This window comes from Peromyscus eremicus, chromosome 1 (assembly GCF_949786415.1).
Source record: "Peromyscus eremicus chromosome 1, PerEre_H2_v1, whole genome shotgun sequence".
Lineage (NCBI taxonomy): Eukaryota > Metazoa > Chordata > Mammalia > Rodentia > Cricetidae > Peromyscus > Peromyscus eremicus.
Genome location: NC_081416.1, coordinates 168920950 through 168993038, shown reverse-complemented (window position 1 = coordinate 168993038; position 72089 = coordinate 168920950). Strand labels below are relative to the sequence as shown.

Below are 72089 nucleotides of genomic sequence, written 5' to 3'. Positions count from 1 at the left end.
ATGTGGCAAGAATTCATTAAAAACCATTGGTGGTTACAGGCTTGGCTTGGCCCGGCTTGGCCCCGACTCGGCCAGAGTCTACAGGCCCTAGGCCAGGCCGGAGCTACCGGTCCGGCTGCACTTGGTCAGAGCAACACTCGACTGTAGCCACAACTGAAGCTGCTTGTGGCCGAATCACCAGCTCACATGGTTGGAACTTAAGGAAGCCGCAGCTCAGGATCAAATCGGCTCAAGTGGGAGCACATGGCTGGATTTCAGCTTTTAGCCAGAACATGCGTGGCTTCTTTCTTTCTCTCTCTCTCTCTTTCTCTCTCTTTCTTTCTTTCTTTCTTTCTTTCTTTCTTTCTTTCTTTCCATCCTTCCTTCATTACCAGCAGGATGTAACCCAAAGGGTACTCAGAGGAATGAAATCTGGCAGATGGACGTGTTTTATTTTGCAGAATTTGGAAAATTGAAATATGTACACCATACCATTGATACTTATTCAGGATTTCAATGGGCAACTGCTTTGAGTTCTGAAAAAGCTGATTCTGTAATCACTCATTTGCTAGAAGTTATGGCCATCATGGGTATAACTGCACAAATCAAAACTGACAATGCTCCAGCATATGTCTCTGTTAAAATGAAACAGTTTTTTGCTTATTACAATATAAAGCATATTACAGGCATACCACATAATCCTACAGGTCAAGCAGTTATAGAAAGATCAAACAGAACTCTAAAGGATATGCTAAATACACACAAAGGGGTAACAAAAACCCCCAGAAATATATTACATAATGCTTTAACTTTGAATTTTCTCGATGCTAATGAGAAAGGAACAACAGCTGCAGAGAGACATTGGATAATAGAAAAAAACCCTACAGAATTAAATTAACCTATATACTTTAAGGACATGTTGACCTCAGAATGGAAACCAGGATATGTGTTACGTTGGGGACGAGGTTTTGCTTTTGTTTCTACAGGAGAAGATAAGCCGTGGATACCATCAAAATTGATAAAGGTTTGATTTGAACAAGAGAGACTTCTTAATTAGAAGAGGTGATAGTTCATCAACCAGCATGAACATCCAATTTAAACTAACTTATACCAGTAACACATGCCTTTTCATTTAATCAGATATAACTTGCCAAAAGGGAACCTCCCCAAAGTTAGTCTTGGGGGAAGGTTTTTGTCTTTTAGGAGAATGAAGACTAAGGAATCTGAAGAACACTGGACAAATGAGACAATTGAAAAAAAAGGACAAATCATCTGTCCCAAGAAAAAGAGTAAAATGGTCTATTGGTATATCATCTATACAATTTCATAAGTCTTCCTAAATGTTTGTTTCTGCTCTTTTCTAAAGACATTTAACACTATTGGTCTTCTTGTAGTCCTAGTTCAATTAAAATTTAAAGCTGACTTTGAAGTTGGAGAATGGCTCTCCCTTTCTTTAAACCCAAGCATGTTGTTAAAAGGAAAATGCAAACTCCCTGTATCATGCCAGAAGAAAGAGCCATCTTTCAAAACAAAACAAAAATTAAGGGACTATTCTATTACTACTAATCTCAATTCTTTGTTTCTATTCTGATTCTTTAAACTTTTCTTAAAGTATAAATTTTATATCAAAATTTACAAGATTAATATATATATTTTTAACTTTATTAAGATATTAATGGTCATGTAGAGTACTAACTAATTCTAGAAAAAAGGCTTCAATTAGCTGCCTATACATGTCATTGTGTTCGAGTCTCTATCAGTTTTCTACAGGAAATCACGGTCAGGCCTAACATCAAATTTGAAGTCTCCAGGAAGAAGATGGGGCCCCACAACAATAACAATTCCACGTGGACAATAATAATACCACTAAGCTGACAAACATCATCTACAGATCATCTTTGGACTACAAAGTGCTCAGAGCAATTTTGAGATGACTAGCTGAGATGATCCAGTTTCAAAGACTACTTGAACAAGGACTTGAGATAAGCCCTGAACTTTGGCATTGTGCACAGACTGGACAACAAAGGATATAGCTACCTGTCCTAGAATTTGACAATTAACCCAAAATTTTTCTTTTCAGAATAAAGATGCCTTCGCCTATATCCAGCAGGAAGCAATTTTAAGAATATGATGCCCACATTCCCAAAGAGGTGGTGTGGGGCAGGTAGTTTTTTGGTCTTTTAATGTGTTTTGGGTCTGGGATAATTTTCATTGTTTAGGAGGGTTGGTTACAAGTTGTTGTTAAGGGTTAGGAAAAGTTATTCTTGAAGAGTAACTAAGCTCACACCTCTCAATAGTAAACTGGCATTTGATAGAGAGATGTGGAGAAGAACGGGATGCTGAGATGAAGCCATATGTACACAGCCAAGAAGAATGGACAGCTGAATTAAAAAACCAACATTTTCCAGAATTTAAAATCCTGAATTATGACATGACACTAGTGGAATTCAGGTGTTTCTGGTACATGGACTGCTCTCACCCAATGTGAGGTTGAACTGTTGACCTTGTGTACATCCTACTTCACAAATGAGTCTGTCAGATACGCTAAGCCTATAGGCTGAAGATGATGCCCCAGTGCTGTGGAGAAACCTCAGGTGACTGTCCAGGCAGCTGGCTGTTTCTGTCAACTCACAATTTTTTTGGAAGCCACTTGCATGCACTACCTGTTTTTATTTTTTTAGGCAATATTATTTCCTTCTTAGGTCTCTGAGGGAGTTGAAGATTAGATAGTTATAGTTATAGTTGAAGATTAGATAGTTATAGTTTTCCTTGTTAAGAATTTCAGAAAAGAAACTCACTAAAGAGGTGTAAGTGTATAAATTTGAAAGACATTATAAGATCTTTCTCTGTTAGAAATATAAGTTAGGATAGAAAGTGAATCAGGTACATTTTGGACTTACCAAAATAGGATAGATAATGGAATATTTTCTCTGAGTTTGTCAAATGCAAATGGACTAGACATTGTTTAGGTATTTATTGCTTGTATATATTGTATATAGTTATTGTATTTATTGTATATAGTTTTTTATATTAGTCATAACTTTTCCTTTTTTCTTTTTATTAGAATAGAAGGGGGAAATATGGTGATATTTTATTTGTACTGAAATGTGATTATTTGAATGTTAATAAAGTTGCCTGGGGGTCAAAGTTAAGAGCAAGCCATTTAGCAGAAGTCTGGCGTGGTGGCGCACACCCTTAATCTGATCACATGGCAGGCAGAGTCTCTGTGTGTTCAAGGACACAGCCAAGCCGTGAACCGAATCTTTAATTTCAGTATGAGCCATAGAGACCTGGAGGTCTGTATAGACAGGCAGTGACAAGGAAGTAATGTGGTTGGGTTTCCAGCCAATGAGAAGGCAGAACAGAAAGTCAATAAAAAGACAGGACACAGGAAAGTCTCTCTCTCAGGGGAAGGACAGCAGCGAGTGGTAAGATAAGGTGGTCTTAGCTCTTGGCTACTGCTCCATCTCTGGGCTTTTGACTATTTATTTGGCTCTGTGTTTCTTATTTAATAAGACTGTTTAGAATTACATCTACATGTAGGTTTTTGGAATTGAACTCCTGGCTTTCAGGCAAGTGCCTTTCTCCCTGCTATCAGCCTAGCTAGCCCTGCACATAACTTCTTACCCTTGACAATGGATTTGTTTTGAGATCTTGACTGATTCGTATGGTTGGTGTGAGACTGGTCCAAGGACTAGAAACTGAAATAGGCTGTAATGTCAAAAATAACCCACAATGGAACAAAATCCAGGAATTGGCCCACTTGCGGGGGGATGGTTGGGAAGATGATTCACTGTGCATGGGGACCTGAGTTCAGGTCCCTAGAAGCCACATAAAAAGCCAGATGCAGCTGTAGTGGTGTGTGGTTGCTACTCCAGTGCTGGGGAGATGGGGAACAGGTGGATCCTGGGACTTGCTGACTGGGGACCAGGTGTAGTCAGCAAGCCCCAGGTCCCAGTTAGAGACCACATCTTAAAAGCAAGGTGGGTCTGGGGGTGAGGACATGCACCTGCTCTGGGAAGCACACACACACACAAATATTTGAACATACACAGACAGACAGACACAAACATTTACACACATACAAACATTTGCACACACAGAGCCACACACAAACATTTGCACACATACACAGAAACATTTGCACACACACAAACATTTAGACATACACAAACAAACATTTGGACACACACAAACATTTACACACACATTAACATTTGAACACACACACAGACAGACACACAAACATTTGGACACACACACAAACATTTGCACACATACACGCAAACTTTTGGATATACACACACAAACATTTGCACACACACAAACATTTGAACACACACACATACACATACACACACAGGGATTTTTCAATCTCCAGGAGCAACACCTGCCCCTCAAATAAACCTCAGGAATAAGGTAAATATTAGGAGTCTGGACAATTCATTGGGGATGTATTCACATAGCTTGATAATTTATAAGCATAAAACTAGAAAAACCCCAATAGAATCGCAGGCTGTGTGGGCATACACCTGTAATCCATCTTCTTGGAAGTCTGAGGTTAGAGGATCACACTTTTGAGTCCTGTCTGGGGTATGTAGTGAAACTCTGTCTTAAAATGAAAAATAAAAAAGGACCCAAGGTGTAGCTAAGTAATAGAACACCCGTAAAGCATGCCCGAGGCCCTAGGCTAAAGTCCTAATAGCTCCCAAAACAATAAACAAAACTAAAAGTAAAACACACAAGATTCTCAACAACAAAATCAACATTTATATATATTAATCTGGAACAATCTTGAAGGTTTAAAAACCACTTTTTCACCGGGCGGTGGTGGCGCACGCCTGTAATCCCAGCACTCGGGAGGCAGAGGCAGGTGGATCTCTGTGAGTTTGAGGCCAGCCTAGTCTACAGAACTAGTCCAGGACAGGCTCCAAAGCTACAGAGAAACCCTGTCTCGAAAAAACAAACAAACAAAAAAACCAACCTCCCCAAACCCCCACTTTTTCTTAAACCTTTATTCTTTTCTCATACATTACATCCTGACTGAAGTTTCCCCTCTCCCCACTCCTCCCAGTCCCTCCCCCAACTTCCCCTCTCCTCCAGATCCACCCCTTCTCTGTTTCCCTTAAAATAAAAAAAAAAAAAAAAGAATAGGCCTCCCAGGGATATCCAGGGAACATGGATAAGAAGATACAATAAGACTGGGCACAAACCCTCATATAATGGCTGGACTCAGCGACCCAGTAGGACAAAAAGGGCCCAAAGCATAGCCAATAGAGTCAGAGATACCTCCCATTCCCATTGTTAGGAGTCCCACAAGAACACCAAGCTACACAACCGTAAGGTATATACAGAGGACCCAGCTCAAATACATACAGAGTTCCTGTTTGTTGCTTCAGACTCTGGAGCCCCTATGAACCCTGCTTAGTTGATTCTGGGCCATGTTCTTCTGGTGTCCTCAAACCCTCTGGCTCCTATAGTCCTTCCTCCTCCTCTTCTGTGGGTTTCCCCTGGAGCTGCCTAGTGTTTGGCTGTGGGTCTCTGCATCTGCTCCCATAGGCTGCTGGATGAAGCCTCTCTGACTACAATTGAGCTAGGCACCAACCTATGAGTATAGAATATCATTAGGAATCAGTTCATTAATTTTTTTTATCAGTCAGATTTACTTCTATCCTGGTCTCTAAGCCATCCAGCCTCTGGTTCCTGGCCCTCCAGGCAGTGTCAAGCATGGGCTCCCTCTTGTGGCAACCTTCCAATGGTACAAATCTGTCACCTGGGGATCAAGATTGTGGACACTACAGAAAAGAGTCCTTGAGCTTGGGGGGTGGGTATTTGAATGGATAGTATATTTACCTAGCGCATGTGAGGTTTGAGGTCCTGGGTTTCAGACTTAGCATAAGACAAAACAGTCCTGTGGATTCATGGGAAATGGTGCCTTTAATCCTAGCAGTTGGGAGGCAGAGGCAGGTGGATCTCTGTGAGTTCCAGGCCAACCCAATCTACAGAGCAAGTTCCAAGACAGCCAGGGCTATTACACAGAGAAACCCTCTCTTGAAAAACTAACCAACCAACTAAACAAAAGTCATAAAAGTTAAGAACATTTAAAAAATTTTAATTGTATATGTGTGTGTGTGTGTGTGTGTGTGTGTGTGTGTGTGTGTTCCTTGATAGTCAGAAGAGGGTGTTGGATCCTCTGGAGCTGCAGTTACAGGCAATATGAGAGCCACCCAATATGGGTGCTGAAAATTGAACTTGGGTCTTCTGACAGAGCAGCCAGGGTTCACTGCTGAGCTCTCTCCCCAGCCCAAGTATGTGTGTGTGTGTGTGTGTGTTTTCGAGACAGGGTGTATTAGTGTTTTTAAGGCACCAGATTCTGGTGCTGTTGTCATAGAAACACGACACAGTCTGTACTGTCTGTTGTACCCTCCGTCTCCCTCACTTGCCATGCGGTTGGACTCCTTTGGGAATCTGATCCAGTCTTCCATTGCCTCTAATCCTTTTGTGGCTTCCCACCTCTGTCAGGCTGAAGTCCCAATGCCCGCTCCTGCTCCCAAGGCTGCCTGGAACCTGCCCTGCCTTCCCTTGCCCACCATGTCACATTCGTGATTAGCAGCTCTCCATCCCATACTTACATTTATGTCCCAGTGCGCTGGTGTTTTAGCAGTTCCCTCTGCTGTCCCTCTGTCCCCCTCCTCCCTCCACTTGCTCAGTTCAGGTATCTCTGCCATCAGACAACCTTCCCTGATATGCATTCCCGGGTCAGGTGCCTCCAATGGAACTTCCCTGTAATTGTCACTGTCTAGGGGGTGTGAACCCATCTCTGACACTGGACTTTGTGTCTGCTGAGTGCACGGCTGAACTGCGATGTCCACATTATTCAGCTCGGGGTCGGGCTGGCACAGAGCATTTCTGGACATGTCTGCCATATACAGATCCCTCTCCACTCACTCTGTTTATCAAGCCATTCCTGAGGAGTGAGGGCATTCTTTGCTCTCTTTCCTGCTGCTTTTGTCCTGGGTGACTTGCTTCAGAACACCGACTGGTCAGTTAGTTTATCTTGTCCTAGATGCTAGTCCGTGCCACAGGCAAGTAGCTGTGAATTCTATGGAAAAGTCCCAAAGAAATCCCCCTGCCTCTGACCCCCCAATGCCATCATTTAGCTAACTCAGTCCAAATTCCTTGGCTGATTAAACTCTCACAACATTTATTTAAAAATTAAAAAAAAAATGCAGCCGGGCTATGGGCACAGGCCTTTAATCCCAGCACTCAGGAGTCAGAGGCAGGTGAATCTCTGTGAGTTTGAGGCCAGCCTGGTCTACAGAGCAAGTTCCAGGATACCGAAGGTTGTTACACAAAGTAACTGTCTCAAAAAACCCCCAAAAATATATGTACATGTGATATATATATATATATATATATATATATATATATATATATATATATATATATATGTGTGTGTGTGTGTGTGTGTGTGTGTGTGTGTGTAGGAGCTCAAAGAGTCCAGGAGAGGCATCAGATAACCCAGAGCTGGGGTTACAGATGGTAACTGTGAGTCATGATGTGGGTGCTGGGAACTGAACCAGGTCATCCTCAGGAGCAGCTAGTCCTCTTAACTGCCAAGCCATCTCTCTGGCCCCGCAGCATTTATTTTTATTTTTCCATTTTCTATTGCTGTAAAGAGACACCATGACCACGGCAACTCTTATAAAGGAAAACATTTAATTGGGGTTGGCTTACAGTTCAGAGGTTCAGTCCATTATCATCATGGTGTGACATGGTGGTGTGTAGGCAGAGATGGTGCTGGAGAAGGAGCTGAAAGTTCTACATCTTGGCTTGTTGGCAACAGGAAGTGGTCTGAGATACTGGGCGTGGCTTGAGCATAGGAGACCTCAAAGCTCACCTCCACAGTGACACACTTCCTCCAACAAGGCCACACCTCCTAATAGTACTATTTCCTTTGGGGGCCATTTCCTTTCAAACCACCACACCTAACTTTTAAACATTTATTTTAATTTGTTTTTAGAATTGTGTGTCTCTGTGTATGTCAGGTATAACTGTGGAGGCCAGAGACATCGGATTCTCCCAGAAATGGAGTTCCAGATGTTTGTGAGCCGCAGATGTGGCTGCTGAGAACTGAATTCATATCCACTGCAAGAGCAGTATGTGCCCTTCCTGCTCCAGCTGTCTCTCCAGCCCCCCTCGCTTCTTATTTAGCTCCACTCTCCACCTTCCCTTCTCTTCTCCCTTCCCCTCCCTTCATGTTTCACTCCCCTTTGCAGACAGAGTCTTGCTGTGTAGCTATATAACTCAACCTGGCTTAGAACTTGCAACATAGCCCAAGCTACACTAGAATTCATAGCATCTCCCTACCTCAGTCTCCCAAGTGTTGGGATTATAAGATATGTGTCAGCACGCTTGGCTTTATTAGTGAAAAGAACAAAAACATTTAAGACAGAGTATCATGTAGTCCAGGCTGGCTTCACTAGCTATGTAGCCAAGGCTATCTTGAAATTCTCCTTGCCTCTACTTGCTGGGTTTAGGTGGTGCTAGGGATGGAACAAAGGGCTGTAGCTATGTTAAGCAAGCACTCCACCACTAAGCCACACCCCAGCCCCTCACTGGGGGATTCTAGGCAGGGGCTCCACCACTAAGCCACACCCCAGCCCCTCACTGGGGGATTCTAGGCAGGGGCTCCACCACTGAGCCACACCCCCAGCCCCTCACTGGGGGATTCTAGGCAGGGGCTCTACCACTAAGCCACACCCCAGCCCCTCACTGGGGATTCTAGGCAGGGGCTCCACCACGGAGCCACACCCCAGCCCCTCACTGGGGGATTCTAGGCAGGGGCTCTACCACTGAGCCACACCTCCAGCCCCTCACTGGGGGATTCTAGGCAGGGGCTCTACCACGGAGCCACGCCCCAGCCCCTCACTGGGGGATTCTAGGCAGGGGCTCTACCACGGAGCCACACCCCCAGCCCCTCACTGGGGGATTCTAGGCAGGGGCTCCACCACTGAGCCACACCCCAGCCCCTCACTGGGGGATTCTAGGCAGGGGCACCGCCACTAAACGCAGCATTACTTTCCCAGCTCCGTACTAAACTGTCTTTCTCCCTTGTTGGAATCCTTTCTGTAAACCCTCTGAGTGCTTTTAATGGCTGCATTTCAGGTCTGGGTGGTAAAAGCTCTCATCTTTCTGGTCCTAGGTGCCTCACTAGGCTTTGTGGCTTCCCAACCCACTGCGTTGACTGCTGTCTCTTAAACTCATCCCAATGACTCAGTTTGAACTCGGTGTTTGTTTCCTGCTGAGCGTCCTAAGCAGGTAGTCCTGACACCAGCTCTTCCTTGTGCCTGCCCCAAACGCTTTGTATGAAGTAGCCTAATCATTAGCCTGACAGCCCGTGTAGGGCAAGAGGCCTGGGGACGTTATGAAACCAGCTCTAAGCTTCAGTTAAACGCCCGTGGGCGTTTTAACTGTTAATAATTGTTGAGCAACCAGGGCTTTCTGTAGGGTCTTTAAGCAGGGCCGTCCGGAAGGCGTCTGACGGCGCCATCTGGTGGCCATAAGGAGTATTGTGGTGCGAGAGTTCACATCCAGCTAGGTTGGGCCTGGGATTGAATCCTGTTGTAGAGACACCTATAAATATAGACTCTGCCCCACTTTCCAGGGCGCCTTTTTGTAGGAGGCTGAGTTGGGATCAGGGCCTTAAGGGAAAAGCAGCACGTGCTAAGCTCTGAGGTGGGGTGGGGGAAGGGTGACCACCATTTGGCAAGGAACCTTAGGACTTTGTACTGTAACCTTGGATGGAATTAAAAAAAAACTCCAAAGATAAAAGCTGAGGGCCAGAGTGAGTTTAAAAAAACAACCAGCCAGGTATGAGATGGAACATGCCTGTAATCTAAATGCTCCAGAGGCTGAGGTAGATAGGTAGTGTGAGGTCAGGGCCTTCCTGGGCTATGTACATTTTGAGACTTTCTGTCTCAACCAAACAAAAAACCAAAACCCAAGGGGTGGCCTAAGGTTCAGCTGTGCAGAACTAGCCTGACATGCTCAAAGCTGAGTTTCATCTCCAGCCACCACAAAAATAGACCCTTCCTTTGTTTATTCTGAGAGCCCAGGCTGGCCTGGAAGTTGCTGCTGGCAGTGGACAGCCAGGCATTGTTGTCTGGAACTCTTCACACACACACACACACACACACACAGACATTCATCTAATCATAATTACAAAATCTAGTCGTGGAGAATTTGGTTATATTCATTATCCAATCAACTCCCTCATCTCCTCTCTCCTCCCCTCAACTCCCTTGATAACTTCTCTCTCTTAAAAAATATTATTTATTTATTTATTTATTGTGACAGGGTCTCACAATGTAGCTCTGGCTGGCCTCAAACTCTTTATGTAGATCAGGCTGGCCTCACACTCAATACAGACCCGCCTGCCTTTGCCCCAGGAGTGCTGGGATTAAAGGCGTGGACCACCTTGCCCAGCTCCAGACTCTGTGTCTTATGTAGGAGCATCACGGCCAGTCTCTGTGGGGACAGCCCCGCTTCTCCACCCCACATAGCTTCCTCCCCTATGAATGGCTTCCTGGCCGAGTGGGAGCCATGAACACCTCCGTCAATCTGCCTTGACCTCCCCTCTCCTACCTAGAGCTCGTTGCTATGCTCAGGAACACTTGGTTTCCTGTTAACCTGGAATTTTAGCATTTTCCTTCTTTCTTCTTTATAAGAAGTGTTAGGAGCCCCAAAGATTGTAGTGATGCAACAATCTTGTCAACCCTAAATAGTGAAAGGTGGGTGGAGGATGTTTTTCTCTTAAGAAACCGTATTCAGTTAAGCATGGCAGCAGAATCCTAGAACTTGGAAAACAGAGGTCAGTGGGTCACCAGTTCAAACTCATCCTCAGCTACACAGTGAGTTTTAGACTAATCTATTTTACAGAAAACCAAATTAACTGCTGGGAGTTAATGTCCTTAACCCCAGCATTTGGGAGGCAGAGGCAGGGGATCTCCGTGAGTTCAAGGCCAGCCTGGTCTACATAGTGAGTTTCAGGACAGCCAGGGCTACCTAGTGAGACCATGTCTCAACACTCCACCACCCCAAAAGAAATCTATCAAATTAAATTGGAACCGGTAGTGCACGTCTTTAATCCCAGACAGTGACAGGAGGATGTCTGTGAATTCTAGGCCATCCAGGACTACGTAGTGAGACCCTCTCTAAAATAAAATAAATAATAAATGGGAGAGATATTCAGGAGTAGCAGAAGTTGCCATCTAGCCGGGCGGTGGTGGCGCACGCCTTTAATCCCAGCACTCGGGAGGCAGAGCCAGGCGGATCTCTGTGAGTTCGAGGCCAGCCTGGGCTACCAAGTGAGTCCCAGGAAAGGCGCAAAGCTACACAGAGAAACCCTGTCTCGAAAAACCAAAAAAAAAAAAAAAAAAAAAAAAAAAAAGAAGTTGCCATCTAGGTTACGTGGGGGTGTGGCTCAGCAATAGAGCACTCACCAGTGTGTACAAGGTCCTGGGTTCAATCCCCAGCACCACAAAACATAGGAATAGGAAGAAGCAGAGTGCTAGAGAGGTCCCCGGAAATCCACAAAGATGACTCCACTGTAGACTGCTGGCAATGGTCGAGAGAGTGCCTGAGCTGACCTACTCTGGTGATTGGGTGGCCCAACCCCCTGGCTGTCATGATAGAACTCTCATCCAGTGACTGATGGAAGCAGATGCAGAGATCCACGGCCAAACCCCAGGTGGAGCTCCAGGAGTCCAATTGACAAGAGAGAGGAGGGATTCTGTGAGCAAGAGATATTGAGACCATGATTGGAAAAAGTACAGAGACAACTAGCCAAACTAGTGGAAACGCATGAACTGTGAACCTATGGCTGAGGAGCCCCCATGGGACTGGATCAGGCCCTCTGGATAAGTGAGACAGTTGATTAGCTTGAACTGTTTAGGAGGAACTCACTCTGTAGGCTGATCTTGAACTCACAGAGATCCACCTGCCTCTGCCTTCTGAGTGCTGGAATTAAAGGCATGTGCCACCACTGCCTGGCTCAAAATAAATAAATAAATAAGTAAAAGTGTTGTGGATATAATTCAGTGGTAGAGTACTTGCTTAGCTTCCCAAACGCAAAGCCCTGGATTTAGCCCTCAGTCCTGTAGAGAAAGAAAAATAAAAAAATAAAAGAGCTAGGCATGGTGACACATACCTGTAATCCTAGCATTTGGAAGAGAGAAGTAGGAAAATCAGAAGTTCAGAGTTATCCTGGGCTTAAGTAGTGAGTTCAAGGCCAGCCTCACCACATGAGATCTTGTCTCAAAAAATAAATTATACACACACACACACACACACACACACACACACACACAAATATAAACAGATTCAGGAGCAGTCATAAATGGAGGGGTCATCCAGGTTTTCTGTGTCAGTTAGATACAATAACGCTACGTAACAAATTGCTCCAACACTCAAAATCATTTATTCAGTGCTCACACTAGCTGGTGGATGATTTGAGCTGGGTTTGGTCAGATATGATTATACTTCTGGATCCAGCTGAGCTTGCTCAGAAGTTGGGAGTTGTCTGTCAGCTGGTCTAGGTTTGCCTTGGCTTCTGTGACTGGACAGGCTTCGCTGAGCTCTTCACGGCTCCCTCACCTTTCAGTAAAGCTTGTGTGGGCTTGTCCTCACACAATAGTGTTCACACCTCACCATCAAGGCCCAGGCTTGACACTGGCTCTTCTATCTCAGCCTTTTGGTGAAAGAGGGTTTACATGTCAAAGGCCGGAGATGACTTGAGGGCTTAAGAGCACTGGCTGCTCTTGCAGAGGACTCGGGTTTGATTCCTACCATCCACATGGTGGCTTACATCTGTCTATAACTCCAGTTTCAGGAGATCTGATGCCCTCTTCCGGCCTCCAAGGTCACCAGGTGCACACATGTGGTTCACAGACACATGTGTAGGTAAAACACTCCATGCGCATTAAAAGAAAGGAAGGGAGGAAGGGAGGGAGGGAGGGAGAGAGGGAGCAAGAAGTTGGTTACATAGTCTCAGATACAGCGAGTGGAGAGCTGAGCCTACAGGGTGATCTGCCATGGCTCCTACTCAGATTCTTAGGTTCTGCTACCTGATGGGAGGGTCAGGGGCTGTACTAGCAGAGGACCCTTGAGGGTTCTCCTGTAGGACTTCTTCAGAGGACATCCCCAGGCTCAGGGTGTGTATGGGAGGGAACCAGCAAGGAATAAGCAAGGGTAGCTCAGCAGAGAACCTGAGTTTGTCTTTCCCTGTGAGGTGTGGCTGCCCAAGGAACAAATTCAGGAGTTCACATTTGCTGGTGGGTGGGGCCAGGTGCTACCGGTATTGTTTGGCCTTACTGAAGTGCCTGTATGGGATTTAAAAAAAATCTATCAGTTATCTACCTATCATCTACCAATCTATGCATCTATCGTCTATTTGTATATCTATATATGCATCCATCTATCATCTATTTATTATTGTTCTATCTAGATATCAATCATCTGTCTGTCATTCATGTGTTATCTATCTATCATCTATCTATCTATCATCTATGTATGTATGTATGTATGTATCTATCATGTATGTATGTATGTGTCTATCATGTATGTATGTATGTATGTATCTAGCTATCTATCTGTGGTGGTTTGAATAGATATGGCCCCCATAGACTCATGTGTCTGAATGCTTGCCCCATACGGAGTGCCATTATTAGAAAGTATGGCCTTGCTGTAGGAAGTGTGTCACTGTGGAAGCAGGCTTTGAGGACTCATACATGCTCAAACCATGCCTGGTGTGACACACAATTGTTTCTGTTGCCTGTGGATTGAGATGTAGAACTCTCAGCTCCTTTTCCATGTCTGTCTGCATGTCTCCATGAAGATAATGGACTAAACCTCTGAAACTGTAAGCCAGCCCCAATGAGATGTTTTCCTTTATAAGAGTTGCCATGGTCATGGTGTCTTGGCCATGGGTCATGGCATAAATACAATAGATGGCAGTTAATAATTCAGGTGTTGACCCACCAGATGAATAACTCTCTGATAGAGGAACCTCATTAAGCAAGGCTTATAAGACCATAGACTCTGGACTGGTTGTTTCTGTCTGTAATTTTTTTATGTGCTGCTACTTTTCTTCCCTAAAAAGAGCTGTGGGTACTTTCTCCACTGCCTGTGTGTTTATCTCATGTATATATTCCATTTATTGGGCACACATATATCTGTGGATGGTCAGGCAGATGATATCTTCTTAAGTGGTATAATTTTGATGAATAGAAGTAATACGAGGATATTTTTCATAGCTCAAGCTGACACAGGAAAATAACAGCATTCTCAGCTACAGAGACAGCCTTTTACACATTTAGCTGATTTAAGACCTCAGAGTAAATTCAAAGCAGACTAGTTGCCCTACAAATGAAATGCACAAGGACAAATTCTCAAGTATCTGTTTGTTAAGCCAAAGTCAGGCTGATAACATTAAAGACGTAACTCCCTGCAGCAATTGACTTTCTGTACGTACTCCTAATCTCAGTTTATGATACAAGATTCAAGGTTCAGCCAACTAACTGTTTATTGCTTAGGTCCTGAATTTCAATGTCGCTCTCTGTGATGTCTCTCAGGGTACTGTTGCCATGGTTACTCACTTCCAGCCGGTCAGGGTGACATTCCAAGCCTGAGAGAAACCGTGTGATTCCTTATGTGTGTCAGAATGGCTCTGTCTATTATTGTTTACTCAAGAAATGCTCTGTGACCCTGAAAATGTAACTCACATTTGAGCAGGTTTTGTTCTGTAGAAAAAGCTGAGTAGCTATGTAGAAGAGAGAGCTGTGTAGAGAGATGGAGCAATAGCTGTGTAAAGATGTATGTAGAAGAGAGGTATGGGTAGACAGAGATTGTAGCTGTGTGAAAAGAGACTTAACTGTGTGTAGAGGTGTGTGGCTGTGTAGAAGAGAGATGTAGCTGTGTGGAGACAGATTTTTTTTTCAAGGTGTGGTAATAAAGGTACCATCAGAACACATGTGCTTTCTTCCTAATATCCCTCAAATAGAAAGTCTAGTCCTTGCTACCTTTGTGGACTTTTTTTTTTTTGCGAACCCCATGCTGCTGGAGGCTGGCACTCCAGGCAGCCTTATTGTCTCTTCACAGAATAGAAACCTAACTAAGATTCTATCTATCTATCTATCTATCTATCTATCTATCTATCTATCTATCAGTCAGGTGTGAATCTGTATGCAGGCATACATGCACTAGTGTGCCTGTACATGTGGAGAACATGGGTCAGCCTCTGGTGTCATTCCTCAGGTACCACCCACATTTTACCTTGTGTTTAGACCCAGGGTCTCACTCTCCTGGTTTGAATTAACCATCAGCTTGACACAGCCTAGTGTCCTCTGAGGGGAGATGCCTCAACTGAGAAAGTGCCTAGATTGGATTGGCCTATGTGGGATTGTCCTGATTATTTTATTCTTTAAGCTTTATTTTATTCTTTTTTAAAAAAATTTTTATTCTTTTTTTAAAAATTTATTTTATGTGCATTGGCGTGAAGGTGCCAGATTCCCTGGAACTGGAGTTATAGACAGTTGTGAGCTGCCATGTGGGTGCTGGGAATTGAACCACGGTCCTCTATAAGAGCAGCCAGTGCTCTTAACCACTTAGCCATCTCTCCAGCCCCCTATTTTATTCTTAATTGTGTGTACTTGTGTGTGTGTGTCATTGTGTGTACACTATGTGCACCTGTGTGTAAATGCCTGAAGAGGCAAAGGCTTATGTGCTGTCAGATCCTGTGGAGCTGGACTTATAGGCAGTTAGGAGCTGCCCCATGTGGGTGCTGGGAACTGAACTCAGGTTTTATGGAAATGCAGAAAGTAATGTTAATCGCTGAGCTATCTCTCCAGTCCTTGTCTTAATTATTAACCAAGGCTGAGGGCCCAGCCTACTGTGAGAGGCACCTTCCTAGGCAGGAGATCCTAGACTGTATAAGGAAGCTCACTAAGCTCACCTGTGAGCAAGCCTGGAGGTGAAAAGCAGCATTCCTCTGTGATTCTGGCCATGAGTTCTGGTCCTGGCTTTCTTCAGCTGTGACCTGGGAGCATAGGGTGGAAATACCAGTCCCTTCCTCTAAACTGCTTTTGGCCAGAGTATTTTATCACAGCAACATAAAGTAAACTACAACACTAAGTAGGTCCGCTGGGGAGCCCCAGGATTCTCCAGTCCCCGCCTCCACTACGCTGGGATTATAGGCATGGGCCACCATACTCGAGCTGGTTGTTTGTTTGTTTTTAATGAGGGTGCTGGGTTGAACACAGATCTATTTGTATTTGTATGGCAAATGCTAACAAAGCCATTTCCTCTCCAGTACCTATCTATCATCTTCTATTTATCCAACTATATTTTTTGTTGTTTTTCTCTTTTTATTTTTATTTTATTTAATTAATTTATTTTATGTATATGAGGGCTCTATCCGCATGTACAACTTTATGCCAGAAGAGGGCATCCGATCTCACTATAGATATGGGCCACCATGTGGTTGCTGGGGACTGAACTCTGGATCTCTGGAAGAGCAGCCAGTGCTCTTAACTGCTGAGCCATCTCTCCAGCTCTGTTTCTCTATCTCTTTTTTGTTTTGTTTTTTGAGACAGAGTTTCTCTGTGTAGCTTTGGTGCCTATCCTGGATCTTGCTCTGTAGACCAGGCTGGCCTTGACCTCACAGAGATCTGCCTGGCTCCCAGGTGCTGGGATTAAAGGCATGTATGGTATGTCTCCCATAGTGCCATCCAGGAATCAGAGAGCTCAGACAAGAAGTTGGGCTAGTCTGTAACTTTTTTTAAAAACAAGATTTATTTATTCATTATGAATACAGTGTTCTGTGTGCATGTATACCCGCAGATCAGAAGAGGACACCAGATCTCATTACAGATGGTTGTGAGCCACCATGTGGTTGCTGGGAATTGAACTTAGGACCTCTAGAAGAACAAGCAGTGTTCTTAACCTCTGAGCCATCTCTCCAGCCTAGCCTGTAACTTTTTTTAAAAATTAATTAATTAATTTATTTAATGCCAAATGTTGTTTATTGAAGGAGGGAAGAGGTCTTAAATACAGGCTTACAGCACAATGGGAGAACCCCAGAGGACAGAAGTTTGCTTCCAATGTTTTACAATCTTGCATCTAAGCTATTAATGCCCATTATGCAGGATATACAGACAAGGAACTTCCCTTAAGCATTTAGGAGGGTGGAACCTGGCAGGGAATTAGCACAGGGAGGATATCAAGGTCAGCAAGTTTGGCAACAGTTACCCAAAACGGGGGCCAGGTCCCTACATGTCTCCCCCTTTTACTAAAAAATGAGCTTCTGACTTAGGTTGTGTGGGATGTCAGCAGGTCACCTTACCTGTCATGGAGATGCCTGCCCAGGCCACACAGGCACTCTGTCTTAAGTTGGTGAGCATCCCCCAGGTATTACCTGTCTCTGAACACTCATCATACAGGCTCTATCGTGTGTGAGCTGCAGAGTTAATTGCTGCCAAAGATCTCAAAGTGGCACTGGGCTTGCAATCTGTGTGTTCGACACATCCCACCCACAGCCAGTAGGCTAAAGGCAACTGAGCCATTCCCTTCCTTAACGAGCCTAGCCTGTAACTTTTAAGAACTTGCTCCTTCTGGGTCTGGAGAGATCTCTTAGCTGCGATCTCATTTCCCAGTACCCACATTGGGCAGCTCACAACCATCTGTAACTCCAACTCCAAGGGATCTGATGCCCTCTTCTGGTCTCCAAGGGCACCTGCACTCATGTGCACAAACTCTCACACATATGCACATACACACACAAAATAGAAGCCCACCCCGAAGTGACTGCCGGTGGCCATGTCAGAGGAGCAGGGTGTGGCAATTGAAGTTCAAGGTGTCAGTCCACCAGGAGGAAAATCCCTGACGGATGAATCTTGGATAGGCAAGACCCCAAGACCACAGATCCCGGAATGTCTTCTGCTTCTGCTGTGCCTTTACATGTTTGCCTCTGCCATCTTTCTCTGGTAACTGGCATGGTATGAATGGGTGTGGGGAGATCCCCACTGCCTGTAATGTAGTGTGTTTATCTCATGCAAACATCCCATTATACTTTGCATTTTTACCTGTGGATTATTATAAAGATGATTCCTTCCTAAGCAGTACTGTCTAACTGATAATAATAATGTTAATTTAAATAGAGTTTTGATGATAGAAAATAAAACAAGGAAGTGTCACACAGTTAGAACACATGGGTTTCTATTGAGGAGCCATATAGACTGTGGCTTAGGTTAATGATTAAGAAAAACAATTGAGCCTGGCAGCCCAGCTAGTTTAAATTCTTTTAACCTTAATGTTGGGAGATATGTTCACAGGTTTCAGAGGGCATAATAGCTGAAACAAAGCTTTGAAAATAACTGAAAGCTAGACTAAGTTGTTTTTGACAAAAAGCTTTGAGGTAAAAAGCCCAAGAAGACAATCTAAAGTTTTAAAAAGGCACATAGTTGAGTGAGGAACTTGTTAATGTCAGGGAACAAGAACAAAGCAGCCTAGTTATCATTGGCTGACGTGCCTTTCTTGCTAGGATTGATTGATGACCAAAGGTGGTAGTTAATTCCTTGTGTCCATTCCTTCCCTCAGTCTCCTGATATAAAAAACTACTAATGAGTGGGTATGTACCCTAAAGATTTAAAGTAGGGCTGACTGACCCTTTTTCATATATTTAAGTTTAGGTTTGTGATTCCTTATAAGATTACCTTTCAAGATAAGTAATAAAGTAATTGGCCCTTTCTTTGTAACTGCAAAATGCAACCTGCCAATAAAAGACCTGACTCAGAAGAATATCTTGTTTGCTTATACAGTTAATCTATAACGAGTTGCTTGGGTATGAATGTAAGTGGGTTTTGGGGATAATTTGTTTTTCACCTGTAATACATAAAATGTTTACTCATGTAAGGGATATGGAAAACATGCTGTTTTTCTTTACTTGTATTCATTGTAATCATTCACTTGAAAAATAGAATGTAACCACATTGTAATTTTTATATTGCCTGAAAGATTTTGCAGGGGTATGTAAGCTATAAGGGAAAGAATAGAGTTAAAATGAGTTAGAAGGAAAACATCAAGAATGAGAGAGTTAGGAGGAGAACATCAAGAAGATTAGAAGGAGAAGGAAAACATCTAGAGAGACAGAAGGGACATTTCTGGAGAGAGATAAGAAAAGAGAATATAGAACACAGAATGAAGTATACAGAAAATAAAGAAGGAAACCATCAAGAGTGTGTGAGTGCCTTTTTCCTAACCCCCTCAGATAAAAAAGTCTAGTTTGTGCCTACTCTGTGGATTCCCTTTGAGTCCTGCTCCCCCTGTCAGCCATAAGTGACCTACCTCTGCCAGTCAGGACTCTTGCCCTAAAGGTCCCACAGTCCCCCAAACAGCTCCATCACCTGGGACCAAGTGTTAAATACATTTATCTCCAGGGGACCTTTACCTTCAAACCATAATTATTGGTTTGCTCAATACAAACTGGTCATCCTCCTGCCTCAGCCTCCCAGGTGCTGGGATGACAAGGGAATGCTGGCATGCTTGATTTTATGTTTTCAATTGTATATCCATTTACATTTTCTTCATTTTTAAAAAAATTTATTTTTAATTTATGCATATATGTGTTTTGCCTGTATATGTGTGTATGTGTGCCCGTGGAAGCCAGAAGAGGGCATTAGATTCCCTGGAACTGGAGTTACGGACAGTTATGAGCTGCTATGTGGGTGCTGGGAATTGAACCTAGGTCCTCTTAAAGAGCTCCCAATGACCTACTTCCTGTTTCTTCCAGCCAGGTACCATCTCCTAAAGTGTGTAAACCTCTGGAAATACCACAACCAGCCAACAACCAAGTGTTCAAAACAGGAGCCCTTGGGAGGCATTGCAGATTTCTCAAACTCCCCACATGAGAAGTTTCAAAGTAAATGATGAAGGTTCCAGATATCGAGGGGGAGTTCCCAAGACTCTGTGAAGGAGGGAGACAGGGCTTTGTTTCAAAGTTGTACACTGTTCTCATGTCACAATTGGGGGAAATGGTCTCTGTGTTAAAGTTAAGTGCTGGACATGGTGGTGCACACTGTTAATCCCAGTACTTGGGAGGCTGAGGCAGAAGGATGAGTGCAAGGCCAACCTGGGCTTGTGTCGGAAGGAATGAAGGAGTCAATCAATGATATTAAAAAAGGGTTAGGTGGCTGGGGATGGCTGAGCAGTAAGGAGTGCTTCCTGCCCTTGTAGAGGACCTGAGTTCAGGTGCCAGCACACATATTAGGCAGCTCACAATGGCCCGGAACTCCAGCTCCAGGGAATCTGATGTCCTCTTCTGGCCTCCTTGGCCTCTACACACATGCACACCCTTCCACATACAATTTAAAAAGTAAATAAGAATAGAAAAGAGTTACACATTGCTGCATGATATCCAGTCAGGGAGATGGCTCTGTGAATAAGAGTCTTGTTGTGTATGCAAGAAGACATGAGTTTAAATCCCCAGAATCAGCCAAAAGCCTAGCATAGTCCCACATGCCTGTAATTCCAGTGCTATGGTGGGGTGGAGACAGGAGAATGGCTGGGACTTGCTGGCTGCTAGCCTAGCTCCAGATTCAGGGAGAGACCCTGTCTCAAGGGAATAAGGGTGAGAACCATAGAATACATCTGACACCCTCCTTTGTTTTCTGTGTGTTCACACAGATGAGTGCACCAGACACTCGTGTGCATACACCATATACAACATATGCCCTTTTCTTTCTAAGACTCATACACACATACAGTAAAATACACACACACACACACACACACACAGAGAGAGAGAGAGAGAGAGAGAGAGAGAGAGAGAGAGAGAGAGAGAGAGAGAATCCTGCACTCAAAACCCAAGCAAAATTGTAAAACATGTCCCTTTTCAGGAGCCAGACCCTTACCGTGTTCCCTGCAAACCCTTTGTTAAATCCTCACAAAATCCCATGACATAGGAGAAGAGGTAGGCATGATGAATAGGCTCAAGGCTCAGGTAACTGAGGCACAGGGAGATTAAGCAGATTGTCCAGGATCATAAAGTCTGTGAAGGCCACACCCCAGCCCCTCACTGGTGGATTCTAGGCAGGGGCTCTACCACTGAGCCACACCCCAGCCCCTCACTGGGGTATTCTAGGCAGGTACTCTCACTGAGCCACACTCCCAGCCCATTCATTCCATGTGTTGGACCCCAAAGTTTAGGGTCTCAAGTGGGCGCCCCAAGAACCCAGACTCCACTCCAGTTGATGCAACAGAACAAGGATTTTATTGGCTTCTGTACAGAAGGGCAAACTCTGCTCCTAAGAGCAAGAGCCGCATCTTACTGTAGACACATGGGTGCTTTTAAAGGAAAAACCCACAAAAGATTACAATTCCCATACAATTTCATTTCACAAGATCATGATCTGATCACAGAGTGGGTACAGTCACGTCAACAGGTACATTCTTCCTGAAACCTCAAGGGGGTTATCAGGGTGGGAGTCGAGTTTACAAAGGTCACAGTGGTCCTTCCTGGAACACTTGCAATTATCCCAGTCACAGTTGAGCGCATCTCTTAACAGAGATCTCTTTACATTGTTACGTTGTTGCAGGGGTGGTTGAGTAATGGCTGTGTCAGGTGGCCCTTGGAACTAGTTTTCTTTTTAGTTCCTTATTTCCTGGGGCTTGGGGGGGTGTAAGCCTGAAGGGTTAGGGTCTTTCACATGTACTCTGCTTCTGAGCTACACTCCATTCTTTCTTTTCTTTTTTTTTCTTTTCTTTTCTTTTCTTTAAAGTTTTTAGTCTGAGGTTGGTCTTGAACATGTCATTTGATCTTCCTGCCGCGGGTCTCACACATTGGTGGAATTTCCTTTCTTCATATATGTTCAGAAAAGACTTCAAGCTTTTACTGTGTCAAATTCCTCTGGTTTGGATGTCTCTCCTGAAGGATGTGTGCTAAGAGCCCAGTCCTCAGGCTGTGGTGCCCTTGGAAGGTGATGGGACCTAGTGAAAGGAAGTCATATTGAAGGTGTGCCCTTGAAGAGGTTAGGGGCACTGTCTGATTTCTCCCTCTTTGTTTTACTTTCTGGATGCCATGAGAGCAGATCTCCCATGTGCTCACACCCCGGGGCACTTGTGCTGCCCTAGACCCAGAGCAATAGGGAAAAGCAACCATGAGTTTCTGAACCCAAGAGTCACGAAAACCTTTCTTCTTTATAAGTTGATCATGCTAGGTATTTTATAACAGCAATGGGAAGCCAGCATGCATATCCATAACATATGATATCCTAAGAACTTTATTAGGATCAGCTCGACAGTAATGACGACAACAACCACGAACAAGCAAGGTAACGCATTACTAGTTTTTCCAACATGCAGGCAAATTAATATCGACGTTAAGGGTCACATTGCCAGGAAACGGTAGAGCTGAGACTCTAGCCACACCGAAATGCTGCGTCACCGAGCAGCATTTCACTCAGGCATGCAACCCTCCTGCACTTCTGAGCGTCACCTTACACACACAGCCGGTTTCCCATGCTGGTTTTAGCTGTACAGACCCGAGGAAGGGGAGGAGCGCCACCTTATGGCGGGAGACGGAATCTCAGCGCCGCCGCTCAGTTTCCCTGACCTACTCAGCCTTGGAACTAGTAGCTTGAGGTATGAGCTTGAGCTTGGAACTCAGTTGGCAGGCACTTGCTCAGCATGCATGGAACCCTGGCTTTGACGACCAGTGCCCCAGTTACTAGGGTTTATGGTGCTTGCTTGTTATCCCAGCACTTGGAAATTGGAGGCAGATGAGGAGTTCACAGTCATTCTCAGCTTTGTAGAGTTCCAGGCCAGCCAAACCACCCAACAAACAACAGGCAGGCAAGGAGGGATAAGGGTAAATTAGACATACATTTTATGCCCAACGTTCAAAATTTAACTTGAAAAATCTTTATTTTTGTTATTCACGTGTATGTGTCTGTGTGCATTTGGATTTTCTGGAGTTGGAGTTACAAACGGTGGTGACCTGCTGGACATGGGTGCTGGGGACCAGCTCAGGTCCTCTGCAAGAGTAAGCACACTTAACCCCTGAGTCATCTTGACAGCCCCTGGAATTTTTTAAAGTTCAGGCATAAGCAAATGCGGTGGTCCCAGCATTTGGAAGGCCCTCTAAATTCACATCTCTATACCCCTAAAGTAGTACATACAGCTCTTGGGCCTCATCCAAGAAGTTTTTCTTCTTTTTTTTTTTAAAGATTTATTTATTTATTTTGTATACAGCATGTATGACCAGAAGAGGGCACCAGATCTCATTACAGATGGTTGTGAGCCACCATGTGGTTGCTGGGAGTTGAACTCAGGACCTCAGAAAGAGCAGTCCATGCTCTTAACCTCTGAGCCATCTCTCCAGCCCAAGTTTTTCTTCTTAAAATAGGATTTTATTTTAATTACAAGTGTGCACGTAAACTCAGAGGCCCTTGAAGGCCAGAGGTCATTGGATCCCCTGGAGCTAGGGTCACAAGCTCCAGGGGACTGTGAGCTGTCCCATGTTTGTGCTATAAACTGAACTCAGGTTCTCTGGAGGAGAGAGAGGTCTAACTGCTGCTCCTCCCCCTACAAAGTTCCTTTGTGCAGTAGACGAGGCTAACTCTTAGGGTCTCTGTTGCTGTGATGAAGCACCATGATGAAGAACAGATTGGGGGAGGAAAGGGTTTGTTTGGCTTACACTTCCACATCATAGTTCATCCTTGGAAGAAGTCAGGACATGAACTCAGGCAGGGCTTAAGCCTGGAGGCAGGAGCTGATGCAGAGGCCATGGAGGGGTGCTGCTTACTGGCTTGCTCCTCATGCCTTGATCATCCTGCTTTCTTATAGAACCCAGGACCATCAGCCCAGAGATGGCCCCAACCACCATGGCCTTGTCCCTCCCATTAATAAATTATTAATATTAATTAAGTAAATGCCCCACAGGCTTGTCTACAGCTCAATCACTTGAAGGCATTTTCTTAATCAAGGTTTCCTCTCAGATGACTATAGCTTGTGTCAAGTTGATATAAAGCTAGCCAGCACATTGACACAGAATGCTCAAAACTGGTCAAAGTGTGGAGAATATGCATCTATGGCATGTTCAGTCACAAATGGGCCATCTGTATCACGTTCCTGTTAAGGTCCTAGAGAAGTCCTACAAAAGACCACCATCCACGTATGCAATCAACAAGAGTGTTTATTATACCACATGCATGTGGGGTCACTCACTTGTACAAAATGGCAACAACCTTGAGAGGAATGTGTAAGTTCATTTTAAAATTTTTTTTTTAAAGATCCTTATTTACAGATAATTCACATAGTATACAATTTTTCTGTTTGCACAATTTGATAGACTTTAGTCTAGCAACCTCATAGGCCCATGACACCATCACCACTTCCTGTTTTAGAACATTGCTGTCTTCAATTCCCCCCCCCCCCTTTTTTGACTGCTGAATGCCGTTTATTGAAGGAGGGAGGAGGTCTTAAATACAGGCTTACAGCACAATGGGAGAACCCCGGAGGACAGAAGTTCACTTCCAATGTTTTACAATCTTGCATCTAAGCTGTTAATGCCCAATATGCAGGATATACAGACAAGGAACTTCCCTTAAGCATTCAGGAGGGTGGAATCTCAAAGGAAATTAGCATAGGGAGGATATCAAGGTCCAGGTCAGCAAGCAAGGCAACAGTTACCCAAAACGGGGGCCAGGGCCCTACAGGTCTCCCCCTTTTACTAAAAAATGAGCTTCTGACTTAGGTTGTGTGGGATGTCAGCAGGTCACCTTACCTGTCATGGAGACGCCTGCCCAGGCCACACAGGTGCTCTGTCTTAGGTTGGTGAACGCCCCCCAGACATTACCCGTCTCTGAATACTCATTATCATACAGGCTCAGTTGTGTGAGAGCTAGAGAGTTAATTGTTGCCCAAAGATCTCTAAGTGGCGCTGGGCTTGCAATCTGTGTGTTCAATACAGAAAAGACCAACAGAAGTCTTAACCCACCCATAGCCGGTAGGCTAAAGGCAACCGAGTCATTCCCTTCCTTAATGAGCCTTACTGCAAATTGGAGTCCTTGTAAAATGGTATGCCAAAAGCAAATGGAACTTGAGTTTGTAAAATTATAACTTTTAAAGCCAATCGAAATGTATGTAACTATTGATTTAGATTTGTCATGCCCAATAGAATGAAAGATTAACTGTGGTAGCTACTTTTGCTGCCAGGGTCTCCACTGTGCTAGCTGTAGTAACCAATTATGAAATGGCAATCCCAGAAACAGTAGCAGTGGTGGTTGTCGCTGTTATAACAGCAACAATGTCAAATTCGTGTAAGTTCATTTTAAGCATAGCTAAGGGGAGTTCCTAGGGCAGTTAGGTCATTTTATCTACGATTGGCTTAAGCAAGTGACAACTATGTCAGTACATTCCTCATTGGCTAGGGCTAGCAAGGGCTAGCTAAGACTATAGCTTTCCATTTTTGGGCAGGCCTGGACAAGTCCCAGGCTTTGTCCTTATTTATTACCTTGAGCTGCTATGAGGTTATGTGTGTGTGTGTGTGTGTGTGTGTGTGTGTGTGTGTGTGTGGTGTGGGAGGAGGCGTTCAGGCCTAGTATACCTTGAGCTGCTGTCAGGGGCATGAAAGATTGATCATCCTTTGTTTGTGGCTTCCTCAGAAACGGCCTGCTCAGTTGCAAGAAGCAGGAACTGAGGCCTAATTCTTAACTGAGTCATTTGGAGCCTGTCATGATATTTGCCTGACCTTCTTCTCAGTTCCTACCCTCAAGACTCAGGGACCATTGTTGGGGAGGGAGTGGAAAGATCCTCAGAGCCAGAGGTCAGAGAGGACAAGAGAGAAACTGTCTTCTGGACATGGTAGGACCACTGCAGTCAGGATCTTCCAGCGGCTGTGGCTGCCTGCACAAGATTGAGCTGGTGGACATTGAAGCGCCAAGCAGGGAGGGGCTCAGAAGCCCCCAACCTTTAGCTGAGGAGGGACGGCTTCTAGGGGAAGGAATGTGTGTGTGTGTGTGTGTGTGTGTGTGTGTGTGTGTGTGTGTGTGTGTTCCCCCGAGACAGGGTTTCTCCATGTAACAGAGTCCTGGCTGTCCTGGAATTTGCTTTGTAAGACCAGGCTGGCCTCAAACTCACAGAGATCCTCCTGCCTCTGCCTCCTGAGTGCTAGGATTAAAAGCGTGTGCCACCACCGCTGGAATCAGTGTTCTTAAAGGGTGTGCCCCCTGGTAGATTCCAGAGGTTGGCCCCACATACATGAGTATGGGGCAGGAAAAAAAATGGAAGCATTTCATTATCTAAATACCAACAAACCAGGACATGAAGTTGGGAATGGGCAGGGAGGTGGGAATGAATCTGGAATGAGTTAGGGAGAGAAGCTGGGCAAGTGAATATATGCATGTATGAAATTCTCCGGGAATTAATAAAAATATTATACTAAAAAATCTAACTCAGGAGGCAGAGGCAGGTGGATCTCTGTGAAATTGAGGCCATCTTGGTTTACACAGTGAGTTCCAGGCCAGTCAGGGATACACAGTGAGACTGTCTCAAAAAACAAAACAAAAGAGTAGAATAGTAAAGCAAAAATTAAAAATCCTCTATATAACATCTATGTCTCAGGACCACATTTATCCATCCCCATGGCCCACAGAATACTCTGTGAGTCAGGGCCAAGGGAAGGATGCAGAGTGGGCATCAGGAGATGGGCTTGTTAGAGTCGGAGGATGGGAGAGTCTTATTTTTCCCTTCATGCCCCATGGCCATAGCTGACAGACAATCTTAAAGCAGCTGGCTTTGGCTTTAAGATTGAGCTGGGGCCATGATGTGGCACACACCTTTAATCCCAGCACTTGGGAGGCAGAGGCAGGTGGATTTCTGGGTTCAAGGCCAGCCTGGTCTACAGAGTGAGTTCCAGGGCAGCCAGGGCTACACAGAGAAACCCTGTCTCAAAAAACAAAAGAAAACAAAAGATTGTGTTGGGAATCCTACAGAGAAATGAACATGTTAGAGTAAAAGAAATATCAGACTCTTAGTCAAATACCTATGTTTATGTCCTGGCTCTTCCCAAAGCCATTTCTTGACCCCCCCTTTCTCTCTCTCTCTCTCTCTCTCTCTCTCTCTCTCTCTCTCTCTCTCTCATATATATATATATAAAATATAAATATATTATATAATATGTACATGTATATATTATATATGTTATATACACACTTTTTTTTTGATATATGGTCTCACTATGTAGTCTTGGTTGGCCTTGAACTCACTCTGTAGACCAGGCTGGCCGGGAACTCACTGCATAAACCAGGCTGTCCTGGATCTCCCAGAGATACACCAGGCCCTGCCTCTGGGGTGCTGAGATTAAAGTTGTGCACTGCTCACCCAGCTGTTTTCTGAGACAGAGTCTTGCTATGTCGAGCAGGTTGGCCTGATACTCCCTGAGTACTGGGATTCTAGCCATGTACCACTTTGCCTGGCTTTGCCTAAAGTTATGTGAATGTGAGAAATACAAATTTATCCAAACTGTTTCCTTATCTGGAAAATGTATGTTAGAAACAACACGTTAGTAGTCCCTCTTCAGCACCAAAACCCCATCGCACGGCTTGAAGCATACACAAATCACAAATTTGGGTAGGTGAAAGGGCCCAGTGAATAAAAGTGCTTGCCACCAAGCCCAGTGACCTCAGTGCAATCCCTGGGACCCACATGGTGGAAGGAGAGAACTCACTTCTGGAAGTTGTCCTTGGACTCCCATCCCCCACTCCCCCTCACCACATACACGATCTCACAACCAAGTGCTAACTTTATTATTTGTATCCAATATACATTCATGCCATTTCTCTGCTCCTCAAGCCCACCCCCACCCCACCCCACTCTTCAAATGGGTGGTCAGCAGACAGAAGGAAGGCTCCCTCCTACTCAGGCCCCCACAGTGCTCTCAGGCAAAGTGGTTGAGGGGCAGCAGCAGTGCGGGCGACAGTAGCTCCAGCAGCCACAGTGAGGCGAGCATCCAGGAGGCCTTACTTTCTGCCTTTCGGGGCTGAAGAAATGAGTGGTAACTGCAGGTCTCCTTCACCGTCATGGGTCCCACCGAGGTCATTGTAGCCATCAGTCTGCAGCCGATCATTGTGGTGCAGCCTTTGACGTGCACGACGGAGTCCATACCTCCTATGAGCCAGAGGGCATGGGGCGACAGAGACAGACGATTTAGGGGATGGGGAGCCCAGCCTTCCCTCACCTCTGGAACCCCAAGGGCGAGAACCTTGAGGGGCCTTTACCTCCAGAGAGTTCAAGTCTTCCTTGATAGCACTGAGTTGTACTGTTGGGACAGGGCAGAGACGGGGCATTGGAACAGGGCCCCAGAGCCACACATGTTGGGCAGTGGAGGGCTCCTGACGTACGAGAAGTTGCTGGACGGGGATAAAGAGAGGCGAGTTAAGGCTGTACCCAGCACCTGGGGAAGCCTGTCCCCGCTGCCTCCTCTCCCCCACCTGTGTCCTGTGGAGGCTGCACTAACCACGCCCATTACTGAGTCCCACCCACCCTTCCCCAGTTGATTTTCTTTTCATCAGGAAAAGGCGCTTATCTCGCAAGCCTGGAGACCCGGGTTCAATCCTTGGCACCCATACGAAGGTGGAAGGAGAGAGCCGACTCTCCAAGCTGTCTTCTGACGTCCGCACAGGGCGGGTGCGCGAACTCACACACACTAAAGAAGATCGCAGCGACCACATGACTTCCACACTCTGCTGACACATGCGCCAGAGCTGAAAGGATAGTTCTAGCAGAAAGGTTTGTGGGTGATCAGCGGCATTACAACTCAGTACCGCACGCACGCACGCACGCACGCAAGGTACAGTCAGAGACACGGAGGGACGCCCTGCTGCCTAAGATGCTTCCGTAAACATGTTCTAGAAGCTGGAATCTGAGTTGAGAAGGAGGCTGTGTTAGAACACGGGCTTGAGACAGAGGTGGGACAGGGTTGCTGTTCAGGTGGGGGGCACAGAAAGTATGTTACTGGCTTTTTTTTTTTTAAATGACCTATACCATCTACATTAAGAAAAAGCTACTTTTTAAGTGTAGGTACGGGCGCATGAGTGTGCAGGCCAGAGGCCAGCTTCAGGTATCATCCTCAGAAACGCTGCCCACCCTCTCTGAGCCAGGGCCTCTCACTGCCCTGGTGCCCACCAATTAGGCCAGCCTGGTTGGCCAGCAAAGCCAGAGGATCCTCCTCCTGTCTCCCTCTACCTCTGAGAGCTGGGATCACAAGCTCATGCTGCTATGCTTGACATTTTTATGTATGTTCTGGGAAGCTGAACACAGGCCCCCAGGCTTGCAGGGCAAGTACTTTACCTATTGACCCATCTATAGTGTTAAAAAGTGTGACTGTGAGTCTAAGATACTACACAAGGCACAAGAGGGGACAGAGGCACTTGTAGGTGAGAAGACACAATGCAGGTCTGGATGCCAAACTAGGGGACTGGACTGAGTCACCTAGCAGCGATGAATCCACAACTGTTAAAATGAATGCCACTACCCGCCACCACCCCAGAAACTTACGGAGACCTCTTACTGCTCAACGAACACATTCCCTGTCGATCCTGACTTTACTGGTGTCCCTCTGCCCCGAGGAGGGCTTGGACTGCAAAGGACTTCAACTCAGGAAAGGACCATGCCGACTGGGGGATTCTTTCGAATTTGGCCCACGGAGGCCTATGCTAAGCAGACACACAGAGAAGACAGATGTGCTCATCTCCCCGTTACCCAGGTACCTATGGTCTCTGGCGGTTTCCAGAATTGGGAAATGCTGTCTCTGTTGTTGCAGAGGGTATCATTGCAGTAGTTACTGTAGGAGGCAACAACCAGGCCAGCAGGGGGGGTGTACTGAATGAAAGTCATCGACTCGATCTCTTGATCAGCGCAACCTTTACTGGCCAAAACGGCAGTCTTGGTTCCTTCTGCAAGACAGGGAGTAGAGAAAGTGGATGGGGGGGGGGGGGCGGCGGCGGCTGATGCTTGGCAGGGAGAGAGCAAATAACATGGCCACCCTTTCCCTCAAGCCCAAGGGATCATCCTCCCCGTCTCTGCCTCCCCAGTGCTGGGATTACAAATTCATGCCACCAGGCCTGGCATTTTTATGTGGGTTCTGGGTTTTAACTGAGATCCTGATGTATTCGAGACAAGCACCGTAGTGATTCAGCTATACTGCCAGAGGGTTGCAATATTAGTGATGAGAAAGAAAGGAAGCTGAGAAGATGGGCGAGGTCAGAGGTCAGGTGGCTTCAGGCCTGGAGACCAAATTGGACAACCGGACTGCTGTCGTCCAGCAATGAGGAACCGGTCACCGAGACCCACCGCTCTGTCCCCATTTTACCTGCTTTAATCAACAGTATAGTTTCCTGGCAAAGTTCGTTCGGGTCGCATCTCTCAACCTTTGACGTCCAGTTAAAGGTTCGGCCTGGATCATCTTCTAAATGCAGGTTTCTACCCACCTCACAGTGTAGATTTTGGGCCACTGGGAAGATGAGATAAAAGTCATCAATTGCCCTTCTCTGTGGGGTGGCCTCTTCTCACCAGAAACCCACCCTCTGTGGGACAGCTGTTTCCCCCATGTCCCCCAACATACAAGTCCAGTGGGAGGCTCCCAGCAGGAAGAGGAACAGGAAATACTGGATGCAGCAGGCTGTCATGGCTTCTCTGAGGCTGGGAAGAGCTAATCAGGACCTGGGAACTGATGGAGGACAGGACACAGTTCAGCCAGCCAGCCAGGGATTAAATCTCAGTTTTCTCTAAGTGTTCACTTCGCGGTAGATTGATGGTATGCAAGACCATCAAGTCTGTCCTGAAGGGCCTTGTGAGTTAAGAGCAAGGTCACAGGTTTGTTGTGCCTAAGTTTTCACCGTTCTAAGACCCAGCCATCTACAGTTAACAAGATTTTGTCAACTCTCTTTCTTTAGTGTCCAGATACAGGAGAACGGGCCCAGGAGCCCTCTGCCTTCAACCTCAGAGGTTCAGATCCACAGCAGAAGTCTCTCAAGGCCTCAAAGTCTCAGCTTTTAGGACCCAGCTCCACCAGAACTCGAATTCTGAGAGCCCTGTCCCATTCATCCCAGGATTCAGGGGTTTAAGTTCCGGCTACCTTCCCCCACAAAGGACCCATGATTCTGGGCAGTCAGCAGTCAAGGTGAATTCCACTCCTCGATATAGAAGTAGAGACTCCAGGCTCCTCCTTCAGACCAAAAGTCCAGAACTGGGCTCTCTGAAAGACCCAGCGGAAGAGAATCCAGCTCTCCTTCCTCAGGCACAGGGGACCCACTCCAGCCTCCCTCCCCTCAGAATAAGGGCTGAGGGCCAGTCCTCCTTCCTCAAACTCAGCCCTTCACCTTCAGACTCAGGGCTCCAGACCCCAAGCTCTCCTACTTCAGACTCAGTAGCCAGACCCTAGCCTTCTCCTCCTTCAGACCCAGGAGTCCAGGCTCCCAGCCCTCCTCCCTCAGACCCAGAAGCCAAACCAGACCCTAGCCTCCTCCCTCAGACACAGTAGCCAGACCAGACCCTAGCCTCCTCCCTCAGACCCAGAAGCCAGACCAGACCCTAGCCTCCTCCCTCAGACACAGTAGCTAGACTGTAGTCTCCTTCTTCAGATCCAGAAGTCCAGGATCCTAGCCCTCCTTCCTCAGAACCAGGGATCCAGGCCCAGCCCTCCTTCCTCAGAACCAGGGATCCAGGCCCAGCCTTCCTCCCTCAGACCCAGAGTTAGGCCCAGCCCTCCTCCCTCAGACCCAGGGATCCAGGCCCAGCCCTCCTTCCTCAGAACCAGGGATCCAGGCCCAGCCTTCCTCCCCCAGACCCAGGGTCCAGGCCCAGCCCTCCTCCCTCAGACCCCGGGGTCCGGGCTCCCAGCCCTCCTCCCTCATTCCCAGGGTTCAGGCCCAGCCCTCCTCCCTCAGACCCAGGGGTCCGGGCTCCCAGCCCTGCTCTTCAGACCTAGGGTTCTTGCGCTTTGATTTCTCCTTCAGGAGTTCCACCCATAGTCCCTCCTTCCTCATTCCATCTAGCTTCTTTCCTCAGGCTTGGGGAATATGGATTCCCTACCCTTCTTTTTCTTTTTAAGACGACAAAGTTCTCCCAGACTGCAGCGTGTCCTCCCTGCGCCCAGCTTCGATGGCGACCGGTACCGTACGTACGCTTGCAGCGTCTCTGCTGTGGCTCCAGAAGGCCCGGAAGGCGGGGCCAGCCTGGTCATGATACTCGAAGTCCCATTGGTTGAAGAGGATTCATCACATGGTCTCATTGGAGGAGCCTGGAGAATGGCTGCATCTCATTGGTCCCCAGAGAAGCCAATTACTGGCCGCTTTAGAAGGCACTCGTGCGCCCCCTGGCTGTTGCTGCCTGAGGTGTATGAAGAAGGGGTTTGCTCCCGGCCACGTGTTTCCCTCAGTTTGTGGGACACTATGCTTCCCCTCCTCCAGCTGCACTAGACAGTAAACTTGGCCTTTGCCCACGGAACTAAATACCAGAAGGGTCTCTCATATTCGTCGCTCTGCCCATGTCCTGAAACCCACCTAGTGGCCCTTGATCTTCCTCCCTCTTCCTGCCCAGCTAATCTTAAAGGTGTTAAAACCTAGACCCCAGGACTGGAAGAACTCCCAAACTAAAGAATTTCTGTTTAAAGATAAATGTTATTTCCTGCATCATAGATATGGATTAAACACCACAGCGCAGAAGTGAATAGTCACAGTGCTGACCACAGCCTGCCACTCTAATCCTCAGTACTCATTTTTTTTTTCCCAGAGAGGATCTCACTGTACAGTGCTAGCTCCCTTGGAACTTGCTATGTAGACCAGGCTGGCCTCAAACTCACACTATCTACCTGCTTCTCCCTCCTCAGTGCTGGAATCAAAGGTGTGTGCCACCACACTCAGCTGACATTTGTTTTTTGGACCTTGAGAAGAGTAAGCAAAAGAACATTATCAACTGTCAGTGACATGGTTCACCCTGACTCAGAACATGGCTCCCAGGCACTTTCTCCACCCACTCTTCCCATCCTACAGAGTCAGAGCTGAGCCAGCCACCTGTGAGACAGGAGCAGAGCAAGCTGGGAGCAGAGCTCTGGACTGCTGGTCCCCATCTGTGGGGAATTCTCTCCCCCAATTTGGAGAAAATCATGTGAGCACAGTTGGAAGCCCTGGGTGTTCCTTGTAGGTCGTGGAGGTCATAAAAAGAAAATGGAGGGGACAGGAAGGCTTGTGTGAGTCACAGAAAGAAATCTTGACTTTAAGTATCCCTAATACAACTTGAGGCTTTCCAAGGCTGAGAGAACCTCCTGCTCACATTCCAAGCTCCATCCCTATCAGCCAGGAGAATCCAGAGAAGCAGGAGATGATTAGACATAGGGATGGAACAGGAAGCTCTGGGACAATTGAGTTTTGCTTGTTCCCATAGACATGGGCTGGAAATTAAATGCTTCTGCCACTTCCCAGGAAGCCAAAAAGACTCCACTCCAAACCTGTAACTGATAGTTCAGAGATCCACTTACTAAGGACTGTAATGATCTTGACTGTGGTCCTATGGACTCCAGGGAAAAAGTTATAGACGAGGCAGGTATAGGATCCGCTATCTGTAGCTGGAGAGCTTCTCTCCAGGTCCCACCAAGCCCCTGCAGTCCCACAACCCATGTATAAAATAATCACTCAGATGCTTATAAACTGTACGGCCATGGCAGGCTTCTTGTTATCCAGTTCTTCTATCTTAAATTAACCCATTTCTATTAATCTATAAGTTGCCACGTGGCTCGTGGCTTACTGGTACCTTACATCTCGCTTGTCATGGTGGCGGCTGGCAGCATCTCTCTCTCAGCCTTCCTGTTCCCAGAATTCTCTTCTCTGCTTGTCCCGCCTATACTTCGTGCCGGGCTACTGGCCAATCAGCATTTTATTTATACAGAGCGATATCCACAGCACTTCCCCTTTTCTTTTTTTTCAAAAAGGAAGGTTTTAATTTTCACATAGTAAAATTACATATAACAAAACAATTATCAAGCAAGAATTACAATATTAAAGAAGATTTCCTATCTATCCTATATTTGTGAGTCTAAGGTTTCATATCTAACTTATCTTTTATCATAACTAAGGAAAATTATAACTATCTCTAGTGTTCAACTACATCAAAGACCTCAGAAGGATATAATACTACCTGAGAAATAGGAGAAGGATGCAAGCAACTTTCGGGAGTCTTGCAGGGTAGACAGAGACAGCTGGCAGCCTGGACAGTCATCCAAAGTTCTCTTGTAAAGTTGGGGCATCTGTCTTCAGCCCACAGGGCTAAAGTCTCTCAGTCACTTCTCTCTGTGTCTCATAGAATGTCTGGCAGTTTCCTCTGCAAAGCAGGAACCTGAAGGACCATTTCGCCAAGCAAAGTTCAGTGGTCACCTTCCTATGGGTCCTGCATGTCCAGTCGATACATTTTTTTTCAAGCAGTCCAGGCAAGAACAGTTTCTTGCCCAAATGGCTATTTTTGCCAAGGTGAGTGTCTTCGGTGAGTGTCATACGGAGTGTCTTTGATGCCCATCCTCCTGTCTGAAGTAAATCAGTGCTGCCAGGAGCAGACATGTCTCACTGTCCAGAAAGTCTAAATTTTAAAAAATATTTTAAATGCCATATTCTGTAGGTCTTTGAAGTGTTTGAAGATTACCTGTCTATCTGAAATATATCTATGTATGCCTAGAAAACTTAACTAACATGCTACAAATTTGACTATCATAGAAGACTAATTATCTGTATTTCTTAATTATCCATTACAATCTAAATGAATTACATAAACATAATACCTTAAACGAGAGTAGAAATATACACACAGTATAACAAAATTAACTTTAAATTTGTATCAACTAAAATCCATAGCAATGTAAAACATTTTAAACAAGTTGCTCTTTAAAAGTAGGTTCAGCCGGGCGGTGGTGGCACATGCCTTTAATCCCAGCACTCAGGAGGCAGAGCCAGGCGGATCTCTGTGAGTTCGAGGCCAGCCTGGGCTACCAAGTGAGTTCCAGGAAAAGGCACAAAGCTACACAGAGAAACCCTGTCTCGAAAAACCAAAAAAAAAAAAAAAAAAAAGAAAAAAAAAAGTAGGTTCATTAATCTATCCTTTTATCCTATCATATCTATACTATCCCCTTTTTTCTTTAGAAAGACATTGTATTTATAATCAACCTGCTTTAAATAAAAATACTGGTTTTTCTCTGTCCCACACCAGATGGCTCTTCTGATTTGGGACACAAGAATCTCTTAAACTTTTTATTTATTTATTTATTTATTTATTTATTTATTTATTTATTTATAGCAATATGTCTGGGTTTGGAGAAGGAGTTAGCCAATTCCATCTCCAAAGCCAGCTTGGTATATTTGGGAATTTAGGCGTAGCTTCTCTTACTACTTCCAGCTGGAGGGGGGTGCTATATCTTATGGGGACACAAAGAAAATTTTAGGATTATGGAGTAGTTCGTGAGGGTGTATCATCTGAGCCAGTTGCCTTGAAATGGTTCTGCATGTTGGATCATCTGGACCTTGGTGTCATCGGAGACCTTTCAGGGGTCTTGGCTGGTCAAACCTGATGTATCTTAATCTGGCTTTCTGTGGAAACAAAAGCAGAGACTCCTTTCCAAAGCAACATATCCTTATATCCAAATTTTGAATTCAAGGTACCTTTAAAATATACATTTTGGCATAACTCAACAACTTTTACAATCAAATGTTTTTCTTCAGTTGCAAATATCAAAGAGAACATCATCCAGATTCTCTGTGTGATAGCCATCTTTACGTGGCTTATTTTTTATATTACCTTGAACCTATTGCTTTAAACTGCAGCATTCTAAGACTGAAACGGCGCTGTGGCTGCTGGCTCCGCCCACTTCAGCTTCCCAACATGGTGGTGGTGCATTTTCCGTCAGCTCTGGGAGCCATCAACTCTCAGAAATAGTGGGTCTATGCTTCTATCAAAGCAGCATGTAGCTCAGAAACCTCTTTTTTTTGTTTTGTACTAGCAAAGGCTAAATCCACCACGCAGCTTAATGTGCCACTTGCAGAGGCCTCATTCCCGCCATACTGCAGGTCGAGCGTGCATGCCAGGAACCTGCCATAGTAGCTTAAACACGCAGGCTGCCACTAACTTGAGAGAGACAACTAGGAACTGTTTTTAGCTCCATTTTAGAATCTTTTTTTCTCAGGTTTTAGGTGGAAACTCTTGCCAACCCATTGGGCACCATTTGTAGCTGGAGAACTTCTCTCCAGGTCCCACCAAGCTCCCGCAGTCCCACAACCCATGTATAAAATAGTCACTCCCACAACCCACGTATAAAATAATCACTCAGATGCTTATGTTACTTATAAACTGTATGGCCATGGCAGGCTTCTTGTTATCTACTTCTTTTATCTTAAATTAACCTATTTCTATTAATCTATAAGTTGCCACGTGGCTCGTGGCTTACTGGTACCTTACATCTCACTTGTCATGGTGGCAGCTGGCAGCGTCTCTCTGACTCAGCCTTCCTGTTCCCAGAATTCTCTTCTCTGCTTGTCCTGCCTATACTTCGTGCCTGGCTACTGGCCAATCAGCATTTTATTTATACAGAGCGATATCCACAGCAGCTATCATTAGTTTTGATGTTGAGAATAAAAAGCTCTTGGGAGGATGACTGGAGCTCTCCATTGACAAACCAAAAGTACTGTGCAGGTGGGTTAGCATCTGTGTGGCAGGAAAGGTTAACGTTTGTCCTTAAATGGAAATGAATATTTGAGGGGGATATGATAGGAGCACCTAGATCATCTGGAGCAAACAGAACAAAGTCACATGTGATGTCAGCCAAGGGAAGGGAAAATCCTGGTCTGTAGAAGGACATAGTATCTCTTGAGCTGTGCTTTAACCTTAGTTGAGCAGGTCCTACCCAGAGCTGGGGTGTAGATTAGCAGAAGAGTACTCATTCAGCATGCACAAGCCCTGGTCCATCTTGAGCACAACACACAAACATCCCCTCTGCACACTCATGTGTGCACTGAGACTGAGTCTGACTTTTCCCCTGTCTCCATCACTCTGAGTCTCTCTAGGCAGAAGTCCCTGCAACCCATTCAAGCTCAATGCTGGGCCTGTCCGCATATGCTTGGGCTGGGATAGGATGCCCTGGCAGCCTAGGTATCTGTATGGTAGGTCTGTGTCATGAACCAAGGGGACTGGGACTGAGTGTGGTAGATCTAACCCTCTGTATTTAGGCAGTTGGGGCCAGGATGAAACAGAAAATACTTACAGGTAATGTTCAGAGAGAATGGATCACTTGGGGAGGCACTCACTGAGTTCCAGGTTCACATTCATAGGGTCCTGTGTCAGTCCTCACAACACTGAGTAAAGTGAGAATCCTATTGTCCTCAGACAGCTTCAGCCTGTCCTCTTCTGAGAGGCTTTGGCCATTTATCCTCCACAGGTAGGCTGTATTCTGAGTCTTAGGCTCACACATTAATGCTACTGAGTCCTCACCCTCCATGGGATTGATATTGTTGTTTGTGATGTTGGGCTTGGGTATCATTGCTGTGCTAACCACAGAGAGAAGCTTGCCCTGTATAGTACCTCTGATTCTTGCAAAGGCCTCTTTCAACCAGAGATAGTCTCTTAACTCTCCAACAACCCAGATCCTTAAAAAAATCAGACAAGAAGCAAATTACATGTCTAGGTCCATAGAGTAACTGAGTGCTCAGAGATAATGGGGCCTCCTGTGCTGTGCATGGAAGAAGCAAGGACTTTCTCATGAGTGAACTGAGCTGCAGTGCTTGGTGATGGACAAACTCAAGACTTGGAATCAGAGACCTCATTTTATCTCCTGGTACTCACCGACCCATTGCCTGCCTTGACACACAAGGTTTGAGTCCCTCCAGCTGCACTGACCTCCACTGCTGAGTGTAGACCTGTACCCTCCAAGCCTCTGTTGTTCAGGGCTGTCCTATAGATAAGTTATGATTAGTTTTCTTATTAAGCTTCCCTGAGACACCTGACAGCCTGTCAGAGATCTCACACAGATCAGGATAACATTGGCATTCAGGTTGGGCTTGGCCACAGGTTGGCCATTCTTGTCAGGTGTTTGATGTTGATTGACACAAATCAGGGAGCCCTCAAAGAATCTGAGTCTACAAAATGATCTAGAGGACTGAAGGTCACCTAGTAAGTCTCCATGGTGGGGAGGCTGGAGATGTGCCTCTGGACTGATAGCTTGTGCCACCCATGACCTATGTGACCCTTACTTGGTGACTCTGTTTCCTGTCTCAGTTTTCTTATAATAGGACACATGGTAAATGATCATTGCCATGCCTACAAGTTAACCTGAAATGTGAACAATGACCTGACCTTCCACCAAGCAATGTCTGTTGCAATTTTTCTTTTGGTTGTTTTTTTGGATTGTTTGTTTGTTTTTTGTTTTTTGAAACAGGGTTTTTCTGTGTAGTTTTGGTGCCTGTCCTGGATCTTGCTCTGTAGACCAGGCTGGCCTTGAACTCACAGAGATCCGCCTGGCTCTGCCTCCCGAGTGCTGGGTTTAAAGACCTGTGCCACTGCCACATGCCTAGTGTCTGTTGCCTTTCCCTGCAGGGGAAAATCCCCAAGCTGGACCAAAGGAGGACAAGGAGCTGCCATTTCCACCCTTTATCTTGTATCTCTTTAGGGCTCTTGAATTCCTGAGAGGTATTTTATTTGTACTGAAATGTGACTTTAATTGTATGTTAATAAATAAAGTTGCCCGGGAGTCAGAGCTATTAGAGTCATAGCAAGAGCATGGCAGTGGTGGTGCACGCCTTTAATCCCAGCACTTGGTAGACAGAGCTAGGTAGATCTCTGTGTGTAAAATGATACAGCCAGCATTGGAGACACACGCCTTTAATCTCAATACCAACCATAGAAGACCTGGAAGTCTCTACAGACAGGCAGTGACGAGGCAGTCATGTGTTTGGGTTTACAACCAATGAGAAGGCAGAACAGAAAGACTATATAAAGACTTTAACACAGGAAGTAGCTCTCTTTCGGAGAGGTAGGACCACCGCAGGAGGAAGGGTAAGGTTTTAGCTCTTAGCTCTGACCTCTTGGCTTTCTTCTTTGCATTGGTTCTGTGTTTCTTATTTAATAAGACGGTTGGTTACATCTACAGAGAGGTTTCAGAAGAACATCAGAAGAGCTGCCTGATTGATTTGGTACCTCTCCACCTGTGCTGAACACATTGAGTCTAAGGAGGAGATGCCCAGGTGAACTACCCCAGACATGGCTCTCTTAGGCTGACCATCAGCAGGCTCCCAGCCAACAATCTATTATTTTCCCCTCTCAGTTCCAACAGGAGGTCAAATTCAAACCCAGTCTACAAGTTTTCAAGGATTCCTGGTCCAATCTGGTACGGAGATCTGGAGCAAAGCTTCCAGATGCTCATCTCTCTGTGAGACTCTCATGGTTTCCTCAGCCAGGACCTGCCTGAGTCCTGAAGCATCTTTCTCAAGGACAAGTTCATGATGAGCATCTAAGACCCTGGGCAGAGTCTAGCATGCCTGAGCTCAGTTACCTCACCACCTCTTCTCTGAGGGTGGATTCAAGTGAGGCATCCTGATTTATTGCCGTTTTCTCCACTGTGTGTCCTTTACTAAATGTTTGAACCACAATGTGGGGATCATAACACAGAGTCATCCAGGACTGACAACCATATATGTAAAGAAGGAGGATTAACTGCACCCACCACCAAGAGGATACAATTACTTATGGTGTACATGGAACTGCACAAATGCAACTCTTATGTCACAGTTTTCTGACAACATGTATATTACTTTAGCTCCTGCATCTTTCTGAGTGGCGTTCTGGAAGAACAAGGATCCACTGGGGTATATCATCTCTCTGCCGCTGTAAGCAGGCCCTGCTTCATTTGTATTATTGGACATCATAAATGCTGCAGATTCTCCCTTGTATCAGTAAAACAAAAGGACTGTCACTGGCAGATTGTGGACAAGTAGAACATTCTTCCCTTCAGCAACGTGGGGGTGGAACTGTTTCAACGGTGACTTGGGCAGTGGTGGGAGAGGCTAAGAGGGAAGAAAGAAAAATTATCAATACCTTTGCATTTGGTAGAAATTGGAAACTTGAGTGTGTTCAACTCTCAGTCTTGGTGTGTGTGTGTGTGTGTGTGTGTGTGTGTGTGTGTGTGTGTGTGTCCTGTTGGGGGAAGGTCAGCAGCATCACCCCATTCATCAGTACCCCTGAATCTTTCCATTGTATGAAATTGTTTTCTTGGTGTCTACACAGCCCACCTCTCGCTCTCCTCAGATCCTTGCTCACACTCAGAATCTTTGGTGAGTGTAGCATGTCTTGTCTGACCTCCTCCTCTAAAGACTCTGTGCCTTCATTTTCTGACCTTTCCCTGCTTTGTTTCCTCTGAAGTGCTTGTCAACCCCTGGGCCCACCTTCTAGATGTCCTTGCTGCTCTATCTTCCTGTCCAATAGTAGCAGGGCTTTGTGAGGAGGACTAGTTTGATTTTGGTTTAAACTTCTCTACCTTGAACAGGCTCAGGTACCTGTGAGCAAATGAGTGTCCCAGATCCTGAGGTTTATTTGCAGATTTCTCAGGGTCCTATGTAATGAGGCTGTTGTTTACTTGCCCACTTTGAGTTTTACTCAGAGCGTCACCCTGATGGAGTCGCAAACTTTAGTCTTCTGGATACAGTGGCCAGTATTGATAAATCTACAAATGGTGAACAACTGAGTTTTTCTTCCCCACTTCCCAATTCCCATCCACTCTGAGCTTCCTGATGGTCTCAGGCTTCAAGCAGAAGCCAGATGTCACTTCTCAGGCTCTTTCCCTCTCCCAGAAGACCCATCCAGTCTCTGAGCTCCCCAACTCTCTACTCCTGAGGAATGTCTCCTCACCTGTGAGCAGAAGTCCCCTCCAGAAGACCTGTGCTTTGTGGAGAGGGGCTGAGGTGACCTCCATAGTCTCTGCTGTGGGCTAGGCTTTTCCTCTGGAGAGGAGGTTTGTCTCTCAGGATGCTGCCAAGCTGGGCTCCTCTGGTGTCTGCTCTGATTTTATTCCCAGACCTCAGCCTCCTCCCAGAGGAGGGCACTTCCTGGAGTCAGATGGACTGGGGGTGGAGTCTGTATATGCACATTGGTCTGTTCTTCTGTGAGTGCTGCCTCCCATCTTTCTATTCCTTTCTGGTTCAGTATTCTAGAACATACTTTGATGAGAAGTGTCCCATGTCCCGAGAGAACAGTAGCTCACCCCAGGGCCTTGTCCCTGAACTTCCTATAGCCAAGAGTGTATTTCCTTGAGACCCCAAAACCTAGCAGAGCCCAGTCTGCCCTGTGATCTCAGTGCTCAGGGAAGGTGGGATTTATTCCCAGCAGGGAGTGGCAGTCTTCTCTAGGCACTGAGTGATAACTGGGGAGGGCACAGATCCATCATCACTGGTGCCACCAGTCAGGTGTCTGATCCATGGGTACATGTTTTCTCAGGGGTTCATGTCCTGGTGTGCAGGATGAGGTGACCTGTGTGTCCTAGGAAGAGGACCCTGTGCTCCAGCTTCTTATGGAAGGCACCAGGGAGACCCCTCCACCCTCAGTTCCCTGTGCTGGATGAATGTGATTCAGGTCTGCCCATGACCTCCCTGACCTTCTGGGTTGCCTTTGCTCTCCTTGGTGATTGCCCTGTGATCTCCCTGTCTTTCCTCATGGATGATGAGAGGAGGGAGGGGACTTCACATGGTCTCCTTGCAGAGTGAGGTCTCAGTGACACAGGAAATGATTATGTGAGGGAGCTCCAGGTCTGTTGGAACTGGGTGGAAACAAGGCTGCAAGGCAGGTTCACACCTTAGGGAGTTTTCCCTGTTGATTATGGGGTTTATTGTCGCCCCCTGTTGTTCATGAGGAGACCTGCAGCTCATGTCTGGGCAGCTACAAGGATGGTAGCCAAGCTCCAAATGCTGGAATGGAGCTGAGCTCTAGTTTTCCAGGAAGGTCCCAGTGAGCAGCCGCCTTTGAAGATCTAGGTAGATTTTTGTTGGAGACCAAAATAGCTGAGATAAGACTCACTGTCATTTTGATCTGCAGTTCCAGGAAGACTGATGATATTGATCCCCCTTTCCGATGTGTTTATTAGCTTTTTGTATATCTTGTTCAGGGCAAGAATATCCAAGTCCTTTGCTCACTCTAAATTAGTTTTATTCTGACTTTTAAATTTTAAAGCAAAGTACATTCATCCACTCACAATAATATATTTTGGAATCATAACATAAAATGAAAGCAAAGCAAAACAAACCCTGCAAGCTTCTGAGTGTTGGTAATTCCTGGTGTGTTAGGTTTTCAAATTCTCAAAAATTCTAGCCCTGGAGACAAACACTCTATGGTCACCGAGAGTTGAGTCTGAGACTGAGATCTGGAGCAAGGCCTTCCTTCCAAGCAGCCACCTCTCTAATGAAATACTGGGTCTCATCAGCCAGACCCTGCCTGAGTCCCACAGGATCTTTCTGAGGGCCATGTTGGTGGGGGAACTCCAAGGGTCTGGGCTGAAGATAGTCTCCCTTTTGAGTTACTCTTCCACAGGTCCTCCTCTCACTAGCGTAGATTCTGGTGGGTGTAACACGAATTGCTAAATGGTCTTATTGATAGAAAACCCAAAGCCAGATATCAGGGTGAAAGCTGAAGGATCAGAGAAGCAGACCAAACCAGCCATGTTCTTACCTCTATGAAATCCTCATTCTAAAGAGAGAGAGTTCCTGTTTCCTCGTGCCTTATATACTTTTCTGTGTCCTATTTCTGTGTTCACATTACTTCCTGGGATTAAAGGCGTGTGTCTCCACTGCCTGGCTCTGTTTCTATCACGTAACCCAGTGTGGCCTTGAACTCACAGAGATCCATAGGGATCTTTCCCTTCCAAGTGGTAAGATTAAAGGCATGTGCTACCACTGCCTGACCTGTATGTTTAATATAGTGGCTGCCTTTGTCTTCTGGTCCTCAGGTAACTTTATTGGGGTACACAATATATCACCACAAGTGGGGTTCTGACCTTTGCAGTTTGTCTCCTAAGTGTCCTACACTGTTCTGGAATGTGTGGCCCCTGGGAAAAGACCATAGACTCAGCCTAATTATAATTAAAATATTTATTCATCAGCTGCTAGAAGGACAACAATCTCTGAGATGTGGTGATATTTTGTTTGTTATCTAACAAAGTTTGCCTGAAGATCAGAGTAAGGAGGTAAATCACTAGTTAGCCACAGAGGCCAGGCAGTGGTGGTGCACACTTTTAATCCCAGCACTTGCTAGGCAGAGGTAGACAGATCTCTGTGAGTTCAAGGCCACCCTGGGCTACATAAGATTGGTCCAGTCTAAAAGAGAAACAGAGGCAGGCAGTGGTGGCACACACCTTTGATCCCAGCCCTTGGGATCTCTTGCCTTTAATTCCAGCACTAGGGAGATGGAGACAGGAGGTGATATGGCTGGGCGGAGAGAAGAATATAAGGAAGGAGGAGATAGGAGCTTAGCTTCCATTCAGTTTTAGGATTTATAGAGACAGGATCTTCCCCGCTTCCACCTGAGGTAAGAAGTCTCTAGTGGCTGGCTCCTTTGTCTTACTGATCTTTCAGTATTTACCCCAATATCTGGCTCTGGGTTTTTATTAAGACCAATTAGATTCGAGGTACATCTGGCATCCAACTTTCAGAGCATGAATTCACAAAAAAATCCTCTTGCCTGTGGCTTTACAACTACTGGCACAGGCCAGAGCTACATGTAGCTGGAGTCACTACTCTGCTGATATTTTCCAGACACTGAGTTCCCTCTCCCAGTGGGTTGTGGGTTTTCCCTGGACCCCCTCCTCTAGCTGCTGCCAAACTAGGTAGCTGCCTTGAAATTCCACTCAGGGTTCTACTGTTCATGTAAAGCAGTCAGCCTCATATCTTCACCATCATCTGAATCAGCAGCAGCAGCAGCAGCAGCAGCAGCGGATTTAGTGAGAAAATTGAGAATTCTTAAAAGAAGGAATTAGTTAAAAGAGAGAGATTCTTCCCCACATTAAAAAAATTGGAAACAAAAATGGGGCGATTAAATGAGAAGATAATTAATTCAGATGGGATTTATGTAATGTCAATTATAAATATTATGTTTGATCATTTTTGTTTTATTATTTAAAAATTGGTTAATATGAGTGCCAAGATAAAAGTTTTAGAAAAACTTATTAAAACAGATCATAGAATTATTCAGACCCAGATAGAGGAATTTAAAGGAGAACCAATGTCAATATTGTACCAAAAAGTTTCAGAGTAGCAGCCTAAGGTTTCCAAACAGCCAACCTTAATTTATCTAGTAACTTTACAGAAAACTCCAAATGATAGACATCCTCAAGTCTGTGTCAGAGTTGAATGGACTTCTGTGAAAATGTTAGATGTAAGGACATTCAAGGAAGTGATAGTCTCATATGGCATGCATTCACCTTTTGTGAAGCCGATATTAAACTCATGGTAAACTTGTAATAGAATTGTCTCTCAAGACTGGAGAAATTTGGTTACAGTAGTCTTGGAGGCTGGTCCTCAATTACAATGGATGATCTAGTGGAAAGATGAGGCTAAGAACATTAAACAATGAAGTAGAGCTAGATGTATGGAAATCTCCCAAGATCAACTTCTTTGAGAGGAACATTATGTTAATGTAGAAAGGCATCTCTATATGATGATCACACCCTGGCTTTATACTGTGCAGCAGCCTTGAATGCTTGGGACAGAATTGAAGAAGTAGGAAAGAAAATTGAATCATTTACTAAAGTTATGAAAGATCCAAAAGAAACCTTCACTTATTTCTTACAAAGATTGACTTCAGTAGTAAATAGAATTATACCAATTCAGACAAATAATAATTGAATCTCTAACTTTTGAAAATGCTAATGCACAATGCAAAAGGGTAATTAGGCCATTAAAGGCAAGATCAGCACCCTTGGAGGAATAAATCCGAGATACAGTCAATATTAAATCTCATAACCCTGATGAGACTTGGATAGGAGAGGTGATTTCCAGAGATTTGAAGAAAAATTGAAATGTCAGGTGTTTCAGTTGTGGTTAAAAAAAGTCAGCTAAAAAGGGATTATAAACAGGACATTCTTCAAAACAATGTTTTTTCTAAGAATAATCCCAACAGAATGCCCCTCCCTTCCGGAGTATGCAGAAGATGTGACAAAGACATACATTGGACTAATGAATATAGATCAACAAAGGACAGTCAAGGTAACCCTTTGCGATCAGAAAATGCCTTGAAGGGCCTCTTGCAGGCACCCATGTCAAATCTGGTTCAGTCATTTCCTGTCATCATAGAGGAAACTCATTCCCAGAGCAATTAAAGAACCTAATGCCTATTGTAAGAAACCATACTGCTCTGGATGATAGAACAGCTATAGAAGAGAGAATGAAAAATTCAGGAGAAACCATAAAGTGAGAATTTTGGCAAACTTCTGTAAATGAATGAAGACCAAAGTTAAAAATACAAATAAATAACATCCTCATTGAAGGTCTTGTAAACACAGATTCAGATGTAACAAGAATCTTGGCATCCAAGTTGGCCTCTTCAGGAGGTAAATATTCAGTTTTTAGGGATTGAAACTTTATCTCAGGTAAAACAGAGCATGATATGGGTTGAATGAATATGGCCAGGACAGAGAGGAAAATTAAAGCCAAATGTGGCTAACATAGCAATGAATTTATGGAGATATGATTTGTTACAGCAATAGAATACTCAGATTAACATTCCTCCAATCTTAGAAACAAACCATAAATTAATGTATGTTTCTAGGAAAACTATTAGAAAACTATTAGAAAAGATATTATAAAGAACAGTCACCAACCATTCAGATTGTACAAGAACAAGGCACAACAATTGCTGATCTTTCAAAGGCATCAACATCCCTACCTTTAAGATGGTTGACAGATGAACCTGTATGGGTTGAGCAATGGCTTTTAACAACAAAGAAACTGCAGGCCTTAGAACAGCTGGTATAGGAGCAGCTAAATGCTCAGCATATTGAAGAATCAACCAGCCCTTGGAATTCTCCTGCATTTGTTATTAAAAAGAAATCTGGAAAATGGAGAATGGTAACAGATCTAAAAACTGTTAATAAGGTTATTCAGCCAATGGGCCCCATAAGGTCTGGAATTCCCTTGCCTTCTCTGTTACCTAAATAATGACCTCTTATAGTTATTGATTTAAAAGATTGTTTCTTCAATCTATACCTTTACAAAAAAAAAGACAGAAAAGTTTGCCTTCACAGTGCCTACTTAAAATAATTCTCAGCCTGTTAAGAGATATAAATAGAAGGTTCTCCCACAGGGAATGTTAAATAGTCCCACCCTGTGCCAATATTTTGTATGACAGCTGTTGTAAATGATACATAAGCAGTTTTCTCAATCTATAGTTTACCATTACATGGATGACATTTTACTAGCTAATTTAAATGTAGATACATTAGGAAAAATGTTTGAAGAAGTAAAGATAATTTTGCCATGTTTGGGATTACAAATTGCTTCTGATAAAATACAAAAAGGAGATTCTATTAATTATTTAGGATATAAAGGAGGTCTACAAGAAATTAGATCCCAAAAGGTGCAAATCAGGAGAGATCGGTTGCAGACTTTTAATGACTTTCAAAGTTTACTAGGAGACATTTCGAATCTATGACCCCCTACTGTGGTTAAAACTCATGAACTGAGTAATTTTTTCAAAGTGTTCAAAGGTGACAAGGACTTAAATAGTACAAGAGAATTATCAGCTAAAGCTGAAAGAATTGGCTTTGTTGGAAAAGTATTACACGATGCACATGTGGATTGTTTGGATCCAGATCTTGAATACATTCTGGTTATTTTACCCTCTAAGCATTTTCCTATAGGAATATTAATACAGAGGGAAGATATTATCTTAGAATGGACCTTTTTTTTTACCACATAAACAGAGTAAAAAATTAAAAACCTATGTGGAAAAGGTCTCTGAGTTGATTCTAAAGGGAAAATTGAAACTTTATCAATTAGCAGGAATAGATCCAGCAGAAATTGCAGTACCTTTTACTAATGATGAAATTGACAAATTACAAGCATAAAGTAAACCTTGGCAAAGAGCTTGCAGTAATTTTTGGAAGAGATTAACAAATATCCCAAAAGCTGGAGAATTCTATTCATAAAAAGAACTAACTAGATCCTTCCTTGCATTGTACAGGGAACACCCCTATCTGAAGCTCCTACATTTTATACTCATGCAAACAAATCAGGAAAGGCAAGTTATAAATCAGGAAATTTAAGTAAAGTGGCTCAAAGCCTTTATGATTCTGTCTAAAAGTCAAAATTATATGCTATTCTGATGTTATTAATGGACTTTACAGAGCCTCTTAACATAGTTACAGACTCTTAGTATGCAGAAAGAGCTGTCTTACACATTGAAATTGTTGAATTTATCCCTGGTGATTCAGAATTAACTTTATTATTTATTCAGTTACAAGAAATAATCAGGAATAGGAAACATCCCTTAGATATAACAGACATCCAAACACACATGTGTCTGCCAGGCCCTCTAGCACAAGGTAATGAAGAAATTGATCAACCTTTGATAGGAAATGTGATGGAGGCCTCAGAATTTCATTAAAAAAATCATGTCAATAGCAAGGGTTTGAAAAATTGTTTTCCATCACTTGGCAACAAGCCAAGGAGATTATAAGGAAATGTCCTACTTGTACTTTATACAACCAAACTCCACTACCTGCAGGAAGTAATCCAAAGGGTATTCAAAGGAATGAAATATGGCAGATGGATGTGTTTCATTTTATAGAACTTGTAAAATTAAAATATGAACACCACACCATTGATACCTATTCAGGATTTCAATGGGCAACTGCTTTGAGTTCTGAAAAGGCTGATTTTGTAATCACACATTTGCTAAAAGTTATGGCCATCATGGGAATACCTGTACAAATTAAGACTGACAATGCTCCAGTATATGTCTCTGGTAAAATGAAACAATTTTTTGCTTATTATAATATAATGCATATTACAGGTATACCACACAATCCTGCAGGGCAAACAGTTATAGAAAAATCAAAGGATGTGCTAAATAAACAGAAAGGGGTAAAAAAAGACATCCAGAAATAGATTGCATAATGCTTTATTAACTTTGACTTTTCTCAGTGCTAATGAGAAAAGAACAACAGCTGCAGAGAGACATTGGATAATGGAAAAAAACTACAGAATCAAATCAGCCTGTATACTTTAAAGATGTGCTGACCTCAGAATGGAAACCAGGATATGTATTACGTTGGGGAAAAGGTTTTGCTTTTGTTTCCTCAGGAGAAGAAAAGATATGGATACCATCAAAATAGATAAAGGTTCGATTTGAACAAGAGAGACCTCTTAATTAGAAGTGATGATAGTTCATCAAACAGCATGGCCGCTCAATTTAAACTAACTTCAAGACTAACAAATGCTTTTTGTTTAATCAAATATAACTTGCCAAAAGAGAACCTCACCAAAATTAGGGTTGAAGAAGGGTTTTGTTTTTGTCTTTTCAGGAGAATGAAGGCTAAGGAATCTGAAGAACACTGGACAAATAAGATATGAAGAAAAAGGATGAATCACCCAGAGAAAATTGTCCCAAGTAAAAGAGTAAGTTGGCTTATTGGTATGTCACATCTCCAACAGGATAAAATTTTGTAAATCTTTCCAAATGTTTGTTTCTGCTGTTCTCTACAGATATGTAATGCAAATGGTCTTTTTGTAGTCCCAGTCCAATTAAAAATTAAAGCTGTCTTGGGAATTGGAGTGTGGCTCTCTCCTTCTCTAAACCTAAGCATGCTGGTTAAAGTAAAATCTAAAATCTCTGTCTCAAGTCAGAAGAGCCACCTGATATGTGACAGAAGAAAAAACAAAATTTAGGAGCTATTTTATTGCCACTAATTTCATAATCCTTTGGTTTTATTTTGACTCTTTAAAACTTTTTCATAAGATATGAGTACTATCTCAAAATGTATAAGATTAATATATATTTTAAACTTTTTGCCATGATATTAATGGTTGTATAGAGTACTAACTCATTCTAGACAAAAGCTTTATCTAGCTTTCTATACATGATTTCAGGTTTGAGTCTCTATCAGGTAACTAGGAATTATTTTTTGTACTCTGGATGGACATAACAAATATTGATCCTTTAACTCCTTTGAGATCTGCCGAATGTGACATTTAAAATGTTTAAGTTTTCAGCAGTGAACCATGCCCATGCCTAATAGTGACCTTTGAAGTCTCCAAAAGGATGATGGGGTCCCACAACAATGATTCCACCAGGACTATGATAATACCACTAAGCTGACAAACACCACCCAGAGATTGGCTTTGGACTACAAACTGCTCAGGACAATTTTGAAATGGCTAGCTGAGATGATCCAGCCTCACAGACTACTCTAGCTGGGACTTGAGACAAGCCCTGCACTTTCCTATTAAGCAGAGACTGGACAACAAATGATACAGCTAGCTCTCCCAGGACTTGACAACCAAATTTTTCTTTTCAGGATCCCCCAAAGTTGCCATCACCCTCAGACAGCAGAAGTAATTTTAAGAACATGATGCCCACATTCCCAAGAGGAGGGGTGGGTGGTTTGGTCATTTCATGGGTTATGGATATTTGTCATTATTTAGGGTAGTTGTTTACAGGTTGTTGTTGGTAATGGTTAAAAAAAAAGCTGAAGAACGGAGATTAGATTCAGGGTTCTTGTTTTGAAAAAAAGAAAAAGAAAAAAGGGATATAGAAATGATCAGATATAAGGGTAGATTATTGAATTTACTTTTAAAAAAGCAACTACTTGTTTTAAATATTTTACATTGATATGGATCTTTGTATATTGAGGCAAATTTGAGATTATTTTTGTTAGAATGTACTGTACATACATTCTAATCTTGTTCAAGGTATTGTACCTATATGTCTCATTTAACAATGTAATGCAAATTGCTAGTCCTTGAAAGTTATTATTACCAACTAATTAGAATATAAAGAAATGCAGGTCAGTAGTTAGGCATCTATTACAATTAAACTTGTAGTCATAGTAGGTATGTTTTCAAGGTTAATCAGAGATACATTTTAGATAGACAGTTGTTTTCTAACACTTCAGAGATCTATATAATATGACATTTAAGATGATTTAATAGCATAGGTTCTTTTTTTTTATGACAATGAGACATCTCTGCTCCTGGCAGCACCAATCTACTTCAGAGAAGATGATGGACATCAAACAAACTCCATATGGAGTTTAATTTCTTTGTGGCAAAAGTTAGCCACTGGGCAAGAAACTGCTCTTACCTGAACTGCTAACAATATAGTATCCAAATTGGACAAGCAGTGAGGGGGCCCCTGGCAGTGAGATAGGAATTCATCCCTGATACATGAGCTGGCTTTTTGGAGCCCACTACCTGTGGTGGGACACCTTGCACAGCCTTAATACAGGGGGAGGGGCTTGAACTTGCCTCTATTGAATGGACCAGGCTCTCCTGACTCCCCCATGGGAGGCCTTACTTTGTTGAAGGAGGAAATGGTGGGTGGTTTGGGGGGGAAAGCTGGAGGGGTGGGAGAAGGGAAGACAGGAGAATCTGTGGTTGGTATCTAAAATGAATAAAATATTCCTTAATAAAAAAAATTGGAAAGCAGGACACAAAAGAAAGAACTGCCAGACTTTGCTAAGACAAGGTAGGATAGCCCTTCAGAAAATTCTGCTTCTGAGAAAAGTCTGTCAGATATGCGAGGCCTGTAGGTCAGAGATGTATGCCCCAATGTTGTAGAGGAACCTTGGGTGACTGTCCAGGCAGCCAGCTGTTTCTGTCATTTCTCACATTTTTTGGAAGTTGCTTGCTTGCACTTCCTGCTTACTCAGTTAATATTATTTCCTCCTCAGGTTTCTGATGGAGTTGAAGACTTTATAGTTATATAGTTTTCCTTGTTAACAAATACAGAAAATAAACTCACAAAAGAAGTGTAAATGTATAAGGTTGAGAGACATTAAAAGATAATTTTGGTAATGCAATTTAGAATAGAAAGTGAATTATGTACAACTTTTGGACTCACCAAGATAGGAGAGATATGGAGTATTTTCTCTGAATTTGTCAATTGTTAATGGACTATACATCTTTGATGTAATTATTGCCTGTATATATTTTATATATTTATTGTACTTATTGTATATTGCTTTTCTTATATTAGTTATGACATTCTTTTTATTTTAGACAAAAAGGGGGAAATGTTTTGTTTGTGCTCTAACAAATAAAGCTTGCCTGGAGATCAGAGTGTGGAACTAGCCTCTAGAGGCCAGGCAGTGGTGGCACACACCTTTATTCTCTCATCTTAGTTCTGTCCCATCTAGGTTCTCATCCATCTAGTTCTTTCCCATCTTAGCTCCTCTCCCATCTCCTTCTTCCTCATCTTGTTCTTCCTCATTTTGTTCTTCCCCATCTGGCTCTTCCTTATCTTCCATCTTGTTCCTCTAGTACTCTCTTCTAGTACTTCAATCTAGTTCTTCCCATCTCAGTTCATTCCCCTCCAGTTCTTACCCATCTAGGTCTTCCATTCTTTTTTCTCTTCTCTGTCTACTTCTCCCAAGTCTCTGAGATTTACAGTTATATACCCATGCAATAGTAATGCTCTGGTTAATGTAAGGTCACCAGGCTTGAATTCCCTTGGGGTCAAAAGGAGGAGCAATAGGATCTACAACAAGGAGCAGTAATTGCTAGCCACCATCTGCAACCCAAAAGGGAAGTGACTAATGGGGAATAGAATCAACTGAGGGCTAAATTCAGTTAATATCTGAGCAAAAAGGATTTTATGTGCTCAACTATATTCTTAGAAGTGATTAGTTAAAGTGTCAGGAGTCTATCAGTGATGAGTGAAAATAAAACTGCCTTATTTTCCTTTGGCCCCTTATCTATCCAAGCTATCTTGGCTACTGTGGTTTCTGACAGGGCAGGGGGGTGTACTCAGTGGCTGGGCAGCCTGATTCAGCTTGATGTACCTATAAGTAGAAACCCTTTAGTTCTGAGTTAGTAGTTAAAGGTAGATCTAAAACTAGATAAGACTTTGGAAAGGGAGAAAGTTAAACAGCTTAATTAGCACATTTGCCAGGCTTTCTCAGATAGTCTGGATGTTTAAGTCTGTTCTCAGAGAGTACAGAGGTATCTCTGATAAGATACTTTCATCCATCTGGGGATGGTCCTGGCCAAATGCTGCCAATGATGATAATTACAGGGAGGCTTGAATTGGGGTTCTGGCTGTGCATAGTTGTCAGCACAGAAGGTTATCTAAATATTCCTTTAGTAGAAGGGAAATGGTGCCCAATAAATGATGGAAAAGCTACAACAGCACATGAGAAATTTGTAGCAAGAAATGGTTAATATTCAAAAACCAAATATCACCAAAACTTCTTAAGCCTCAGCTTGACTTCTGGAAAGGTCCTTGGCTTCTTCCAGGCAGAGCTTTGTCATAATAAGCTGAATTGCTGCTTCATATTTTTGTATCCTGCAGCAGAATTGTCATCACAGAGAGAGGCCCTAGGGTCCCCAAGAAGCCCTTGTTCCCTTTTGTGACACAGCTGGTCGCCTGGTTTTCCCAGTGTCTAACACTCTCTCAAGTAGGATTTACTCCAATAGGAAGGGACAGAGGTGCTCTGCAGTATGCTAAGGGACCATTGGAGTCACATCGGACTTGAGCAATGTCCTATATACCTGTCACCATCATGGCCTCTGCCCCACGGACAGACATGTAGGATCACTTGTCTCAGAAGTAGCTTCATGTCCTGAGCATGGAAGAGGAGGTGACATGTGTGTCCTAGAAAGGATGGGGTCTGGTAGTGAGAGGTTGGGTGGCCATGAGCTCCACTGTCTTCAGGAGAAGGTTTAGGAAGACACTCTGTGTGGGGGCAGGTCTGCTCCTGTCCTGGCTAACCCTTATGGGAAGTTTCTTTCCTCTCCCCAGTGTAGTGGGTAGCTAGCTGTTCCAGGTTTAACCTTGAAGCACCACCTCAGTGAGGCTTCCAGTAACTGTCAGGCCTACCTATGACCTGCCCCTGGGGCGTGGCTGAGATGGGAGCCCTTAAGACTCAAGATCCATCCGGGACAGCCCTCTTGGTTCCTCATGATCCTGGATGCTGGATGGCAGACTGAGTGAGAGTTCTCCAGAGAACCCCACTGGACTGCACCTCACCTCTCCTGGATCCTATAACCAACCCCTTCACTGGCTGTAAGTTACCCCAAAATAAACCTCCTTTTAACTACGTGGAGTTGCCTTGTTAAATCCTGGAATTATCTGGTCCTCATGTGTGCAAACTCCAAACACCTGGGTGGCCTCCACCCTCAGCCTCCTCCGTGGCTGCTGTGGCATGCTTTCCACACTTCCCACACTTCCCTGTCTCTTTTCTTCCCTGTCTCTTTTAAAATTCCTACCCCTCCCGGGGACCAAGCACTTCCTGCCCCTCCTGGGGACCCATTCAGCCCATAACCACCCAGTACTCCTCCTTCCCTTCCTTCCTCCTTCCTGGATCTTGGGCACATGCACTTGCCTGCTGAGTTCCATATAGCCAACCGCTCAGGTGCACCTCACCTCTCCTGGTTCCTGTCACCAATCCTTCTACTGGCTGTAAGTTACCCAAAATAAACCTCCTTTTAACTATGTGGAGTTGCCTTGTTAAATCCCCACATTATCTGGTACCCCATAACTCTGAGATTAAGAGTCTCATGCTCTGCTGATTGAGCTAGCTGGGTCCTAAAGCTCCAGGGAGACTCAGGAAGATCTGCTGCTGCCTCAATGCTGCTGCTGCTCCTCCTCCATGCATGCACACAGGACACTCCTCCCCCACCTGTAGCTGCCACTAGCCAAAGTCTTCAGTGAGACCTGCTTTAGCGCTACACCAGCAACACCTGCTGGCCAAAAAGTGCTAGTACATCCCCCCCAAAAATCACAAGGATGGTAAGACAAGCAAGCCAGTGTTTCATTTTAGGTAAAAGTGATAATTTTACACCTTGAAAATGATTAACAAGTTTTGAATATTTCTTATGGCCAAAAATATTACTTCCCAAGAATTTAAAAACTTTTTTGCCTGTATGATGAATGACATTTTCCTGGAAATATTTGACCTTCCTAGGGCATATCTGGCATGTACCATTTTGGCATTTACCATAATAATTCACACAGCATTCAAATAGTGGTTTAATAACAAAGATGAGTCATTATTGGGACTGATACAAGTTTTACAAGGTAGCAATGAAGGCTTACATAAAAAGATTCTTGCTTTTCACCATGATGGCGTCAAAAGGGAAGAAGGAAGCTCCTGCCCCTCCCAAAGCCAAAGCCAAAGTGAAGGCCTTGAAAGCCAAGAAGGCAGTGCTGAAAGGCATCCACAGCCACAAAAAGAAGAAGATCCACACATCACTCACGTTCCAGCAGCAGCCCAAATATCCTTGAAAGAGCACGCCCAGGAGAAACAAGCTTGACCACTATGTTATCAGCAAATTCCCCCTGACCACTGAGTCAGCCATGAAGAAGATAGAAGACAACAACACACTTGTGCTCATTGTGGATGTCAAGGCCAACAAGCACCAGATCAAACAGGCTGTGAAGAAACTCTATGACATTGATGTGGCCAAAGTCAACACCCTCATAAGGCCTGATGGAGAGAAGAAGGTGTATGTTTGGTGGGCTCCTGACTATGATGCTCTGGATGTTGCCAACAAAATTGGGATCATCTAAACTGAGTCCAGCTGGCTAATTCTAAATATACTTTTTCACCATAAAAAAAAAAGATTCTTTCTCTGGAATCTGCCATCTAGGATTTACAAATTAGTAATAAAGATTTACAAAACAGGCTCCTTAGTTTGGAATCTGCTAACTTATTATAAGAACTTCAGTCCATTAAACATAAATGTATAGCCAGATTTGATTTTATTGATAATAAATATGAATACTTAATGAATAGAACAATAACTCTCCAAGGTGAAGTTGTCAATACTCAGACAACTTTAGAAGGAAGAAAAATTATCATTAACTGATAAAAAATAAGGTCTATAGAATCATGTGTTTTAGAAGAACATAAAAGGTTGCATGATTCCAAGAAAAATCTGGAATCCCTTGCAAGAGAAGGGGTTCACTCCCTGGGACAGACCCTAGGGGTTCATTTGCAAGACCTGGAAGAAACTCTCAGTAAAAATGGCAAGAGACCTAATAAGCAGAAGGGTAAGACCATACAGATCGTAATGTCTCCAGATGGCTCTCATACAATGGCTTATCCTGTCATCATCCATGAGAGGCCAGCAGATGACAGACACCCTGAGCCATATGTAGAATATAGATTACAACATATTCCAATGAGAGATTTTTAAACATATGAAGGAAGCGGTAGTCATATATGGTATATACTCAACATTTGTAAGACAGATGTTAAATTCGTGGTCTACCTCAAATAGAATTATACAAGATGACTAGAATCAGTGAATTTCAGCTGTTCTAGAATATAGCCAGCAGTTATAATGGAAAAGGGGGCTGAGAGAGGAGGCTAGGAACCTGGTACAGCAGGGTAAGATCAGAGGTTTTGAGATTTCCCAAGATGAAATTCTTGGTGAGGGACATTTTGCTGATAGGAATGTGCGAGTCAGTTATGATGAATATACAATATTCCTATGCTGTTCAGTAGCTGTAAATGCTTGGGAAAAATTCCATAACCAGAAAAACCAACTGAGATATACACAAAGATATTCCAGGGACCACAAGAACCTTTCACTTATTTTTTTTTTTTACAAAGACTGACCATAGCTATAACGAAAGCTGTGCCAGATAATTAATTAAGACAAATATTAACTGAGTCTTTGGCATTTAACAATACTAGTACAGAATGCAAAGAATACTTATGCCATTAAAGGTCAGATTTGCTCCTGTGGAAGAATGGATTCAATATACTAATGGTATTGAGTCTCTTATCTATAGTAATGAGGCTTGAATAGAAGAGGCAATTCCCAGAGGTGGAAGAAGGCCCTGGGGTACCAAATGCTTTAAATGTGGTACACCAGGTCATATAAGTAAAAACTGTACATGGGGGTGCTCCTAGAAGTAATACTCCTTCTAGAAATTACCCAAATGGGAGACTCCAAACTTCTGGATTATATAGAAGATGGGGTAAAGGCTGACATTGGACTGGTGAGCTCAGATCAATAATAGGTATACAAGGCAACCATTTACCATTAGGAAATGCCTCAAGGGCCCTCTTGCAGGTCCCCAAATCAAATGTGGTCCAAACATTTCCAGCCACTGTGGAGGAAATTTCTCTCCAGGACAACTAAATAATCCAGTGTCTAATTTAAAGAGCGACACTGCACTGGATGATAGAACAGCTCTGATAGACGAATCAAAAGTTCCAAAGAACATAATAAAATGAATATTTTGGCAGACTTCCATAAATGAAAAAAGACCAAAACTTAGAATTTGAATTAATGGCATCGTTCTGGAGAGCCTGGTAGACATGGGTGCGAGTGTGACTATAATTACACCAAAATCATGGCATCTGAATTGGCCTCTTCAAGAGGTAGATGTCCAATTTCTAGGGATTGGAACCCTATCTCAAATAAAATAGTTCAAGATGGGTTGAATGCATAGGACCAGAAGGACAGAGAGGAAGGCTGAAGCCATATGTAGCAAATGTAGCAGTGAATCTTTGGGGCAGAGATCTGTTACAACAGTGCAATACCCAGATTAAAGTTTCTACAGTCTCAGAAAGGGAATACAGACCAATGTATGTTTCTAGGAATAATATCATAACATGCTATAAAAAAGTCACCAACTGTTCAGGCTGTACATAAACATAGCAGAACTGCTGTTGAACTCTCAGAAGTACCAACAGCCTTACCTTTAAAATGGCTAACTAATAAATCTGTCTGGGTTGGACAATGGCCTTTGACAAAAGAGAGGCTACAAGAGCAGCTGGTTCAAGAGCAGTTAAATGCTCAACACATTGAAGAATCTACCAGCCCTTGGAATTCTCCTGTATTTGTTATTTAAAAGAAAAAGTCTGGTAATTGGAGAATGAGGACAGATCTGAGAGCTTAATAGACAATTAATAAAGTAATTCAGTCTATGGGCTCTCTACAGACTGGGATGCCCTTGCCCTCTCTGCTACCCAAAGAATGGCCTATAATAGTTATTGACTTAAAAGACTATTTCTTTACCATACCTTTACAAGAAAATGATAGAGAAAAATTTGCCTTCACAGTACCTAATTATAACAATTCCCAGCCAGTCAAGAGATATCAATGGAAGGTCCTCCCACAGGGAATGTTAAACAGCCCTACCCTGTGCCAATATTTTGTACAAAAATCATTGGAGATAATTTGTGTGAAGTTTCCAGAACCCATAATTTATCATTATATGAATGATACCTTATTAGCTGATCCAAAGCTAGGTACATTAGAAAGCATGTTTGAAGAAGTAAAAAAGGTTTTGCCTTGCTGTGGACTACAAATTGCTCCTGAAAAAATACAAAGAGGAGATTCTATTAATTACTTAGGATATAAGATAGAGCTACAAAAAATAGACCCCAAAAGGTACAACTAAGGAGAGATTCATTGCAGAATCTTAATGATTTTCAAAAATTGTTAGGAAGCATTTCCAACTTACTGGGTATCATGGGAATACCTAAAGATGAACTACAAAATTTGATTAATACTCTAAAAGGGGACAAAGAATTAAATAGTCCAGGAGAATTATCAGCTGAAGCTGAGAAGGAATTGGCTCTAATAGAAAAGATAATACAAGAAGCACATGTGGATCGTGTGAATCCAGAACTTAAATGCATTCTGGTCATACTCCCCTTCAGACATTCCCCCACAGATATTTTGATGCAAAGGGAAGACATTATATTGGATTTGATATTTCCACTATGTAAAACAAGTAAGAAGTTAAAGACTTATACAGCTGCGGAGAGACACTGGACGACAGACAAAACTGAGCTAAATCAACCAATCTATTTCAAAGACGTGCTGACCTCAGAATAGAAACCAGGATATATCCTTTTTTGGGGAAGGGGGTTTGCTTTTGTTTCTGTAGGAGAAGAAAAGCTGTGGATACCAACAAAATTAATAAAAATTTGATTTGAACAGGAGAAACCCCTTGATGATGAGAAGTAAAAGCTCATTCACTGATGTGACATCTCTACAAGTTGTAAGAAAAACTCAACAAACAAGGGTTGGGGCAGGGTTCTGTTTTTGTCTTTCCAGGATAATAGAAATACACATCTTCCAGAAGTCATAAGGCCTTGGATATCCAGACATCTACAGCAGAAAGAAAGAATCTATTGGTACCAATCCACAAAGGGTAAAATCTCACTGCCTAACATCTATATTTCTTTAACTCTAGAAAAGCTGTGGTTCCAATTCAATTATATACCAAGCTGGCTTTGGAGTTGGAATTGGCTCTAAACCCAAGCATATTGCTAAAAGGTTGAGGGATTCTGTCTCATATCAGAAGAACCATCTTGTGTGGGACAGAAGAAAACCAATAAATAAATAAAAGGGACCATTGCCTTCAAGATTCTAATTCTCTCCATCCTTATTCTTGATTTCTTGGAATCCTTTCTTACATATCATATCATCTTTAAATCCAAACTTTCCATTTTGATATTAATAATGTTCAAGCTTTCCATAGTAAAAAATGTCTTTTTCAATAGCAATATCTGAAGTCTCCAGAAGGAAGATGGGACCCCACAACAACAACTCTACCCAGTCCAGAATGATGCCATGGTACTCACAAACATTTCTCGGTGATCAACCTTGGATTGAAAACTCTCCAAGATAATTCCATGATAAGATGGTTCATTATACTACACTTCTAGCCAGAATCTCAGACAACCTTGCCATTACTCTGAGACTGGCTGCAGAATCTAGTTAGTCCAACTGAGACTTAACTTTCTGAGCTTTCTTACAGGACCCCACAGAGATACCATCACCCCCTGAACAGCAGGAAGCAATTCTAAGAAAACGACACTCCTTTCTCCCAAAGGTTTCATGTTCCTCAGGGTTATGGGTAATGGTTATAGGGTTGGGGTGGAAGAAAGCATTGGACTCGGTATTCTTAAAAAAAGAAAAAAAGGGGAATGGATAGGTATAGGACATTAAAGTATATTATTGTATATACTAGTAAACTAATTTAGTAAAATATCAGCCTTAGATAAATTGCACTGTTATGGATTCCTACATATTGATAAAATGTAAACTATTTTTTTTAAGATTTATTTATTATGTATACAGTGTTCTGCCTCCATGTGTCCCTGCAGGCCAGAAGAGGATACCAGATCTCATTACAGGTGGTTGTGAGCCACCATGTGGGTGCTGGGAATTGAACTCAGGACCTCTGGAAGAGCAGTCAGTGCTCTTAACCATTGAGCCATAACTTCAGCTCCTGGCTTGCATTTTTATACAACCCAGGACCACTGGTCCAGGGGTGCCACTTTCCTCGGTGGGCTGGACCTTCTCACATCAATTAACATAATCAAGACAGTTATCCACATATATGCTTACAGGCCAACTTTATCTAGATAGCCCCTCATGGAGATTCTTTTTCCAGGTGGTGCTAGACCATGCCATGAGGACAATTAAAAATAACCATCATGGTGACTAAGATGCTTTTGTTTGTATCCTGGAATCTACTGTTTTTGCAGGAAATTTTTTTTTCACTTTTTTTTTAAAAAAATTTTTATTTTGCAATACAATTCAGTTCTACATATCAGCCACAGATTCCCTTGATCTCCCCCTCCCGCCCCCCTCACCTTCCCCCCAGCCCGCCCCCCATTCCAATCTCCTCCAGGGCAAAGCCTTCCCCACAGACTGAGATCAACCTGGTAGACTCAGTCCAGGTAGGTCCAGTCCCCTCCTCCCAGGCCGAGCCAAGGCACCCTGCATAGGCCCCAGGTTTCAAACAGCCGACTCATGCAACGAGCACAGGACCCGGTGCCACTGCCTGGATGCCTCCCAAACAGATCAGGCCAATCAACTGTCTCACCCACTCAGAGGCCCTGATCCAGTTGGTGACCCCTCAGCCATTGGTTCATATTTCATGTGTTTCCATTCGTTTGGCTATTTGTCTCTGTGCTTTATCCAACCTTGGTCTCAACAATTCTCGCTCATATAAACCCTCCTCATTCTCGGTAATTGGACTCCCAGAGATCCACCCGGGGCCTAGTCATGGATCTCTGCATCCAGATCCCTCAGTAGTTGGATGAGGTTTCTAGCACGACAATTAGGGTGTTTGGCCATCCCATCACCAGAGTAGGTCAGTTCGGACTGTGTCTCGACCATTGCCAGCAGTCTGTTGTGGGGGTATCTTTGTGGATTTCTGTGGGCCTCTCTAGCACTTTGCTTCTTCCTATTCTCATGTGGTCTTCATTTACCCTGGTCTCCTATTCCTTGTTCTCCCTCTCTGTTGTTGATCCAGCTGGGATCTCCCACTCCCCCAAGCTCTCTTTCCCTCGACCCTCGCCCTTCACTACCCCCACTCATGTCCAGGCTGTTCATGTAGATCTCATTCCATTTCTCTGTCATTGGGCGATCCCTGTGTCTTTCTTGGGGTCCTGTTTTCCAGGTAGCCTCCCTGGTGATGTGAGTAGCAGTCCAGCCATCCTTGTTCCACATCTAGTATCCTGCTATGAGTGAGTACATACCATGTTTGTCTTTCTGAGTCTGGGTTACCTCACTCAGGATGATTTTTTCTAGATCCATCCATTTGTCTGCAAACCTCATGATGTCATTGTTTTTCTCTGCTGAGTAGTATTCCATTGTGTATATGTACCACATTTTGTTTATCCATTCTTCAGTTGAAGGGCATCTAGGTTGTTTCCATGTTCTGGCTATTACAAACAATGCTGATATGAACATAGCTGAACAAGCTCTCTTGTGGTGTGGTTGAGCATTCCTTGGGTATATGCCCAAGAGTGGTATAGCTGGATCTTGGGGGAGATGGATTCCCAATTTTCTAAGAAAGTGCCATATTGATTTCCAAAGTGGTTGTACAAGCTTGCATTCCCACCAGCAGTGGAGGAGAGTTCCCCTAGCTCCACATCCTCTCCAGCATAAGGTGTCTTCAGTGTTTTTGATCTTAGCCATTCTGACAGGCGTAAGGTGGTATCTCAGAGTTGTTTTCATTTGCATTTCCCTGATGATTAGGGATGTTGAGCAATTCCTTAAATGTCTTTCAGCCATTTGAGTTTCCTCTGTTGAGAAGTCTCTGTTTAGTTCTATAGCCCATTTCTTAATTGGACTGTTGGGCATTTTGATGTCTAATTTCTTGAGTTCCTTATATATTCTGGATATCAGTCCTCTGTCAGATGTGGGGTTGGTGAAGTGAAGATCTTTTCCCATTCTGTAGGCTGTTGCTTTGCCTTGTTGACCGTATCCTTTGCCCTACAAAAGCTTCTCAGTTTCAAGAGGTCCCATTGATTGATTGTTTCTCTCAGTGTCTGTGCTACTGGTGTTCTATTTAGGAAGTGGTCTTCTATGCCAATGCGTTCAAGACTACTTCCTACTTTCTCTTCTAGCAGGTTCAGAGTAGCTGGATTTAAGTTGAGGTCCTTGATCCACTTGGACTTAAGTTTTGTGCATGGTGATAGATATGGATCTATTTGCAGCCTTCTACATGTTGATATCCAGTTTTGCCAGCACCATTTGTTGAAGATGCTTTCTTTTTTCCATTGTGCACTTTTGGCTTGTTTGTCAAAAATTATTTGTTCATAGGTGTGCGAATTAATGTCAGGGTCTTCAGTTCGATTCCATTGGTCCACATGTCGGTTTTTATGCCAGTACCAAGCTGTTTTTATTACTGTAGCTCTATAGTAGAGCTTGAAGTCAGGGATCGTGATGCCTCCAGAGGTTGTGTTATTGTACAGGATTCTTTTGGCTATCCTGGGTTTTTTGTTTTTCCGTATGAAGTTGAGTATTATTCTTTCCAGGTCTGTGAAGAATTGTGTTGGTATTTTGATGGGGATTGCATTGAATCTGGAGATTGCTTTTGGTAAGATTGCCATTTTTACTATGTTAGTTCTGCCTATCCATGAGCATGGGAGATCTTTCCATTTTCTGACATCTTCTTCAATTTCTTTTTTTCAGGGACTTAAAGTTCTTGTCATATAGGTCCTTCACTTGCTTGGTTAGTGTTACCCCAAGGTATTTTATGTCATTTGTGGCTGTAGTAAAGGGTGATGTATCTCTGATTTTCCTTCTCCGCTTCTTTGTCCATTGTATATAGGAGGGATACTGATTTTTTTTTGAGTTGATCTTGTATCCTGCTATGTTGCTGAAGGTGTTTATAAGCTGTATCAGTTCCTTGGTGGAATCTTTGGGGTTGCTCAAGTATACTATCATGTCATCTGCAAATAGGGAAAGCTTGACTTCTTCCTTTCCAATTTGTATCCCCTTAATCTCCTTATGTTGTCTTATTGCTCTGGCTAGAACTTCAAGTACTATATTGAATAAGTATGGGGAGAGCGGACAGCCTTGCCTCATTCCTGGTTTTAGTGGAATTGCTTTGAGTTTCTCTTCATTTAATTTGATGTTGGCTGTTGGCTTGCTGTAAATTGCCTTTATTATGTTTAGGTATGTTCCCTGTATTCCTGATCGCTCCAAGACCTTTATCATGAAGGGGTGTTGGATTTTGTCAAATGCCTTTTCAGCATCTAGTGAGATGATCATGTGGTTTTTTTCTTTGAGTTTGTTTATATGGTGTATCACATTGACAGACTTTCGTATGTTGAACCATCCTTGCATCCCTGGAATGAATCCTACTTGATCATGGTGGATAATTGTTTTGATGTGTTCTTGGAGTCTGTTTACCAGTATTTTATTGAGTATTTTTGCATCAATGTTCATGAGGGAGATTGGTCTGTAGTTCTCTTTCTTTGTTGTATCCTTGTTTGGTTTAGGAATCAGGGTAATTGTAGCCTCATAGAAGGAGTTTGGTAATGTTCCTTCTGTTTCTATTGTGTGGAACAATTTAGAGAGTATTGGTATTAACTCTTCTTTGAAGATCTGGTAGAATTCTGCACTGAAACCATGTGGTCCTGGGCTTTTTTTGGTTGGGAGACTTTTAATGACTGTTTCTATTTCGTTAGGGGTTATTGGACTATTTAAATAGTTTATCTGGTCTTGATTTAATTTAGGTATGTGGTACCTATCCAGAAAATTATCCATTTCTTTTAGGTTTTCCAGTTTTGTGGAATAGAGGTTTTTGAAGTATGACCTGATGATTCTTTGGATTTCCTCAATGTCTGTTGTTATGTCCCCCTTTTCATTTCTGATTTTGTTGATTTGGATGCTCTCTCTCTGTCTTTTGGTTAGTTTGGATAAGGGCTTGTCTATCTTGTTGATTTTCTCAAAGAACCAACTCTTTGTTTCATTAATTTTTTGTATTGTTCTCTTTGTTTCTATTTTATTGATTTCAGCTCTCACTTTGATAATTTCCTGGCATCTATTTTTCCTGGGAGACTTTGCTTCTTCCTGTTCTAGAACTTTCAGGTGTGCTGTTAAGTCACTAGTGTGAGATTTCTCCAGCTTATTTATGTGGGCATTTAGTGCTATGAATTTCCCTCTTAGTACTGCTTTCATAGTTTCCCATAGGTTTGGATATGTGGTGTCTTCATTTTCGTTGATCTCTAGAAAGTCTTTAATTTCTTTCTTTATTTCTTCCTTAACCCATTGGTGATTCAGTTGGGTATTATTCAGTTTCCATGAGATTATAGGTTTTCTGTAGTTTTTGTTGTTGTTGAAATCCAACTTTAGACCATGGTGGTCTGATAGAACACAGGAGGTTATTCCAATTGTTTTGTATCTGTTTAGATTTGTTTTGTGGCCAAGTATGTGGTCGATTTTAGAGAAGGTTCCATGGGGTGCTGAGAAGAAGGTATATTCTTTTTTGTTAGGATGGAATGTTCCGTAGATGTTGATTAAGTCCATTTGAGTCATGACATCAGTTAAGTCCTTTATTTCTCTGTTAAGTTTCGATTTGGGAGATCTGTCCAGTGGTGAAAGTGTTGAGGTCTCCCACTATTAATGTGTGGGGTTTTATATGTGATTTAAGCTTTAATAATGTTTCTTTTACATATGTGGGTGCCCTTGTGTTTGGGGCATAAATGTTCAGAATTGAGACTTCATCTTGGTGGATCTTTCCTGTGATGAGTATGTAATGCCCTTCTTGATCTCTTTTGATTGATTTTAGTTTGAAGTCTATTTTGCTGGATATCAGGATGGCTACACCCGCTTGTTTCTTAAGACCGTTTGATTGGAAAGTCTTTTCCCAGCCTTTTATTTTTAGGTAGTGTCTATCTTTGAATTTGAGATGTGTTTCTTGTATGCAGCAGAAAGATGGGTCCTGCTTTCGTATCCATTCTGTAAGCCTATGTCTTTTTATAGGTGAATTAAGTCCATTGATATTGAGGGATATTAATGTCCAGTGATTGTTCATTCCTATTATTTTTTGGTGGTGATGTGTGTGTACTTTTCTTCGTTGGGGTTTACTGCTGTGGCTTTATTTATTGCCTGTGTTTTCGAGGGTGTATCTGACTTCCTTAGGTTGGAATTTTCCTTCTAGTGCTTTCTGTAGGGCTGGGTTTGTGGATAAATATTGTTTAAATCTGGCTTTGTCATGGAATGTCTTGTTCACTCCATCTATGATGACTGAAAGTTTTGCTGGGTGTATTAGTCTAGGCTGACATCCATGGTCTCTTAGTGTCTGCATTACATCTGTCCAGGTCCTTCTGGCTTTCAAAGTCTCCATTGAGAAATCAGGTGTTATTCTGATAGGTTTGCCTTTATATGTCACTTGGCCTTTTTCCTTTGCTGCTCTTAATATTCTTTCTTTATTCTGTATGTTTAGTTGTTTAATTATTATGTGGCGTGGGGACTTTTTTTGGGGGTCTAGTCTGTTTGGTGTTCTATAGGCTTCTTGTATCTTCATAGGCATTTCATTCTTTAAGTTGGGAAAGTTTTCTTCTATGATCTTGTTGAATATATTTTCTGTGCCCTTGAGTTGGTATTGTTCTCCTTCTTCTACCCCTATTATTCGTAGGTTTGTTCTTTTCATGGTGTCCCAAATTTCTTGGACATTTTGGTTCATGACTTTGTTGGCTTTAGTGTTTTCTTTGACTGATGAATCTATTTCTTCTATTGTATCTTCAATGCTAGAGATCCTCTCTTCCATCTCTTGCATTCTGTTGATTATACTTGCATCTGAAGTTCCCAATTGTTTTCTCAGATTTTCTATCTCCATATTCCCTCTGTTTGTGTCTTCTTCATTTTTTCTATTTCCCTTTTCAGGTCTTTGACTGTTTCCTTCATTTGTTTCATTGATTTTTCTTGATTTTCTTTCAGTACTTTATTGTTCTCTTCCAGGACTTTATTGATTTCTTCTAATTTGTTTGCCCTTTCCTCTAGTTGTTTACAATGTTCTTCACATTTTTTTGTCTTTTCTCCACGAGCCTTTAGCTTCTTCATGACGACATTCATAAGGCTGTTTTCTTGTGCTTCTTCCAATTTCTGATGTTCAGGTCTAGGTGTTGGAGGAGGGCTAGGGCCTGGTGATGCTGTATTGCTATTCATTTTGTTGTATGTGTTTCTGCCTTGACGTCTGCCCATCTCCTTGTGGTTCATTCTTGGCTTTATCCACACACTTGGTTCAGACAGAGCTGACAGATTCAGGAAGTCTCTCTCTCTTGTCCAGATGGGAGCTCTCTGTGCTGTGCTTCAGAAGGGAAGTCCGGGGCAAGATGGGAGCTCTTGTCCAGAAGGGAAGTCCGGGAGAGGATGGGAGCTCTTCTCTCTCTCTCTCTCTCTCTCTCTCTCTCTCTCTCTCTCTCTCTCCTCCAGAGGGAAGTCCGGGGCAAGATGGGAGCTGGGGGCCGGCCTCTAAGTCTCAGGAAGAGGCTTGGGGCTCAGGCAGATGGGCATGGGGGCAGGGCGTGGAGACTGCAGGGTCTGCCAGGGGTCTTGGAGAAGGGGATCCTTCCCGGTGGGGCTAGAAGGGAAACTGCCCGGTAGCCAGAACCTGGGGCCAAGTTGGACAGGTCTTCCTCAGAGTGGCTGGTGCCCAGGGATGGGGTCGGGGGCAAGTTAGGGGACTCACCTGTGTAAACTATTTTTATATTCCTATTCCAGATAATTTGTATATAGATACATATATAGAACCATATTTGTTGTAATGTATTTCTACTCTTATTTGAAATGTTTGTATATTGATACAAATGTAAAATTATATTTGTCGTACTGTATGTATGTTCTACCTCTGGTTAGGATATTTGGTATATTGATACATATTTAGGATTATTGTCATATTGTGTATTGTACTATACATTCCCACCTCTGCTTTAGCTATTTTGTGTATTTTCACAATTTTGAGGCCATTGTCCTTTTACTGTACATTTGTTTACAGGCTGTTTACCCTGTTTATGTGAAGCCTTAGTCCTTAGGTTATCTAGTTAGATAAGACTTACAGATTTATAGTCACCTATGCTTGTCATCTCTATAGTTATGTTAGTTAGTTTCTCCAGACTTACAGAAACATGTGTCAGATGGATAGGTAGTCTTCAAACACTTCATAGACCTGGAGAATATAGCATTTAAATGTTTTGATAACTTGAAATTCTGTTGACGAGAGACACGATTGCTCCTGGCAGCACCAATCTGATCCCAGGAGAATGTTGGGCTTCTGAGACATTTCCCTTTGGAAGTTTGTCTTCACCTTGTCACAAAATGGCCTACTGGGTGAAGAACTGCCCTTGCCTCGACTGCTGACAGTAAAATGGTGTGACAGATACTCTAGGCCTGTAGCCAATTTGAATGTATCAGCGATGCTGAGAAACTTTAGGTGACTGTCCAGGCTGCCAGCTGTCTCTGTCTACTCTCAAAAGACTCCCAAAAGTTGCTTTCATCCTTCTCCCATTTCTCAGGTATTATTATATTCCTTCTTAGGTCTTTGATGGGATTGAAGACTAACAGTTATAGTTACAATCTTCTTGTATCTTAGCTAGAACATATTAAGTATTAGATTTAGGTTCTTTAGGATAGGACACCTTTTGGAATGATCTCTGTAACATGCCATTTACCTATGCTCCAGATGTCTCTGGATTTTAGTATATGTTTCTTGTTTGGTGTTGTTCTTGTTGGTTGTAGTTCCATCTTGTCTAGGTCATTATCTCTTATTCTTCCTGGACAATATTTGATAATCATTTCTATTGTGTATAGTTTTGTATTAGGTTAGAACTTTCTATTTAGACAAAAGGCAGAGATGAGGTGGGTAGCTGTTCCAGCTTTGACCTTGAAGCACCACCTCAGTGAGGCTTCCAGTAACTGTCACACCTACCTAGGACCTACCCATGGGGCATGGCTGAGATGGGAGCCCTTAAGACTCAAGATCCATCCGGGCCAGCCCTCTTGGTTCCTCGTGATCCTGGATGCTGGATGGCATACTGAGTGAGAGTTCTCCAGAGAACCCCACTGGACTGCACCTCACCTCTCCTGGATCCTGTAACCAACCCCTTTACTGGCTGTAAGTTACCCCAAAATAAACCTCCTTTTAACTACATGGAGTTGCCTTGTTAAATTCCAGAACTACCCCAGGTAACTCTCTTGTGGTCTATGGCATTTGTCTGTGGGATATGCCTGAAGGGAGGGGAATGCACAGGGACCCCTGACAGAGCAGGCCTGAGAATGGGTAGTCAGGGTACAGCAGGCACCTGGGGGAGCTGCTAGGATCTGTGGTTACAAAGGCTGGTGAACAGACTGTGTCTCCACCTCCTTCGCTAGCACTATGTTCACGTCTCCAAGATTTAATTTGATGAGTGTTGGTGCCATGTCCTGGTGTGGCCTCTGGAAGACAGACATGGTGGACCCACCTCTCCTTGGAGCACTGGGCCCCATGTCTGTTGAAGTCCTGTTAAGCACTTGAAATCAATACTTATAAAAGCTGTTATCTTTAGTGCCCCTTATGTTTGTTTTCCTGTATACAAGCAAGAATATCAGTGGGGACAATGGTCAGTTTGACTCACCAGCTGCCAACTCTAGGCCCTTCCAGGTATCCTGCTTGGCTGAGTATGAGATGTCAGTCAAATCACCTGAACGAACCTTGTGGGAGCACCAGCCCCTTGGACACTCAGGGATGCTTTGAGGAAGCTCTAGTGACAATCAGGTGTGGGCCTGGCACAGCTGTTTCAAACAGCTCTCCCCACACTTTCCCTGTAACATTTCCACCCAGCTGGGGTTTATACTGCAGGGAGGCCCAGCAGAGGACTCTTGGGACTGATGAAACAGGGACAGTGTCATTGTTGTCAGCACGACCCTGACCCTCCCTTTCCATGGAGGTCTGCTGTGGCTGGTACACACATCGCTTTCCGGCTGTGTAAGCCAGCTCTTGGGTTCAGGTTTTGAGCTGCTGGGAGACAGGCACCTGTGCTGCCTCCCCTGCTCTCCCCTGCTCTCCCCTGCTCACCCCTGCTCTCTCTTACTCACTCCTCTCCCCTGATTTCTCCTGCTCTCCCTTACTCACCCCTGTTGTCCCCTGCTCATCCCTGCTCACTCCTGCTGTCCCCTGCTCTCCCCTGTTCACCCCTGCCCTCCCCTGCTCTCCCCTGCTCACCCCTGCTCTCCCCTGCTCACCCCTGCTCTCCTGTGCTCTTTCCTGCTCACCCTTGTTTTCCCCTGCTCTCCCCTGCTCACCCCTGCTCTCCCCTGCTCTCTCCTGTTCCCCCTGCTCACCCTGATCTCCCTTGCTCTCTCCTGCTCCCCCTGCTCTCCCTTGCTCTTTCCTGATCCCCCTGCTCACCCCTGCACACCCCTGCTCTCCCCTGCTCACCTCTGCTCACCCCTGCTCTCTCCTACTCACTCCTCTCCCCTGCTTTCCCCTGCTCTCCCTTATTCACCCCTGCTCTCCCCTGCTCATCCCTGCTCACTCCTGCTGTCCCCTGCTCTCCCCTGCTCACCCCTGCCCTCCCATGCTCTCCCCTGCTCACCCCTGCTCTCCTGTGCTCTTTCCTGCTCACCCTTGTTTTCCTCTGCTCTCCCGTGCTCACCCCTGCTCACCCCTGCTCTCCCTTGCTCTCTCCTGTTCCCCCTGCTCACCCCTGATCTCCCTTGCTCTCTCCTGCTCCCCCTGCTCTCCCTTGCTCTTTCCTGATCCCCCTGCTCACCCCTGCTCACCCCTGCTCTCCCCTGGTCACCCCTGCTCTCTCCTGCTCACCCCTGCTCTCCCTTGCTCACCCCTGCTCTCCCCTGGTCACTCCTGCTCTCCCTTGCTCTCTCCTGTTTCCCCTGCTCACCCATGATCTCCCTTGCTCTCTCCTGCTCCTCCTGCTCACCCCTGCTCTCCCTTGCTCTTTCCTGATCCCCCTGCTCACCCTGCTCTCCCTTGCTCTCCCTTGCTCTCCCCTGCTCTCTCCTGCTCACCCTGCTCCCCCCTGCTCCCCCTGCTCCCCCCTGCTCACTCCTGCTCTCCCCTGCTCTTCCAGCTTTACCCAGGAGAGGCCTCTTGTGAGGATCCTCTTCTTGCCTACTTTTAGTATAGTTTGGGCTGAGTTGAAGACACCAAGAAGGAAGCAGTGGCCGCGGTGGCAGTAGAGTGATGACAAGTGACAGGAATGTTCCACAGGCTGAGCAGAATGTGGCAGAATGTCTGGCGGAGAGGTGGAGCTGCACTGAGAAGCCACCAAGGCTGAACTAGTGTAGTTGGGCACCAGGTGGCCGTGGCAAAGGTGGAGCTGTGGGGAGAGGCCGGTAGACCAAAAACAGAATCGTGGAGTATCCAGCTGCTTTGACGACGGTACAAGGGGCAGGGGCCACAAGACCAGTGGCTGACAGTGGCAGGACCAACAGCAGCAAATGAAATGATGACAGAAGCCATAGTAAAAACTGTAACTCTGGCTGCTATCAAGGGCTGGGGCATCAAGAATTCACAGACCCGGAGGTTGTACCAGCAGCCAAGGGTTGCGGAATCCCAACTTCCTAGACACACAAAAGAACTGGAACAGTTGTCACCACGGGGCTGAGGGTTCCAGTCCCAGAGGCCTGCATAGCAGGTGGCCCTCCCACCTCAGCTCGGGCCTGTCTGTTGCCACCGCTTGCTGCTATCAGATTGTGGGGGGTGCTGACCAAACGGCAGCAGTGAGAGCGCCTCCCCCACCCACCCACCTCTGCGTCTCACTGAGTTCAGGGTCCAGCCCAGCTGCTATGCTTGTGGAGCAAGAGCATTCATTAGTCACTGAGCCAGCTCCCAGCCCCATGTTTTTCCTTAAAAATACAACGGTTGACCCCACACACCATTCCACCTGGGGACCACATAGCAACCTGCAACTGGGATGCAGGGTAGGAAAGCTCAGAGCCAGTCTGTCCGCCAGCCAGTCAACCCACCAACTGTGCCCCCTGGGGACTCTTTTGTGTCCTGTAATTGTGACCCCAGGTGGGAACCCCAGAGTCATTCTACCTGCCCACCAATCATTCTACCTATGGTGCTGCATAAGGACTGCATGGCATTCTGGGCTCTTGACCCGATGAAGATACCCCAGAGCCATCCTGCCACCCCACCCATCAGGTGGATCCCCAGAGACCATGTGCCACACTGTTCCCCTAACCACAGGTAGGAACCCAAAGCCTGGCTTCCATCCCAGTCACCTCCACCTAGGGACTATGTGGCTTTTTGAACCCTGTCCTCATGGAGGCCTGGCCACTCCCACAGTGACCCGTCCCTGCCACCCTGAGTCCACCTGTGAAACTTCACAGACTTCTGAAGACCAGCAGCAAGAGTCTCCTAGTTCTACAGGAGCTTTGCCCCTGTTGTATCCAGAGTCCCCCGAAGACCACCAAGAGACCGAATCCGATGCAAAAGCAGAGTCTTTGTATTGTTACAAGTTAACTCAGTACTCTCTGTCCATCTGAGGCAGCAGCAGAGCAGGAGAGACCCTGAGTAGCAATGGGGCAGGGTTTTTAAAGCAAGGAGGGCTTGGGGTCTACAGACTACATAGGAACAGACTCAGGATTAGTTTATTCGAGTGGCAATCATGTTAGTAACTTTTAATTGGCTAGGGTCGGTTGGGGGTTGTAGTTTTCCATTTTTATCCAAAGTCCCAGGCTTTGTCCTTGAGTTGCCATGGAGGCTGGCTGGTCTAGCATGTACTGCCTGTGGGGGCTATGGGACAGACAGACCAAGCCCCAGAGCTTGAAGATAAAGGCCCTTTGCTTTTACATGCGGGATTCAGTCTCTATGGTGGACTTTTGGGGGTCCCCAAGATCTAGGCATAACAAGAATACGTGCAGAAAGGGAGCTACTGCAAGGACTACATCTTTTGTTCATGTCCCTCCCAGAAACTGCTTGCTCAAGTCTCAGGAAACTAAAATCGAGGCTTGATCTCTGGGAGAAGACTGTGCAGCCTGTTATGGCGTCTACTTGGTTTTTTCACTCGTGGGTTCAGAAGTTGCTCCCATCCCTTGCTGACTGAGGATCCCTACTCATACCCTATTGGCACATCAACCCAGAGCACAATTCAGCTGCTCCCCAACATGACAAGTTAGGGTCACAGTAACCAAGGTCCAAACACCCACTCAACAAAAGTGAGATCGGACAGAAGCACAACATGAACAACCAAGTGTCTCCTCCGGACCCAATAGGAGGAAACAAGTCTCAAGAGCAAGCCGAAGAGTCAGAGACACACCTGCTCCCAGTTAGGAGTCCCCCAAACACCAAACTAACAGTCATAACACAGATGTAGAAGACCTGGTGCAGACCCCTGCGGGCCCTGTGCTTGCCTCTTCGGTCTCTGTGAGCCCATATGAGCCCTGCTTAGATGATTCAGTAGGCCATGTTTTCCTGGTATCCTCCATCCCCTCTGACTCCTGAAATCTTTCCTCCCCTTCTTCTGCACAATCCCCTGAGCTCCAAGGGGAGGGACCCGATGGAGGCGTCCAGTTTAGATTCTCTCTCTTCATAATGTCTGACTGTGGGTCCCT

At 44.2% G+C, this 72089-nt stretch overlaps 1 protein-coding gene and 2 pseudogenes across 1 annotated transcript; 1 reads left to right on the top strand and 2 right to left on the bottom strand.

Moving 5' to 3' along the window:
- Positions 1–27817: 27817 nt before the first annotated feature.
- Positions 27818–32261, bottom strand: Tex101 (testis expressed 101). The gene is made up of 6 exons (XM_059253522.1): positions 32125–32261; positions 30656–30760; positions 30404–30544; positions 29802–29987; positions 28311–28442; positions 27818–28200 (listed from the first exon to the last, which is right to left on the bottom strand). Exons 2-6 carry the CDS (start codon positions 30717–30719, stop codon positions 27971–27973), a joined length of 753 nt encoding a protein of 250 aa, XP_059109505.1. The 5' UTR covers positions 30720–30760; positions 32125–32261; the 3' UTR covers positions 27818–27970.
- A 1060-nt stretch (positions 32262–33321) lies between these two features.
- LOC131924923 (carcinoembryonic antigen-related cell adhesion molecule 1-like) lies at positions 33322–41188 on the bottom strand (annotated as a pseudogene).
- Positions 41189–54378: 13190 nt separating this feature from the next.
- On the top strand, positions 54379–54825 carry LOC131924950 (large ribosomal subunit protein uL23-like; annotated as a pseudogene).
- Positions 54826–72089: the final 17264 nt, after the last annotated feature.

Excerpts from the sequence above, each read along its gene's own strand:
- Tex101 (XM_059253522.1), bottom strand. The coding sequence starts at position 30,719 with ATGACAGCCTGCTGCATCCAGTATTTCCTGTTCCTCTTCCTGCTGGGA. Across the intron at positions 30,545-30,655 it reads GGGAGCCTCCCACTGGACTT|TGGCCCAAAATCTACACTGT; the intron begins GTATGTTGGGGG and ends TCATCTTCCCAG. Across the intron at positions 28,201-28,310 it reads AAGACTTGAACTCTCTGGAG|GAGGTATGGACTCCGTCGTG; the intron begins GTAAAGGCCCCT and ends TCTGGCTCATAG.